Source organism: Gobio gobio (assembly GCF_949357685.1).
Source record: "Gobio gobio genome assembly, chromosome: 12".
NCBI lineage: Eukaryota > Metazoa > Chordata > Actinopteri > Cypriniformes > Gobionidae > Gobio > Gobio gobio.
Genome location: NC_137105.1, coordinates 30,772,372 through 30,844,460, shown reverse-complemented (window position 1 = coordinate 30,844,460; position 72,089 = coordinate 30,772,372).

The window sequence follows — 72,089 nt, the reverse complement described above, 5'->3', positions numbered from 1 at the left end:
CCCGAGTGGTTGATGTACGCTACTACGGCCGTGTTGTCTGTCCGGACAAGCACATGTTGACCCTTCAGCAGCGCTCGGAAGCGGTGCAGGGCGAACCGTACTGCCAGTAACTCGAGACAATAGACATGCAGGAGGCGCTGGGGTCCTGTCCAGGAGCCCGCGGCTGCTTGTCCATTGCACATGGCACCCCAGCCCGTGGCAGAGGCATCCGTCGATACGACAACATGCCTGGAAACTCGTCCTAAGGGCACACCGGCCCGTAGAAAACTGAGGTTCGACCACGGGGTGAGCGTCTGTAAGCAGACCCGAGTCACTTGGACCCGGAGCGTGCCAGACTGCCATGCCCATCTCAGGACTCGATCGCGAAGCCAGTGCTGAAGCGGTCTCATATGAAGCAATACGAGCGGCGTTACCGCGGCTGCAGATGCCATATGCCCCAGGAGCCTCTGAAATAGTTTCAGTGGAACCGCACTCTTGCTCTCGATTTGTCGGAGGCAAGTCAGCAGAGACTGCGCGCGCTCGCTTTCTCGAAAGCTGCGCGTACATGGCGACCGAGTCGATCTCCATACCGAGAAAAGAGATCCTCTGCACGGGGCAAAGTTTGCTCTTCTCCCAGTTGACCCGAAGGCCCAGACGGGCTAAGTGGTGGAGAACCAGATCTCTGTGTCCGCAAACCTGCTCTCGAGAGTGGCCTAGTATAAGCCAGTCGTCGAGGTAGTTCAGGATGCGGACCCCGTGCTGCCGAAGGGGCGCAAGGGCTGCCTCGGCGATCTTCGTGAAGACGCGAGGGGACAGAGATAACCCGAATGGGAGAACCGCGTACTGGTATGCCCGCCCCTCGAAAGCAAACCGTAGGAACGGTCTGTGTCGAGGAAGGATGGAGACATGGAAGTAGGCGTCCTTCAGGTCGATCGCTGCAAACCAATCGTACGGACGAACGCATTCGAAAAGGCGTTTCGCAGTCAACATCTTGAACGGAAGCCGGTGAAGGGATCGGTTCAAGATGCGAAGGTCCAGGATTGGTCGTAACCCACCGGTTTTCTTGGGTACAATGAAGTAGGGGCTGTAGAACCCCGACCTCATTTCGGCTGGAGGGACAGGCTCGATCGCACCCTTCGCCAGTAGAGTGGCAATCTCCGCACGCATGACGGGGGCATGGGCCCCGGTCACGGTATAGCGGACTCCCCAGTAACGGGGAGGAGCCTGCGCGAACTGAATCGCGTAGCCGAGCCTGACGGTCCGGGCAACCCAGCGGGACAGCCCCGGAAGCTGAAGCCAGGCTTCCAGAGACTGCACCAACGGGGTCATACGGACGACAGACGTACCCTGGGTGGGGCAGCGAGGCAGCGTTACCGGCGCGGACAAGGGAGGCTGTTGGGCGTCCCGGGGTCGGAGCACGGTTAACGGCTGCGCCCTGACAGAGGAGACCAGGGAAGGACTCGCGTTCCACTGGGGTCTGCTCTGCCAGGGGGCTGGCGACAGAGAGGGATGCGAGTGGCGAGACCCGAGGGTGGCGCGCACTGTCATCACCGGTCTCTGGGTGCTCAGAGACAGGAACATGAGTTCTTCCCAAGCGCTGCTAGCCCGGGGGCCAGCAGCGGAAGGATTTTCCCCCGGCCCTCCACCGGGGGAAGGAGAGGCCCTGCTACCATCCCCTGGGAAGAACTGGAACCCATATCTGAGTTGTCCACCTCCATCCTGGCGTTTAACCAGTCTGGGGAGCGGACTGGGCGACATCCTCAACCACCTCCACGGCGCGGCCCAGGTGAAGGCTGCTGCTGGGGCCGGGCGGGAAGAGGGAGGGCGCCCTCGGCGGCGAGCGGACTGAGGCGACTGGGCCGGCGGCTGGTGCAGCAGCTGGCCGCCGGGGCAGTACGTGTTACAGCCTCAGTCTGCTCTGGGGCGGCCGAGAACTGTTGGGCGCAGTTCTCAGCCGCGCCGCCGAAGAGGCCAGCCTGGGATATGGGTGAGTTGAGGAGGCGGGCCCGCTCAACGTCCTCCACATCACCAGGTAAGGCCCGGTGTTCTCCCGGACCACAGCTGTGGACATCGCCCGACCCAGGGAGCGTGTGGCCACCTTCACCGCCCGGGGGCGGGGTCAGTTGCGGCACGCAGCTCAATTAAGAGCCCTGGGTCGGCTCCACCCTTGTGCATGTGCAAAGGGGCGGCGGCCTGCCCGTAGCTCTGCGGGACCACGCCACCGAAGTAGACGAGCCCACAGGCTTTGGGGGGGGTGCTTAGGACAGCCACACCACGCCACGTCAAAGCCCTCTGTGGACACCGTAGTGCGCAACAGAGAGTTCAACAGTGGGGGGGAGGGGGCCCCAGTGTACCCAAGGCCGCGGCCCCATCAAGGGCAGAGAAGGCGGAGGAGGCCACCAAACGGTCACGGGAAGCACGGGGACTTCCGGGACCGCGTGATCTCCTCATGCATCTCGGGAGCGAAAGGCATTGTGGGCGGGGCCCAACAGCTGTCGGGTGCCGCCCCCAAAAACCAATCGCGCAACCACGAGCACCCGCGACTGGGCGGAGTTCCACACCAGCGCGAGACCCGCGGCTGCCCGAGATAACATGGCTGTCAACTTTAGGTCAGATCAGGCAGTGCTAACACACCCGGAGGCGGAGCACAACCTAATCGTCATCCCCAAAGGACTCCAGCCCACATTGGGATGCGGCGATCGACATCTCACTGCTATCCGGAGCGTGAACCGAACGAACGGGGCGTCAGAGACGGGCCGTAGATTCAATCCAACACTCACGGAAGCGATGTATAAGAGGGGGGCGTGGCCCGAGGAATGAACGTCGGGGTTCTTAATACCACAGCACCGCCCTCAGGTCACCCTGGCCACCAGCCAAAGTACCATCTCACTCGGGGACGGTAGATTGGGGTGTGGCAGAGGGGACTCTCTCTCCTCACGGAGATCATTGAGTCTCGACCGCGACATCGCGATGGTCACGCCCCCGCAATGGAAACGTGACACATCCGCAAACACTGCCCGAACGTGCTGAAGCCCAAACACGCTCGAGCAGTGAATGCGTCCACAGACAGCAGCGGAAAATCGATCGCACCCGGAAGTGCACGGGCGAGCCGTCTTGAAAAAGACGTGCCACGCGCAAGCTCTTTTTGTGAGAGGAAAGCCTCGCAGTCGATGCCGAAGCGCCCAGGGAAACACACACCAGCTGTCAAACGGACCACTGCGCAGATCAGCAGGCAGGAAGTATGCGATCACTGGAACGTGCCGTCACACCAACACCGACTGGAAAGCTGCTCGTCTCGAAGAAGCTGACAGAGTCTCAGAAGGCTGTAGGAGTGAAGAGGTAGGTACTCTTGGCTCCGAAAGCAGAACATAATGCGATATTGCCACGTACTTCCTTATATACTCACGCGGTGAGGCGGAGTTACGTATGCAAATTCTGCATGCCCCATGGCATTGACACGCCATTGGGCGTTTTCTCTAAACTCGAAGTTGATAGGCTTCTAAGCGAAACCCCCATTCGTTAGTCACTAACGTTACGTCGTAGTGACTGAACGAAAGGGAACTACAAGTACAATACAATTAGGTAACAGTTTATTTTGATTTAGATGGTCAACTTTAGACATACTAACTATAGGTAACTTTGCAATGGTAGCATTTTGTCTTAAGGGTCCATAATTATGTGATTGTTAAGCATTAACACATTGCTAGTTGATGATTAAACATAATGTGACCCTGAACCACAAAACCAGTCATAAGTCGCATGGGTATATTTGTGGCAATAGCCAACAATACATTGTTTGGGTTAAAATTATCAATTTTTCTTTTATGCCAAAATCATTTGGATATTAAGTAAAGATCATGTTATATGAAGATATTTTGTAAATTTCCTACTGTAAATATATATAAGAATACTATTATTAGTAACATGCTTTGCTAAGGACTGCAGATTGCTGATTTTCAAATAGTTGTATCTCGGCCAAATATTGTCCTATCCTAACAAACCATACATCAATGGAAAGCTTGATGTATAAATCTCAATTAAAAAAAATTGACCCTTATGATTGGTTTTGTGGTCCTTGGTCACATATAGTAAAGGCATATTAGCCATTATTTATGCAGTAGTTAAGCTTTTAAGAAACCAGTAATTAATCATTAATTGAAAATATATTAAGGGAATATTAACTTTATTTACAACTTATTAAACATTTGAAGTATAATAAGTATAAATAAGCAAATAATGAATTGTTAACTGAATCTACAGTAAATGCCTTTTAGGGTTACAATTTACTTTGATAGTTTAAGCATTCCTTTGCGACTACATATCAACAAGCCTAAGTCTAATTAGAGTATTGATAGAGTGTTGAGGCTATAACTATAAAGATAATGACAAAGATATTAAGAGTCCTAAAAACCCTTTTAGCCATTATTTACTCAAATTGTGTGTGTGTGTGTGTGTGTGTGTGTGTGTGTGTGTGTGTGTGTGTGTGTGTGTGTGTGTGTGTGTGTGTGTGTGTGTGTGTGTGTGTGTGTGTGTGTGTGTGTGCGTGCGTGCGTGCGTGCGTTATTTATTATTGATTTGTATGGCACTCATTGGGTGATGTTCAAGTTTATTCACCTGCATAAGCCAGTAATTATGGCTAAGTTGTCAGTAAAACAGTAAAGACAATTTCTGGCTGTGTTAATGCTTAACAACCACATGACCCTTAAAATAAAGTGTTACCCATTGCAACTACATGTCATCTAAATCTCATTAGTGTTAATATTAGTCGACTGTCTGTTGAATATCTGCCAACAATTTATTCTACTGACATTCTACTGACTATATAAGTAACTTTACAACTACATGTCAACTTATTCTACCAACCCCAACCCAAATCTAACAGATTTGGAAATGCGATTTTTAATTACATTCAGAAACATTAATGACCATTCAAACAACTTTGAGCCAAGCAACAAGCAAAAAGAGTGGAAAATTGGTCTTATCAATCACGATTATAGGTCACCCATACACATGTACAATGCTGGCCCAGAAAATCACAAGGACAGATCTCCCCTCACTGCACTTTGTCTACTATGAAAGGATCTAAATGGGCTAGCAACATTATCAGCGATCCCTCATGAAGTCCAGCAAGTGGTACCGGAGCACTGTGGCCAGAACATCCAGGCTCCAGAACAGTCTATATCCCCAGGTTACCAGACTGATAAATAGTCATCACCCACTGCCACTCCCCCCTGGACCATCAGGATAAGATTAGCCAAGATCTTGAAATCTTGAACTTGAACAGTCAAATTGAGTCACACCTTCTGCAGATCATTTTTTTAATCTAAAATATGTGTCATTATTTACCCACGTATGTCCAAATATCAAAACTGTAATTGAAATGCTTAATACAGTGTTTAAAAAACAGTGAAAAAAGTGGTAGGCTTCTGTTAAATGATATAAAAATACAAAAAATAAAAAAATTATATATATATATATATATATATATATATATATATATATATATATATATATATATATATATATATATATATATATATATATATATAAAATTATTATTTAATTTTTTTTTACTGTCAAGTACAGTGAATGGCCTTCTGCTGAATAGTGAACTAAAGTACATGATGCTTCACCCACACTGCTCTATCTAGGGTTCCACTTGAGAAACTGCTATTGAAATTATGTGTTTGCCCTTCAGAATGTAATTATTTAACTTAATGTGTAGTATCTTTAAGAGCGAGGCTCTTTGGCTAATATCCTTATGTGCGTTACCCCACAGCCCTGGTTTAATGGCAAAAAGCTCTATTGTGCAGCTACTAATGACTGAAAACTATTAAAGTTGAAGTGAATATAAGATAACAGGATTCATCAAGGTCCAGTTCTAATTATTGACACCAAGCTTCAAACATGTTTTCTGAATGCACAAATATGGCTGTCAGTGATTGCATGTAGTGTCGAACTTCTGCTTTAGATCTGGGCTTGTCTAAATGCTTGCAATAATAAAGAAATCAAACAAACAATGTGCAACTTGTTTTATTAGCAAATATACAGTATTGTATCATTGCAACTGTTTGGTGATGGTCTATGTAAAACTAAATGAAAGCCCTCATTACAAACATGATGTTAAATTAAATATTCTTAACCCATTAATGTACAAATCCTTGGCCTTCTTAAAATGTGCATTGTAGAGCTGCATAGAGCAACATAATTATAAACTTGTTCAGCACACTGTTGTGGGCTATAAAATATTTGGAAAAATATTGCACGGCTCAGATTAACAGCATGTGTGTGAGACCCCATGATTTACTCACCCTCAATTCATCCTAGGCATTTGTGTGAGAAAAATATCCATATTTAAAACTTAACAAACTGTAATCTCTAACTTCCGTCAACTGTTGTACACACGTTCACGAGAGACTGGCGTTCCAGCATATGACGTAGGACGCTCCGGTGAGAATATGTGTGCCTTTGTACCACAAGGCTCAGTGCTAGGACCTTTGCTTTTCACCCTGTGCATGCTCCCCTTGGGAGATATCGGAAGCATGGCGTTAGTTTTCATTGTAATGCTGACGACACTCAGCTCTCTATTTCTTCATGCGCTGCCTAAACTGACCAATTCACAAGATTGACACAATGCATAGCTGATATAAAAAATGGGATGTAATTTCCTACAACTTAATTCTGAAAAAACTGATTTTTTAATTATTGGACCAAAAACCTCTGCACGTAGTAACCTAGAATACTGTCTAACACTTGATGGCTGCTCTGTCAGGTCCTCGTCGTGTGTTAGGAACCTGGGTGTGCTCTTTGATACCAATTTTTCATTTGAACGCCACGTTTCTAGCATCTGTAAATCTGCATTTTTCCATCTTAAATATATATCTGTTACGGCACATGCTTACAATGCAAAATGCTTTTTCAACAGTTCATGCGTTCATGACCTCAAGGCTAGATTATTGTAATGCTCTACTTGGTGGTTGCCTGCTTGTAATAAATAATCTGCAGCTGGTCCAAAACGCTGCAGCTAGAGTTCTTACTAGAACCAGGAAGTTTAACCATATAGCCCGGTTCTGTCAACACTGCACTGGCTCCATATTAAACATTGTATACATTTAAAAATCTTGCTTGTTACTTAAAAAGCACTAAATGGTTTAGCTCCCCAGTACTTGAACGAGCTCTTAACACATTATACTCCATCACATCTATTGCGGTCTCAAAATTCTGGCCAGTTGATAATACCTAGAATATCAAAATTAACTGCTGGCATTCAATCCTTTTCCTATTTAGCACCTAAACTTTGGAACAGTCTTCCTAGCATTGTTCGGGAAGCAGACACACTCTGTCAGTTTAAATCTAGACTAAAAACACATCTCTTTACTATGGCATACACATAGAACAATATCAATTTATATTATTTAAATCAGTTAATTGATTATTAGGCTGCATTAACTAGGTCAGCCGGAATTGGGAACTCTTCCCATAACACCTGATGTACTCGTTACATCATAAAAATAATGGCATCTACGCTAATGTTAGTCTCTCTGTTTATCTCGAGATTAACAGTAGTCTGCCGGATCCAGATCAGACGGTGGACATGCTCCTAGACATGACCTCAACGCAGACCTGAAGTGTCGGCAGAGACCGTGTCAACTAGACTCTTCCCTGTGAAGGCTTATTTCCCTTCCCTTCTCCTCTGTACAGATAAAAACACATATGCACACATACGTAGTCAAACGCACTTGCCTATAGGCTAAACATGAATGCTTGCGTACATGCCGTCGCCGTTTTCACAGACTAGCCTTTTCCGGGGTTTGCGTAGGGATAGTGGTGGTATAGTTTCAAAACCTATTTCATGGTTTCATTCACCAGCCACCAGGTGCTGTTGCGGTGCTGTTGCCGTGCGGATGGGGTCCGGAACGCATTGGGGGGTTTTCTGTTTTAGTTTAGGATGGTGTTGTTTACATGGTGCCAAATTAAATAACTAATCAGTTTTTACAACAGAAATGAATCAAAAACTTACTTTAGCTTTTGATCTAAAACAAAATGTCCTATTATCACTGTAAAGCTGCTTTGAAGCAATCGGTGTTGTGAGAAGCGTTAATGAAGGTGACTTGACTTCGTCCTACGCTGGAATGCCGTGAATGCGCGTACAACAGTTAGAGGAACAAACTATCAGTTTGTAAAGTCAGCCATTCACTGCCATTATAAAGCTAGGAAGAACCACAGCATTTTTTAATGTAACTCCGATTGTATTTGTCTGAAAGAAGAATATCATACACACCTAGGATGACTTGAGGGTGAGTAAATCATGGGCTAATTTTCATTTTTGGGTTAACTATCCCTTTAAACTTATGGACCTGTTACCATGACAGCAAGTCCAAGATGAGCGTCGAAGAACCAAACAATCCAAGATCATGTCAAATAATTAACAATTAAATCCAACTAACTGAGTTAGCGACATAGGAAGAACGGACCCCTCGTGAAGAGTTATCAGTGTTAGAACTGTCTGTGTTATTTTCTGAAAACTGTTGTAACAATTATCCACAGACGAGGCAAGTATTTTGGACCCAAGTGCAGTTCTTTATTCCCAATATAAACATAAATCAAAACAACAAAAACAAAGACACACCAGCAAGTGGGTTTCAACGTACAATAACAGACAAAGACACACGGCAAACATGAGGGCTTAAATACACACAGACTAATGACAAGAGACACCTGTGAAGAGTGATTAAACAATGAACCAATGACAGAACACGACAAGATCACATGAGGGCATGGGAATCACATGACAAGACCAGGAACCTGAAAGAACAAGACAAACTTAGAAACATGACAGTAAACATGACATTGAACGTGATAAACTAAAAACATGAAACATTAACATGAACCAACACCAAGACACCCTGTGACAGACCCTGGACCCTGTGGCATGGGCGGACCTGGACCCTCAGGTGTGGGAGGACCTAGACCCTCAGGCGTGGACTGCCATGGCTGATCAGGGGCCGTGGGCTGGAGCGGGCTCGTGGGCTGGAGCCTGGACGTGGCCTGGAGCATGGACGTGGCCACTTAAAAAAAAAAAAAAAAAATTAAAATAAATAAATAAATCGATGTATTGCCAAAAGGTGCAGGGGTGTTCCTCTGAGGGCATGAGGGCTGAGAAGTCAGAGTCCAAGCCAGAACAAAAGCACCTTTTCAGCATGGTCTCCTCCCAGGGCAAAAAAAACATGAAACGTATGAAGTCTTTAACATAGTCCTCTATGGGACGCTGGCCTTGACAAGGGCGGGCAACTGCTGGGTCCATATTGGTGGTCTGTTATTCTGTAACAATTATCCACTGACGAGGCAAGTATTTTGGACCCAAGTGCAGTTCTTTATTCCCAATATAAACATAAATCAAAACCACAAAAACAAAGCCTTGGCTATGAAAAGACTCACCAGCAAGTGGGTTACAACATACAATAACAGACAAAGACACATGGCAAACATGAGGGCTTAAATACCCACAGACTAATGACAAGACAAGTGACACCTGTGAACAGTGATTAAACAATGAACCAATGACAGAACACGACAAGATCACATGAGGACATGGGAGTCACATGACAAGACCAGGAACCTGAAAGAACAAGACAAAAGGTGTGTTCGACATCGGCTGCGGCTTGATGCAACTGATCGGCGAGAGTAGCCGCGTGCAGGCGGGGAGGAGCTGCAAACACAGACGTGAAGTCGGACACTTTCTGCTTCCCGCAGTGACGCTCGCGCTGTGTTTGCACACTTTATCAGCTGAAGTGAAATAAATGCAATATTTGGCAATACACAGATGTTTCAGAGACATTATTGTCATGTAATACTTTATGAACTGTTTAATACAGGGTGTGTTTGTACAAGAATAAGGTTCAACATATAAGCCTACACTATCAATGAAGTGGGGTCTATGTTTTTAATCAGTTATATTTTGATAAACATGACAATATAACATCGCGACTACATGAAAGGAGGTTTTACTGTTATAAAAAACAGATTTGTGCGCATTAGTGGAGCTGAAGGTTTTAGAATAAACACGAAACACACGTGATCGCTGTCATGCGGTGAATCTGGCCAATCGTGGAATGGCTGTGTCGTCATCAGAGTCCGTGCAGCCTCGAGCAGCTGCTCTGAAGAAACTGCACTGGCTGTATTCGCCGTCTGCTCTCGAATCGCTCTCGCGGCACTTTGTTGACATACGTCACTGTCACGTGGCGTCGGCGCTGCCTCAAGTCGGACAAAATTTCTAACCGGCATGCACTGCTTCAAGTCAGCCGCCGATCGGTCTGCGCATCGCTGGGTGAAGTCGAACAAGCCTAAACTTAAGCTGTGTCCCAAAGTGAAGGGCGCGCACTTCGAAGGCCGCATTTGAAGTGCGATTGCATCATAGCGGCACTACGAGGGCTGTCCCAATGTGAAGGCTGCACCCTCTGAAGGCCGCATTTGAAGTGCGATTGCGTCACAGCGGCACTACGAAGGGTGTCCCAATGTGAAAGCTGCACCTCTGAAGGCCACATTTGAAGTGCGATTGCGTCACAGCAGCGCGACGAAGGCTGCCGCAAGTCGAAAGCGACTCAAAATGCGCCCTCCGTTTCTCAGGCAAAGGAAGGGTACAGCAGATGGAACCTTACCACAACTTCGCAGCCTACCCTATCCCAGAATTCATAGCACACTGGTGACTACAGGATTTGACTGGTCCGCATTTCCGCGGACCAGATTCAGGTTTAACCAGGTTTAAATTCCCCAGTGAAAGACGATAGCGGTCGGTAACACAAGTGTAGCCTGGCGCAACCGCTTGAACTTGAAGTAAACAAAACGTTTAGTGCATTCGTGGTAGAGCAACCTGGCAAGATAATTTCCAACCTGATCTCACAGAATTCCGTGAAATGAACACGGGTCCCTTAACTCAAAATCCGTGGCAGTTTCACGGAATCGCCGAAAATTCTGTGATGGGTCCACGGAAGTGATGCCTATATAAGTCAATGACAGTATACAGACGCGTTGGGCATGGTTATCATCATGAAACTATGATTTTTGCCATTATGACATGGAGTGTGATTCTCGATTTAATCAGCCAGCATAATTTTATTTATTTAATATTTGTTTTACAGTATTTAGACACGTTTTGAACACGTAACCCAATCCCTTCCCTAAACCTAACCATATGTGTATTATAAAAAAACAGGATATAACAGGCAGATACGACTGCAGGCACAATTTATTCCAAAAGTACAAATATTCCAAGTGTTCCGAGGCCAAACGATTAATTTGTTTGAAGAAAATCCCCAAAAGCGATCAGCAGCGTCGAGTCCATCCGCCAAAGATCAAAAATACATTTCAAATTTGCCGCCGGGAGAAACGTTATGTCAGCTTTGACAGCATTGGCTGTCGTATGTCTCGTGACCAATAGCGTCATTACGTCGGCTTCGATTGTAAAATGCCATTGGCTCTCGTGTGTCTCGTGACATAATGCGTCACGCTGAAGAGTCGTGTGTATTATTTGAATCAGATATGAATGAGTGTGTTCACGGAGCGGCGGGATTATCATTTTAGCGATTAAAACATTAAGATCAACTCTGTTCTTTACATGAAGACATCGTGTGACTTCAAAAGACTTGGAATGCAACATGAGTTAATACATGGGCCTACTGTTTTTGGTCAGTTTTTGCAATAAATACCTGTGACTGTACTTGTATTTGCCTGTTATGTGTTTTTATATTGTTGAGAGTGGGTAGGTTTAGGGTAGGAGTGGAGTTAGTTGCTCCAAAATATGAAAGTAGCCTTTAAATATTCATAAAATCATGTCTGCTTTTTACTGTCATTGACTTGCATTGGAATCACTTCCGTGGACCCATCACGGAATTTTCGGCGATTCCGTGAAACTGTCACGGATTTTGAGTTAAGGGACCCGTGTTCATTTAATAATTTCACAATTTTAACTTGCATAAGTGTTATTGATTTCTCAACCATTCTCTCAAAAAGAGGAATCAGTCCATTCTCTCCTTTTTTGCTCTTTTTTTCTTTTATCTTTCTTATTTCTGCACTTTCTTTAAATACAAATTAGATCTGCGCGGGGCTGTTTTTTCGTCCCGCTCCCGCAATAAGATCTATTAAGCACCGCAACCCTCCCGCTCGCGCTTCAAATTCACTCCGTGCTCACGCGCTATAGCCTAAATTATTTTATTCCCGACCGATCCAGCTAAATTTAGATTTCGTTTCCAGAATCTCTCTTTTAAATGTCCTCTACAGAAAGAGAGAGAGACTGGGGATAACAGAAGTAAAAGGATGTTGGCCAAGCAATCATTTATTTATTTTTTCTTATGGGCATACTGTCAACACCTAAAATATGTCACAGACAAAAATAGGCTAAATCAAATACGACATCTGTCACTCAAAACTATAAGTCAAAATGCAAATAAACGAAAACTGCTGACTTTACTGCAAAATAAAGTATTTTATATGAATGAATTAATAAATTGAGCGTCAGCGTCAGTTCTGGCAGGCCAAGTAGTCAAGACGCTGTTAACGCTATTGGTAACAACACTGTCTCATCAGCTGATTTGCATCAGCTGTTTCAACTCCCCTCGTTACTAATGGCTACGCTAAAAGCAGGGCGCCTATTTAAAGCAGATCAAGTTCGCTCTTACTACTAGCTGCTCGCTGCTTTGCAACCAGGATAAGAATTTATTGGTTTTCCTTTGCTTATCACTATGCATTTTGTGTGGTCTGCTTTAACAAATCATCGAACATACACAAGGCTCTTTTAAAGTGCATTGCCTTTCACTCTGTGTTCTATTGAGTGAGATAAGTATGTGTTGGCTAATGATTCAATCATGCAATGTGAGCATTATTTTTGCAAATAATGTATTCAATATTACATACAAACGCCAGCAGCTGCATTTTCAGCAGAATTATATCAGGACATATACTATAACTATGGGAGCAGCAACAATTATGACCATGTGTTGGATACTTTCGTCAGCTTATTTCTAGACTAAATGCTGTCTCGTAGAATTTTTTTTTTTTTTTTTTTTTTTTTTCAGCTTATCCGAGTGTACCGGTTCAAGTTCTAACATTACAAGCTATTTTCTCAACAAAAGCAACCCCGCTTGATGAGCCTGTAATTTTTGGCAAACGTTTCACTGGGTTCTGTGTCTCGGGCTCTGGGATACGTGTTCCATTTGCAGCGTGTTTAGCAGCGATGGGCGGCGGCCAATCGTCATGGACGTGATCCTGAGAGGTGGCCGTCAGCGAGGTATTATTAGTTAAAATCACTCACTGCCTAAATGCATGTTTTGCTTTAATACAAGATTTGTCAGGAGCTAATTAAATGTTGAATTCGGCAGGCAAAACAGAATCATATCACAAGGATTTGTGCAGTGCGAAATATAGCGAGCAATTCACCCCCACACGGTTCACCTCACATTCATTCAGGTTGTAAACTTGAACTTGCGATTTTGTCGCATGGTTCATAAACTGTCTAATTTGGAGTTTGCATCGCTGCATTATTTTCATGGACTCTCTGAAGTTATACTTTAAAACTTAATGTGACTGACTCAAGAACAATTTCAGAGAAATCTGCACTCCACAAGGTAAGTATATCAAGCATATGTCTCAGCTGGCAATTTTCACTCTCATTCCTCTGTGTCTTCATGAAGCTAACTTCGTTTTAAAACCCTGTTAAAAATTATCAGGTAATTGGCAACGTAATTGACAATGGTATCTGCATTGCTTAAGCTAGTCGTTTTCAGTAAATGCTAGGCTTATGGATATTGTTTTTATCTCTATAGTGGTATTTGTAAATTTGTAACTTGTTTTAAGCTAAAGTTGCTATTGGATATTGTCTTAAGCTATAGTTGAGATCTGAAGTGCTCGTTACTAAAGCTATAATTAATATTGGAAGCGTTGTATTAAAAAGCTAATATTGGAAATGCTTATTCTTAAAGCTATAGCTAATACTGAAATGCTTGTTCTTAAAGCTTTAGCTAATATTGAAATGCTTGTTCTCAAAGCTTTAGCTAATATTGAAATGCTTGTTCTCAAAGCTTTAGCTAATATTGAAATGCTTGTTCTTAAAGCTTTAGCTAATATTGAAATGCTTGTTCTTAAAGCTTTAGCTTTATATTGAAATGCTTGTTCTTAAAGCTATAATTAATATTGGACGCGCTGGTTCTTGAAGCTATAGCTAATATCGGAAATGCTCGTTCTTAAAACTATAATTAATATCGGAAATGCTTGTTCTTAAAACTATAATTAATATTGGAAATGCTTGTTCTTAAAACTAAAGCTAATATTGGAAATGCTTGTTCTTAAAGCTATAGCTAATATCAAAAGTGCTTGTTATTAAAGCTATAATTAATATTGGAAGCGCTGGTTCTTAAAGCTATAGCTACTATTGGAAGTGCTAGTTCTTAAGTTCTAATTAAAAGTGAAAGGCTTGTTCTTAAAGCTATAGTAATATTGAAAATCGCGTGTTCTTAAAACTATAATCAATATTAAAGCTATAACTAATATTGGAAGTGCTCGTTTTTAAAGCTATAATTAATATTGGAAGTGCTTGTCGTTTAATTAATAGTTGATATCGGGAACATGCTTGTTCTTAAAGCTATAGCAAATATTGGAAATGCTTGTTATTAAAGCTATAGTTAATATTGGACACGCTGGTTTCTAAAGCTATAGCTAATATCGGAAATGCTTGTTCTTAAAAACTATAATTAATATTGGAAATGCTTGTTCTTAAAACTAGCTAATATTGGAAATGCTTGTATTAGCTATAATATTGGAAGCGCTGGTTCTTAAAGCTATAGCTACTATTGGGACGCGGTTCTTAAAGTTAAAAAATTGAAAGTGCTTGTTCTTTAAAGCTATAGTAATATGGATAATCGCGTGTTCTGAAAGCTATAATCAATATTAAAGCTATAATATTGGAAGTGCTCGTTCTTAAAGCTATAATTAATATTGGAAGCTCTCGTTGTTTAATTAATAGTTGATATCGGGAACATGCTTGTTTAAAGCTATAATCAATATTGGAAATCGCTTGTCGTCAAAGCTATAGTGTCTGATGCATGCTTGGCTTAAGCGATATAGCTACTGGAAAACTACTTTTTCTTAAGCTATAGATGTTGGAAATGTGCTTGTCTTAAAGTGATATCGTAAGCTATAGTAGAGTTTGGAAACATGCTTGTTTTTAAAAGCTGTAGGTGCTATTAGAAACACACTTGTTCTTAAGTTATAACTAACTTTAGAGTTAGAAGTTACTTTCAGATTTGATTAAAGATTTTTTTCAGAAATTCTTTCTTCAAGCTAAAGTCTCTATTGGAAATTTGGAAATATGTGTTTTCTTAAAGCTATAGGCACTATTGGGAATATGCTTTTCTTAAAGCTATAGGCACTATGGGAATTTGATATTATTAAAGCTGATAGAGGTGTTTTGGGCCTTATCCTGATATATTGCTAAGATACGTTTTACTTGCGGTCACATGACCTCACATTTCTCATGTATCAATTTGTTCCCAGCACTTCAGCATAATTCTAAGCACACTAAACTGATAGGAAAGGGGATGAATGGCGTTTTATCTCTGAATCTGACTCTGCTTTTATGTCATCTATGTTAGCCTACCTGAGGAGTCATCCACAAGCTGGTCAGCAGGATCCATTATTTGCCTTGGAGTGCGGAAAGCTCGTGTCCAGAGCCTGGCTTGCCTCCTGTCTCCGCCGCTATGCATACCGCAAGCTTCCCTCAGGGCGTTATACAGCTCATTCTCTGTGCATTATGGCTGCTACAACTGCAGCTTCCTCCACTCTTGTCTCTACATTTGAAGGCCATTCATGCGATTGTCTTCAGCTGCTTATGAGCGTTTTATCTGGCCCGATGCTCCAGCCATCCATTAGAAAAGCTATGAGTGCTGCTCTCTGATCGTTGCATGGGAAATTTAATATTATAGCTTCAGTAGCTGTCGACGTATATAAATTACTTCTATCAATTAGCTGGTTACATTCATCATGCTAGCTTCATGTAGATCGATTGGATCTTTACAATTAAATTCAGTTCGATTGCCTTCTCTCGAAACACTCTTTTGGATCCTCCGTGGCTCTTCGATTTAGAAGGAAGAGCCTGGGAGGATTGCCTGGTTATGGTCTATTGGGGGGATTTATGCTACTCTCCAGTCTATAAAATAGGATGATTGCCCCTAGAAGCTGCTGCTGTTCCCTGTTTTGGATTTCGTGGAGCTCCCCATGATAATGAAGGTGAATTTAGAATGGAGCCATATCACCTATTTACTATTTATTTACTCGTATCAATAACTGTAGCTACATCCTCGTGATAGATTAAATTGCTTTTTATCCTCTGCTGTCTCTTCAATTAGCTGAAAGAGCCAGGGGGGATTGCCTGGTCCGGTTTGGGGGGGGGGGGGGGGTTCAGCTCCCCTAGTCCTAATTCATATGAGCGTCCACTAACGCTGCTACTGTCCCCTGACTCAATGCTATTTCATGGTGCTCATGAAAGGTCAAGAGACTCATCTGAACAAAACCATATTGCACTAATTCGTAATTTAGTCATAAGACGTCTAAGAATTTTAATTGTCTAATTCCATCCTCTTGTTTTATTCTCAAGAGGATTGCCAGGTGTGGTTTGTTGGGGGGAATAGTTAAGCTCCCCTAGTCCTAATTCACGTGAGCGTCCACTAATGCTGCTTCTGTCCCCTGACTCACTGCTATTTCATGGTGCTCATGAAAGGTCAGGAGACTCATCTAATGCTGCTGCTGTCCCCTGACTCACTGCTATTTCATGGTGCTCATGAAAGGTCAGGAGACTCATCTAATGCTGCTGCTGTCCCCTGACTCACTGCTATTTCATGGTGCTCATGAAAGGTCAGGAGACTCATCTAATGCTGCTTCTGTCCCCTGACTCACTGCTATTTCATGGTGCTCATGAAAGGTCAGGAGACTCATCTAATGCTGCTTCTGTCCCCTGACTCTCTGCTATTTCATGGTGCTCATGAAAGTTCATCTAATGCTGCTGCTGTCCCCTGACTCACTGCTAATTCATGGTCTCATGAATGGTCAGGAGACTCATTCGAACAGAACCATATTGCACCAATTAGTAATTCATTCATAAAATTCATAAGCATTTTTCTACACCATCCTCTTGTGTCATTCTCAAGAGGATTGCCAGGTATGGTTTGTTTGGGGGGAATAGTTAAGCTCTCCCAGTCCTAAACTGGTAAGCGTTCCCTGATGCTGCTGCTGTCCTCTGACTCTCTGCTATTTCATGGTGCTCATGAAAGGTCAGAGGACTCCCTGAACAGAGCCATACCGCCAAAAACAAATTTAATTCAGAATTCATCAACTGATTGCAATTCAATAAAAATTTCTAAATCATTTTTATTGTCATGTGTGTTCTTGACTTAATGGACCTGACAGAAATTGAGCGTCAGCGTCAGTTCTGGCAGGCCAAGTAGTCAAGACGCTGTTAACGCTATTGGTAACAACACTGTCTCATCAGCTGATTTGCATCAGCTGTTTCAACTCCCCTCGTTACTAATGGCTACGCTAAAAGCAGGGCGCCTATTTAAAGCAGATCAAGTTCGCTCTTACTACTAGCTGCTCGCTGCTTTGCAACCCGCCACCTCCCCACCTCCTCCTGTCATGTATAACGTGGCATTTGTTTGTCATCGTTGCTGCTCTGTTCATGGGGGGAATAGTTAAGCTCTCCCAGTCCTAAACTGGTAAGCGTTCCCTGATGCTGCTGCTGTCCTCTGACTCTCTGCTATTTCATGGTGCTCATGAAAGGTCAGAGGACTCCCTGAACAGAGCCATACCGCCAAAAACAAATTTAATTCAGAATTCATCAACTGATTGCAATTCAATAAAAATTTCTAAATCATTTTTATTGTCATGTGTGTTCTTGACTTAATGGACCTGACAGAAATGAATGAATGTCGCTCCCTGACGACGGTCCATTATACCTAAAGTCTCTTCCAAAGGCTGAATGTAAAGTCGTGGCCGGGATGCACAGAACAATTTCTCTATATTATTATTATTTTATTTTATGCAAGTTATTTGTAAATTAAACCAAGTAGGCTAATTGCTGTCTATTGTTAATTTTCGTTAACTTGAAATGTAGGCTAAATAAAAGAGAAGTGGTTGTTTTGTATATTCTGTTTATTTTTGTAATGCAAGTTATAATTTGTAGAAATTCATATGTTCATGCATATATTTTCTTGTCATGTAAATTAAAATGTGGAAATGAAAATAAATTGGTCTATACATTACTTAAAGTACTTTTTACAACTATTCATAGGCCTACAATAAACATCAGAAACAACAGAAATTTAAATTAACAGCTGAAACAGAAGAACACATTTCTACACTTTCATTGAGCTGAGCGGGAGACGCTGGTGGAGCTGGACCGGGATGGTAATGCACAATAGAAACCCTGGTAAGGCCTGTGCCAGCGGGACATCATCTTCTTCTGGGATGAGCGCATATTTCCACTGTCCGCAGCTTTGCGGGGCTGAATCGGTCGACGGCTGGCATGTCATAAAGTAGGCCTAGCTACAATTGCATCTGAGATTATGTGAGTTGAATAAAAATCAGTACTTAAATAAAGACTTGGACATAAATATATACGTTTAAAATATATTGTAATAGTTACATTTAACATAATAAATAAACAATAGTTGCAACTTAACGATTAAATATTTAAGCATATACAGATTTTGGCCTAAGTGCTTATGGTCCTGTCTCCCATCACCGCAGGCGTTGAAGCATGTCAAAATCCAATAAAACTCATAAAAAGCAACAAATAAATAAATTCTGCTCCATTTCTTTTTAAAATCTCACGAACTTCCACTGTCAGTTGTCACACACCTGCTACAGCCCATTCAAGTTGCATTCAACGACGCTCGGTTCAGTGTTGCCAAGTCTGGAATTGGGAGGCATTTACTGTTGATGTGGTTTGTTTTGTTTGTAGCCTATAGTCCACAGGTGTAAGTTGTCTTTACTTTAGCAATATTTGTACTGGGCGCCCCCCGCGTTTTGGCATATGCTGGCCCATTTTGGCCGTGATTCCGCTACTTTTGATTAGTAATTGGAGGGGTTTTGTTGTGCAGACCTGGCAACCCTGTCCCTCGGTAACAGCTCTCGAAACATGACAGTAAACATGACATTGAACGTGATAAACTAAAAGCATGAAACATGAACATGAACCAACACCAAGACACCCTGTGACAACTGTACATAGCTGTGTGTCCTTTATGTACCAGTGTCTTGTTCAAATGTAAATTTGTTGTCGTCAGGCTCATGAAGTTTTGTAATAACTAGGCCTATACAAATTGTATACTGCACCCTGCTTTTGGAACTCTTTATTTTAATTATGTTCATGTTTTTTCAGACCATATTCTAATTTCAGAATTTCCCTTCAATCTCAAGCATTTAAACCTCTTTACAGTCAACAGGCCTTTGATCTCTTACCTGACTGTCTGAGGCCTTACATTCAGAGCAGCTGGAATAAAAAGAACTCTAGAAAGGACACAGTAACCTAGGCTGTGTTAATGCCCAGTGGCAGAGACAATCAATTCAACTGTTGTTAAAATGTCCCAGCAATGTCAATCAGCACGACTCCCTCCGGCAAAACAGCAGTTTAAAGTCAAAGAGATGCACCTTTCTACCGGTACATTAATTTCCAGACATGTCACTCAAGTTGGTGAAAACAACAAAGGTATGTAAAGGATCACGACATGCTGAAGAAGACTAATACACAATCAGAAACATAATGATGTTGCATCTGTGTATGATTCATCTCTCGTTTTATTTCCTGTTCTATGATACATCCTCCTGTGTATTTGCATGAGTGTGTGTGCATCTTTGTGTGTGTCAGAGAAAGACAGAGAAATAGAGTGAACTTAAAACTACTACTAAGATATTTATGATAATGGAGATGTGACACATATATTGAGCAAACTGCTTTGCAAAGTTTTAAAGAAAACATTGAAGCAAAGGTTGTCATTTTCCAATTTTTTCATGAGATTACGCATTACACAAGTTTTGAGATGAGTCATAAAAACAAAAAAATAATCAATGAGTCATTGTTGTCTGTTCATTTGGTCAGATATATAGAAGCATTTAAAATGTAATCTATTCTTGTGATCAAATTACAGTCTTCAGTGTCACATGATCCTTCAGAAATTATTCTAATGTGAAGTCAAGTCAAGTCACCTTCATTTATATAGGGCTTTTGCAACACAGATTGCTTCAAAGCAGCTTTACAGTGATGATAGGAAATAAGTTTTGTTTTTGAAGAAAAGTTTTTGATTAATTTATGTTATATTATAAAAGCTGATTAGTTATTTAATTTAGTGCCATTTAAACAACACCATCTTCAATTAAAACAGAAAACCCAAAATGTTGACCCCATCCACACGGCAACAGGATTTGGCCGGAGAACGCAAACCATGACGTAGGTTTGAAATAGTTTTGAAACTATACCATTATCATCCCCGCGCAACCGCTAAAAAGGTGAATCCATGAAAATGGCGATGGCATATACGCAAGCATTACGTGTTCAGCCTATAGGCAAGCGCGTTTGGATAAGTATGTGTGCATATGTGTTTTTATCTGTATAGAGGGGAAGGGAAGGGAAGGAGGCCTTCACAGGGAGAGTCTAGTTGACACAGTCTCTGCTGACACTTCAGGGATGCGTCGGTTGTGTCTAGGAACATGTCCACCGTCTGATCTGTATCCGGCAGCAGTAAACCTCGGGATAAACAGAGAGACTAACATTAGCGTAGATGCCATTCTTTTTATGATGTAACGAGTACATCAGGTGTTATGGGAAGTGTTCCCAGTTCCGGCTCACCTAGTTAATGTTCTATGTGTATGCCATAGTATAGAGATGTTCCCATTCAGTCGGTCACTCTCGACGCCACGTTCAGCACGCTGAGGCAGCGCTGGTGGATGACTCATGTTCTCACTGCGGGAACATGACCATCTCGGAGTTGCGGTCTAGACTCCATCTCGCAAGGGGTGGAGTCCCCATGCCTCTGCCTCGATCTAACCCTCCTCAGAGGGTTACTTCAGGCAGTAGCGCAGGTGATCTGAGGGTTACGGTGAACGCGCTTCCCCCAGGGAACCAACCCCCGGGGAACCAACCCCCGGGGAACCCTCATCCCTCTCGCACTCTGCAGCCAGTAGAGCTGCCAATGGAACGCGGTGGGCCATCCACGAGGTGTGCACAATCCGTATCCTTCGGGGCTCCTCTCGAGGACCAGATGTCCATCACTACATCGGAGGGAGGGTCAGATATTTCGGGAGATGACGTGTCGGCGCAGGGGACTCCTTCGGGAAGATTCGCTGTGCCCAATACTGATCCAGAAATTATGGCCATGCTTTCCCGGGCCGCCGAGAGAGTTGGGCTTGTGTGGAACCCTTCACCGTGTCCCGGACCCTCAAGGTTGGACGATTGGTTTCTCGGGGTGGCCCGTGCTGGTTCTCAGCGCCCCATCTCGGGTCCTTTCTTCCCGGAGGTGCACGAGGAGCTCACTAGGTCGTGGACGGCACCTTTTACTGCCCGAAACCAGCCCAGTGGATCCTCCTCCCTCACCACCCTCGATGCAACTGTGCCCTAACTCCACATCCAGGGGGAACCCGTGTCTCCCCTCCCGGGCCTGTAGGTACTCATCCGATCTGATTGGAAAGGCCTACCAGGCTTGTGGAGAGGCAGGCTCCGCCTTACACGCTATGGCGTTGTTGCAGGTTCATCAGGCCCAGGCACTGAAGAAACTGCACAAGGGTGGTCACGATCCCGCAGTTCTCCAAGAACTGAGAACCACAACGGACCTCATGCTTCATGCGATGAAGGTTACGGCGTGGGCCGTGGGTTGTGCGATGTCCATGGTGGCCCAGGAACGTCATCTCTGGCTGTGTCTGGCAGACATGAGTAAGAACGACAAGATCAGGTTCCTTAACTCCCCCGTCTCCCAGACCGGCCTCTTCGGCGACGCAGTCCAGCAACAGTTGTGTGAACACAGGGACCTGGGGCTCAGACACCTCAGCCAGTTGGGTCTTCGGGTCAACTGGGAAAAGAGCAAACTCGCCCCTGTGCAGAGGATCTCTTTTCTCAGTATGGAGTTGGATTCGGTCGAACAGACAGCGCGTCTCACGGAGGAGCATGTCCAGTCGATGCTGAACTGCCTGAATACGTTTCAAGGCAGGATGGCGGTTCCACTGAAGCAGTTTCAGAGGCTCCTGGGGCATATGGCAGCCGCTGCGGCAGTAACACCGCTCGGCCTGCTTCATATGAGGCCGCTTCAGCATTGGCTACACGGCCGAGTCCCAAGATGGGCGTGGCAAAGCGGCACTCACCGGGTGAGCATCACACCGGCCTGCCGCCAGTCCTTCAGTCCATGAACAGACCCCTCGCTCCTTCGGGCCGGAGTGTCCAGGCACGCTCTGGTTTTCACGGATGCCTCTGCCATGGGCTGGGGAGCCACGTACAACGGGCATGCAGTGTCAGGGGTTTGGACGGGCCCGCACCTGCATTAGCAAATCAATTGCCTTGAGTTGCTAGCAGTGCATCTTGCTCTGAGCCACCTCACAGCGCGGTTAATGGGCAAAGATGTACTGTACCCTGGTGTGCACAACCGTGTGGCCGACGAGCTTTCACGAGCTGCATTTCCAGGCGAGTGGCGACTCTACCCCCAGGTGGTTCAGCTGATTTGGAGACAGTTCGGGGTAGCACAGGTCGACTTGTTTGCCTCCCCAGAAACATCCCACTGCCAGTGGTTCTATTCGCTGACCGAGGGTAGTGTATGCCCGGCACGGATGCCCTTGCGCACAGCTGGCCCCAGGGGCTGCGCAAATATGTGTTTCCCCCAGTGAGCCTACTTGCACAGACTCTGTGCAAGGTCAGGGAGGACAAGGAGCAGGTCCTGATGGTGGCGCCGTACTGGCCCAACCAGACCTGGTTCCCAGAACTTATGCTCCTCGCGACAGCCCCTCCTTGGCCGATTCCTCTGAGGAAGGACCTTCTGACTCAAAGACGGGGCACCCTTTGGCACCCGCCTCTAGACCTGTGGAAGCTTCATGTCTGGCCCCTGGACGGGACGCGGAGGTTCTAGGTGACTTACCCCAAGAGGTACGAGCTTCGGCACGAGCACTGTCTACAAGACAGACTTACGCCTTGAAGTGGAACCTGTTCGTCGAGTGGTGTTATTCTCGCCGAGAAGACCCCCGAAGATGTTCGATCGCATCTGTGCTTTCCTTCCTGCAACAGGGGTTGGAGTGTAGGCTGTCGCCCTCCACCCTCAAGGTTTATGTTGCTGCAATATCCGCCTATCACGACCATGTAGAAGGTAAGACGGTTGGGAAGCACGACCTGGTCGTCAGGTTCCTTAGGGGGGCGAGACGGTTAAATCCTCCTCGCCTCCCCTCCATACCCTCTTGGGATCTTGCTCTGGTGCTCCGAGCACTTCAGAATACCCCATTTGAGCCTTTGCAGTAAGCAGACCTCTGTCTATGAAGACTTTGCTGTTGGCTGCATTGGCCTGCATCAAGAGGGTAGGGGACCTGCAGGCATTTTCGGTCGACGAATCGTGCTTAGAGTTCGGGCCGGGTGATACCCACGTGCTACTGAGACCCCGGCCTGGCTATGTGCCCAAGGTTCCTACCACTCCCTTCAGGGACCAGGTGGTGAACCTACAAGCGCTGCCCCCGGAGGAGGCAGACCCAGCCCTAGCTTTGCTCTGTCCCGTCCGCGCTCTGCGGATTTACGTGGATTGAACTCAAAGCTTCAGAACCTCAGATCAGCTCTTTGTCTGTCACGGAGGCCAGCAGAAGGGAAAGGCTGTCTCCAAGCAGAGGATGGCCCACTGGATAGTGGATGCCATCAACTTGGCTTACCAAACACAAGATGTGCCCTGTCCGCTCAGGGTGCGAGCACACTCTACTAGAAGTGTTGCATCCTCCTGGGCGCTGGCACGTGGCGCCTTGCTGTCAGACATCTGTAGAACTGCGGGCTGGGCGACACCCAACACGTTTGCTAGATTCTATAGCCGGCAGTGGCTCAGTGGTTCATGTAGGTTGTCTACAAACCAGAAGGTTGGTGGTCCGATCCCCAGTTCCACTTGACCAAGTGTCGAGGTGTCCATGAGCAAGACACCTAACCCCAACTGCTCCCGACGAGCTGGATGGCGCCTTGCATGGCTGACACCGCCGTCGGTGTGTGAATGGGTGAATGTGAGGCAATATGTAAAGCGCTTTGGATGGCCATTGGTCTGTTAAAAGCGCTATATAAATGCAGTCCATTTATAGCCCACGTGTTGAGCCGGTCTCCTCCTCAGTTCTCACCTCAAACGGGTAGAAGCACTGAGAGGCCGCGGCTCTTGTCGGCTTGCTGCGCTCCGGCGCTCTTATTCTCCAGAAGCAAACTCCTCCATCACCCTCAGTGGCGGACGTGGCGGAACGTCTGGCATCAGGCCCCTTGCCGCTGAATCCTTGAGAACCGATATTGGGCTCGGGTAAACCATGATACATTTTTCTCCAGGAATATTGAATGAATATAACATTCAAAAGAAGAGCATTTATTTAAAAATATAAAAATTATTTGTATTTTTATTTTTTTTATTTTTTGCTTTAAAAAAAAAACTTATTGACCCTAAAATTTTGAATTTACTGTATACAGTTGCAACATAAAATATAAGGATTTTTTTTTTTTTTGCAGATGTTTAGATGACTTAAAAGCTCTGTTGCTCTGTTTTCACTGTTGGACAGCGGTTTCTAAGTGGATTGCTTTTTTTGCTCCGTATAGCTTTGTTTTCTCTATTCTCTATATATTTTTGCTGTTTATATTGCTTAATATAACTTAATCATCACAATATATCTTATATTATCTAATTTTGTCTGTCACATTAATCTGACATCACTAGCTTTAATCTAAATCCCTAGCCCAACGCGCCATCGTTTCGCTAGCCTGTTAACCTGCCATCTGCTTGCCGTCTTTTTTCTTTGAACTTGTAAATACAAAAAACTCTAAAACCCATTTGAGGGTAACAATTTAATTGATGTTCAACACATAAAAAACAGATATAATATAGATGAACAAATGCTATTGCTGAATATACAATCCCTTTCTTCAAAAGCACTTATTGTAAATGATATGATTACAAATCATAACCTAGATGTGCTGTGTTTGTCTAGTTTCTTATATAATTCTTTTGACGTGATGGTGCTTTATATAACACTATCTAGTGTAAGTGATAAATCCCGCTTGACATTTGTGCTGGATACTGTATACAGGCTACCAGGGCACCCTGCAGACTTTATCAAAGAATTTGAAAGTCCTAATTGTTAGTGATTTCAATATCCATGCAGATAATGAAAAAGACGCATTGGGATCAAATCAAATCAAATCAAATCACTTTATTGTCACACAGCCATGTACACAAGTGCAACAGCAGGTGAAATTCTTGGGATTGGCATTTACAGACATTATAAACTCTATTGGAGTTAGACAACACATCCACTCATTGTCATTATCATTTTTTAGATCTAATATTGTCACATGGAATCAATGTTGATGATGTAGAGCAATGACAGAGCAATGACATCTCAGATCTTTTTCTAATCTTGTGTATACTCCATTTAGCTAAGGCAAAAGTCAAGTCAAGTCAACTTTATTTATACAGCGCTTTTAACAATGTAGATTGTTTCAAAGCAGCTTTACAGTGTTAAACAGGAAAATAATGCAGCATAATTTTATTCAGCTGTATAGCCATTCTGGAAAAAACGCTGATGTCATCAGTTCATTTCAATTATCATACAGTGACAGTGTGGGCTTTAGATCAATAATTAGATCAGTAATTTAGTTTAAATGGTTAATTTAGTTTATTAATTAGATTTATTTAGATGTTTAGTTGAAAAATTTAGTGTCCCCAACTGAGCACGCCAAGCCAGAGGCAACAGTGGCAAGGAAACCAAAACCCCATTAGGTAAAACCAACTCTCTGTTACAAATATAGTACAACTATCACTTCTACCACTAAGATTGCTTTATAAATAACTTGATGTTGCAACAGAAACTATTGGCTCTCTCTTTTCCAACACTTTAGACACAGTTTAAAGAAAATAGTCCAATGTCGTGGTACAAAGAGCACACTCAGACCCTTAAGAGAACAGCCTGAAAAATGGAGCGTAGCTGGAAGATTTTTTTTCTCGCATTTCGTGAAAAGCCAGCACTATTGCATACAGAAAGGCTTTAAAAACTGCTAGATCTGCTTAAGTTTTGACCCTCTTAGAAAAACTAATACAACCCTAGGTATTTATTTGATACAGTGGCTTAATTAACGAGAAATAAAGCTTCAACCCCAGATGTTTCCAAACAGCACAGCAGTAATTACTTTATGAACATCTTTACTTGCAAGATGGATATTAGAGAGAAAATTATAACCATAAATTGCAATGTCTACTACAGTATCGCATCAGACAGAACATTGTATTGTCCGTGAGGAAAAATTCCATTCATTCATTGCCATAGGAGAGGAAGAAGAATTGTCTAAACTCGTTAAATCATCTGAATCAACAACATGTATGTTAGACTCTATACCGACTAAGCTACTGAAAGAGATGCTTTTGAGGTTGTAGATCCTCTTCTTAATATCATTAATTCATCTTTATCATTAGGATACATATCGATAACTATTAAGCTGGCAATTATTAAACTGCTTATTAAAAATTGCAACTTGATCCTAAAGAATTAGTCAATTACAGGCATGTCTCAAATCTACCTTTCCCTTTCAGTCGGTCACGTTCGACGTACGTCGGAACTGACCGACGAATTGGGATCTGATCTCAGAGACCAATCTACTTCGAGTGTATTAAAAACGAGCCAATGGAGATTGGCATGCAATCCACGCATTCCACGCACAGCCCCGCAGCGCGGGTATAAATAAGGAAGTGGAATGCTTGATCATTGCCTTTTTTTTCTGAGCCGAACAGCGTCATTGCTGTGTCTACGAAGAGTGTTATTCGAGTCTCGTGAGAAGGATTGCTGTTCCAGTGCGGGTGTGACGGCGCTTTTCAGCGGGTGGCCGCTTCAGAGGAGATAAAGAGCTGGTTTTGTTGGTTGGCTAGGCGTTTCCATTTCTGAGTGCTCACGCAGGCTTGCACTATCTGAACTGCGTGAGCCGCGGTCATCTCCCTGAGTGCTTCAGCACTGAAAGAGCGGTTTTCCTTTTCTAAAAGAGCAACACGGTTTGACCCTGCGTCTTTTTCAAGATGTCATTCAAACCGTGTGTTTCTGGATGCGGTTGTTTCCTGTCCTCATTTGACGGCCACGATCTCTCTCACATATAAACATGTGTGATTGCGTTCGTGGGTGATCCCCACAACCTCAAATGGGGTTGATCACGTCGGCGCGTTGTTCGTCTCACCTTTCTCGTAAGGGCTTGAGCGTTCAGCGTGCCGTGTGCCGTCGAGCGCCGGCTGACAGCGGGGGTTGCCACGGCAACCCAGCGCGTCACTCTGCACTCTTTAGATGCGCGGTCCAGACTATGAAACCTCAAATGGGGTTGAGTCCCTTTCCATATTCCCTGATCTAGTTTCTTTTCTGGTGCATCAGAAAAGGACTACTTTAGCTAATAAGCTTTGGTGGACCTGAGGATTACAGTGGGGCATCCCCGCCGGGTACATCTCTTCGGGCCCCCACTCCTCTATCGCATCATGAGCATGCCGAGACTTTGTTCGTGGGTGGTTCATGTTCTCTCATGAGAACATGACCACGTCGGTGCGGTGTTCGTCTTGCCTTTTCATAGGGCTTGAGCGTTCAGCGCACCGTGTGCCGTCGAGTTTGACGGCTATGTTCACTGTTTCACATGCCTGCTGGTAGCTTACAGATGGGATTGCTGGTCCTTTTAAAACAAGGAGACCTAGTGTTTCATTTGGGGCTCTGGCAGAGGACAGATGTCAATTGCTGCATCGGAGAGAGGGCTGTTATGCACTGGAAATGATGATGCTGAGTTTCCCACTATAATGGTGTGTGCTCTTGCTGAATCAGATTCAGAGTTGACAGCCATGCTTTCCCGGGTGGCTGAGGCGTAGTGCAACGTTTAAATCGCCTTGCCTACCCCCTTGCCTTTTTTCCCGGATGGGCATTGGAAAAATTAGCAGTATGGAACTATTTGGTGTCAAAATATGGAACACCAAAAGGGCCGAAATCTGTATAAATTTTCCCTCTCTCACTACCCTCTGTCCTGCATGTACGAGGGTAGTCCCGACCCAGGGGTTATGCAGGAACTGCGTGCGGCGGTGGACCTCGCTCTCTGGGCGACGGAAGTCACTGCACGCTCCCTGGGTCAGGCGATGTCCACACTAGTGGTCCAGGAACCTGGGGCTAAACCTGGCAGATATGCGTGAGTCCGACTAAGTTCGGTTCCTTAACGCCCCTGTCTGTCAGGCTGGCCTCTTCGGCGATGTTGTCGAGTACTTTGCCCAGCAGTTCTCGATGGCCTAGAAGCAGACAGAGGTGGTTTAAAATAATAAAAAAAAAATCCTAATTCGCAGCGCCTCTGCCTGCTTGTCGCCGAGGGCGCCCCCCCTGCGTCCGCCCCTGCAAAACCCAGGCAGCAGCCTCCATCTGGGAAGCAGGGTGCCGGACGTAAGGGAAACCCACTCAGGGCTTTCCAGTCTACAAGCAAGCGTAAGGGCAAGCGGCCCTGAGATGGGCAGCCCAGGGAGAACAGGAGCTGCTCCGAGGGAGTTGGTGTCCGCACCCCTCCCTCACCCCCCTGGAGGAGGACCGGGGGCCCTGACTGGTGTCAATACTCTGCCGCTGGCTCTCCGGAGTCCAGCGGTACCCACATTTTCAGAGCAGTTTCCTCTCTCCCTGGGCCCCAAGAGGGCCAGGTTGGCAGTGTGCGACGCCCCCGGGCCTTGTCACTTCTTTCCTCCCCTCCCTTCGCCAGGGGGCAGCAGTGTGGGCACCGAGAACGCCCCCAGGCCTTCTCACCCACACTCTGCCCCACCCTGGAATACTCAGACAACACTCCAGGCCGCCTCCGGGCCTCCCGAGTCGGGTCTGTCTATTCCGCCTCGCTGCACCACCCCGGGTATGTCTGTGGTGCCGTTGGTCCCGCTTGTGCGGTTTCTGGGCTTCTGCCCCCAGGCCGTCTCGCTGGCTCATCCGTACCATCAGACTCGGCTACGCGATTCAGTTCGCTCACCGGCCTCCCAAGTACAAGGGCATCCTCTTCACCTCCGTGCGAAGCAGCGATGCTCAGGTCTTGCGGTCAGAGATCGATGTCCTACTGGCGAAGGACGCGGTCGAGCCGGTTCCTCCAGCCGATATGAAGGCGGGGTTCTACAGCCCCTACTTCATTGTACCCAAAAAAAGGGGGTGGGTTACGGCCAATCTTGGACCTGCGTATCCTGAATTGGGCCCTGCACAAGCTCCCGTTCCGGATGCTAACGCAGAAACGCATCTTCGAATGCATCCGTCCCCAAGATTGATTCGCAGCGATCGACCTGAAGGATGCGTACTTTCATGTCTCTATCCTTCCTCGACACAGACCGTTCCTACTTTTGTGTTCGAGGGGAAGGCATATCAGTACAAAGTCCTGCCCTTCGGGCTGTCCCTGTCGCCTCGCGTCTTCACGAAAGTCGCAGAGGCAGCCATTGTTCCGCTCAGAGAATGCGGCGTTCGTATCCTCAACTATCTCATACTCGCCCAGTCTCGGGAGCAGTTGTGCGAACACAGGGACATGGTGCTCAGTCACCTCAGCCTGTTGGGCCTTCGGGTCAACCGAGAGAAGAGCAAACTCTGTCCCACACAGAGGATCTCTTATCTCGGTATGGAGCTGGATTCGGTCAGCCAGACTGCGCGCCTCACGGAAGAGCGGGTCCGTTCGGTGTTGAACTGCTTGAATTCGTTCAAGAGCAGGACAACGGTCCCACTGAAATTTTTTCAGAGGCTCCTGGGGCATATGGCATCTGCAGCCGTGGTAACGCCGCTCAGATTGCTTCATATGAGACCGCTTCGACACTGGCTCCATGGCCGAGTCCCGAGGTGGGCGTGGCAGATTGTCCCAGTGACTCCTTACTGCCGCCAAACTTTCAGCCCATGGTCCAACGCTTTGTTTCTCAAGTGTCCAGGCATGCTGTGCTCTTCACGGATGCCTCCTCCACGGGCTGGGGGGCCACGTACAACGGGCATGCAGTTTCAGGTCTGTGGACGGGACCTCAATTGCATTGGCATATCAATTGCCTCGAGTTGTTAGCGGTACACTTGGCACTGCGCCGCCTCAAGGGGCCGCTACGTGGCAAGCATGTACTGGTCCGTACGGACAGCACTGCGGCCGTTGCGTACATCAACCGTCAGAGTGATCTACGCTCCCGTTGCATGTTCCAACTCGCCCGCCACCTCCTCCTTTGGAGTCAGAAGCATCTGAGGTCGCTTCGTGCCATTCACATCCCAGGTGCGCTGAACCAGACAGCCGACGAGCTTTCTCGCCAGTCGACACCTCCGGGGGAGTGGCGACTCCATCCCCAGGCGGTCCAGCTGATATGGGACCTCTTCGGAGCCGCACAGGTAGACCTGTTTGCCTCTCCGGACTCGACCCATTGCCAGTGCTACTATTCCCTGACCGGGGGCACCCTCGGCATGGATGCACTGGCGCACAGCTGGCCCCGGGACCTGCGCAAATATGCGTTTCCCCCAGTGAGCCTTCTTGCACAGACCCTGTGCAAGGTCAGGGAGGACGAGGAGCAGGTCTTGTTAGTTGCGCCCTACTGGCCCAACCGGACCTGGTTCCCAGAACTAACTCTCCTCGCGACAGCCCCTCCTTGGCCGATTCCCCTGAGGAGGGACCACCTTTCTCAGGGACGGGGCACTCTATGGCACCCGCGTCCAGACCTCTGGAAACTCCATGTCTGGTCCCTGGACGGGACGCGGAGGTTCTAGGTGGTCTACCACAGGCAGTGGTGGACACTATCTCTTCTGCTAGAGCCCCCTCTACGAGGTGCCTCTACGCTTGAAGTGGAACCTGTTCGTTGAATGGTGCTCTTCCCACCGGGAAGACCCCCGAAGGTGTTCGGTTCGTGTCGTGCTTTCTTTCCTGCAAGACGGACTGGAGCGAAGGCTGTCTCCCCCCACCCTCAAAGTGTACGTCGCAGCAATAGCGCCGTATCACGACGCAGTCGAAGGTAAGTCCTTAGGAAAGCACGACCTAATCGTCAGGTTCCTCAGAGGTGCGAGGAGGCTAAATCCTCCTCGTCCAAACTCGTTACCCTCTTGGGACTTGCCTCTAGTGCTCAGAGCACTTCAGAGCCCTCCCTTTGAGCCTTTGCAGTCTGTGGAGCTTAAAATCCTGTCAATGAAGACAGTGCTTCTGACGGCATTGGCCTCCATCAAGAGGGTAGGGGACCTGCATGCACTTTCGGTCAACGAATCGTGCCTAGAATTCGGGCCGGCCAACTCTCACGTTGTCCTGAGACCCCGGCCTGGATACGTGCCCAAGGTTCCTACCACTCCCTTCCGGAACCAGGTAGTGAACCTGCAAGAGCTGCCTTCGGAGGAGGCAGACCCAGCCCAGGCTTTGTTTTGTCCCGTCCGCGCTCTTCGCGCTTACGTCGACCGGACTCAAAGCTTTCGGACCTCAGAGCAACTCTTCGTCTGTTACGGAGGCCAGCAGAAGGGAAAGGCTGTCTCCAAGCAGAGGTTAGCCCACTGGAAAGTGGATGCTATCGTCTTGGCTTACCAGTCCCAAGACGTGCCTTGCCCGTTCGGATTGCGAGCACACTCAACAAGGAGTGTTGCTTCTTCCTGGGCGCTGGCTCAAGGCGCCTCGCTGACAGATATATGTAGAGCTGCGGGCTGGGCGACACCTAACACGTTCGCTATAGCCGATTCTATAGCCTCCGTGTAGAGCCGGTATCTTCCCGCATCCTCGCCCCCAGTGGCCAGTAGCGCTAAGTGCCCGTTCTAAGTGTCGGCTTGCAACGCCACTCCCGCCCTCTGGGCCGGATACGTGCGTCTATTTTCTCCAGTTGTGTTCCCCGGAAACGGCTAACCCTGTCGAGCTCCTCCGTCACCCCTGCGGTGTCAGACGTTGCGGCCGTCTGACGCCAGGCCTGCACCCGTATGCTTGTGAAACGTGTGTGTAGGCTGGGTTCCATATGTAGCGGTCCCCTCACGGCTACCCCATATGTGTATTCTTCCACGGTACCAGCTACCCTACTCGGCTAGCCCCGTGTCTTTCCCTTGACAGAGCCCGCTCTGTCGTCTCTGGGCGTGTTCTTTCCCCCCTGGAACCAGGTTGGAACCACCCCAGAGACTGCCATATGTTGCACTACCCTGCCAGGTTAGTCCTTATGCGTATTCTGCCACCAATCCTTCCACTGAAGGACGTGGCTCCGCAGCGTACCATCTCCCGAGACGGGCACGCTTTCCCAGCGTTATCCAATAGTCACACTGGGTGGGTCTTGCAGAAACAGCAGTGACTGACCTCCCTGCTTGGAGCCCTGACTTCCGTACCATCTAAGACGGTCCAGTGCGCTCAAGCAGGACGCTGGAAGGGCCAGCGCCCTGGCGTTTTGGTAGGGATCCCAATTCGTCGGTCAGTTCCGACGTACGTCGAACGTGACCGACTGAAAGGGAACGTCTCGGTTACGTATGTAACCCTCGTTCCCTGAAGGAGGGAACGGAGACGTACATCCCGTCGCCAGGTGCTGTGCTTCCGCTAGGGGGCCGAGTCACTAGTTCGGCTCCTCAGCAGAAAAAAAGCAATGATCAAGCATTCCACTTCCTTATTTATACCCGCGCTGCGGGGCGGTGCGTGGAATGCGTGGATCGCATGCCAATCTCCATTGGCTCGTTTTTAATACACTCGAAGTAGATTGGTCTCTGAGATCAGATCCCAATTCGTCGGTCAGTTCCGACGTACGTCTCCATTCCCTCCTTCAGGGAACGAGGGTTACATACGTAACCGAGACATTTCTGTCAAAGATACTAGAAAAGGCAGTATCCTCACAATCTTTTTTGAAAGAAATGGATTTATAAATCTGTCAGGATTTAGACCGTATCATAGTACTGAGACTGCTCTCATTAGAGTTACAAATTATTTGATCTTATCAACCGATTATGGTTGTATCTCTCTATTAGTATTACTGGATTGTGCTTGCATTTGATACCATCGACCACAACATTCTTTTGAAAGGAAATTTTGTTGGCATTAGTGGACATTAGTGGCATTAGTGGACTTAAATCATAGTTATATGACCGCTATTAGTTTGTAGCAGTAAACGAAGAGGTGTCATATCGATCACAAGTTAATTATGGAGTATCTAAAGGCTCAGTACCAGGACTGTTGCTTCACCCTGTACATGCTACCCTTGGGAGATATCATTAGGATGCATGGCATTAGTTTTCACTGTTACGCTGATGATACTTAGCTCTATATTTCTTCGCACCTTGACAAAACGTACCAATTCACAAAATTCACGCAATTTATAGCTGATATAAACAATTGGATTTAATTTCCTACTACTTAATTCTGAAAAAAAAAAACAAAGGTTCTAATTATTGTATGCGGCCCCCAAGTTAATAACTAATGATTTTTATAACGGAAATGAATCAATCAAACACTTAAGTTGGACAATTACTTTCTACTAGAGCTGCTGTACAGCCAAAACAATCTTTGTTGCATTAATTTCCTATCATCACCGCAAAGCTGCTTTGAAACAATCTGTATTGCATACTGCACTATATAAATAAAGGTGACTTGACTTGAAGGACACTAATGGCCTCGGGTGTCCCCGTTTGCGTTACCAAAATAGTAGTTATTGAATCAGCATAAATAATTATATATATATATATATATATATATATATATATATATATATATATATATATATATATATATATATATATATATATATATATATATATATATATATATTAGGGATGAAACGATTACCGGTTTCATGATAAACCACGTTAAAATTTAGTGACGGTTAGTAATATCGTATAAAATTTAATTATCATTAAAACTGCGTGTGATTATCACGATTGTGAAAACTCGCGGTAAATCTTGTCCAGTCAGCGTCAGTCAGACGCAGCGCAGCGCTGTCTTTTGAATGAGAAGAAATGGCAGATGGCAGTGACAAGCGCCGGGAGATTGTTCAGCCTTCTAAAAGGACCAAATCTGAGGTGTGGTCATATTTTGGCTTTTACAAAAGTCCTGAGGGAAACTTAATTGAAGATGGTCACCCTGCAGAACATGCCAGAAGAAAGTCGCTGTAATAGGGGGAACACTTCAAAACTACGAACGCAAGGCAAGTGGACTTTGACCTCAATACCAAAACTACGTCTGGGAAATAATAACGTGAAGCGAACAAACAAATTCAGACAAGACTAGGGCGACATTTAAAGGGGTGGTAAAACACATTCTTTTGAAGGCTTGACTGTGTTTGTGGGGTGCACTGTAACATGTGTTCATGCTTCGTTTTAAAAAAATTGCCTTATTTTTCATATATTTGACCTTTATTCTACACTGCTCTGTCCCTCCTTGTAAAACGGTCTGATGCTTTCCGGGTTGTATGAAGCCAGTCCCTCAAAAATACGCAGTGGGCTCAGATTGGTTAGCTGGCCCAGTGTGTTCTGATTCGCAAACCGCAGTGCACGTCGGAAACGTCACGCCCCTTACCGGAGGCTGTGCTTTGGTCAGAATTAGAAACAATGGCGTCAATAAAACCATATGAGCCCGAATCAGACCCAGAACATTTGAGTGAAGATGATCGAGCAGAACCTGTTCAGTCCTCGAGAGTAAAGACTGCGGATCTATAATGATCGCTACTGAATGGCACTTTTGTATTTTTAGAACGATTATAGCCAAATATCTGTCGCAAGAACTAAACCAAAACGAACACTAAGCACTGGCTTTAACTAGTAAGTTAGCCAAATCACACACAGAACCATGTCTAGCATGCCTGTAGATAAACAATACATAAAAGTTCTAATCAAAGAATCATTTACACTAATGCCAGGTTCGCTGTTGAGATTTTAACGTTAGTGTTTGTAACGTTAGGTGTTCGTCGGATAACGTTAAGTATGAATGAGCATTTAACAGACTGGTTTGCAGAACAGCGTTGTCATCTGTTTACTTCCTTGCTACAACCTATTACAGGAAAACACATCGATGAAATATAAATCAGACTTACAGGTTGTGGCCCGTAAACAGCTTCTGTTTGTAAATCCAGCTTTCAGGACAAGCCGTTGTGCAAATCCTGTATTGAACTCGCGAAGTTTGTGGAAGTTTGTGTTGTCCTCCGTGAAATGTGCAGCGTGCACGTCGTGCATCCACGCACCGGCAGTGTTTTTTTCACGCAGCTGACGTTGTGCAAATCTGGCATTGAAATCGCGAAGACGGTGGATGTTTTCCTCTGTTAGATGTGCTGCAGGGAGCCCTGCGCGCGCCTGATTCCCCGCTGACTCAAACACACGTGCATATAACATGCTGTATGTTAAACACTCTGCAACGCACCCCCGTCCCAAGGAAGGCTGAACAGAGCAAGTACCCCAGACCTGCAATCCGGATGAAAATAACAGCGTTTCCTTGGCATCGCGGCAACAACACTCCAGCCTGACTATACCACAACAGCGCCGCGATACAAAATGGCCTCACCCCCCCTTATTTAATATTCTCGGAGGAGGGGTTTATGTAAATATTGAGCCTGTTGATGTCACCAACCCTGGAGGAATATCTGTAGTCGCCTACTGGCCGTTTGCTGTAGTTCTTAGAAACTGATTTCTTTAAAAGCAAATATCTCCCTTTGCTTTAAACTTTGAACGTTGTAACTTTGCAGATGTTGTTTATGCTCAAGCAGCAACATTACACGTTAGCTAAAGTTAGAATAGTGAAATCGTGGTTTACCACCCCTTTAAGGGATAATAATCAGGGCTTGACATTAACAACCGCCATTCGCGGGTGTAACGTTATTTCGGCTGCACACTAGCCACTCTGGCTGTTGAACTTATTATAGTCTTCTCCAAAGCCATCTGTTATAATCGCGTTGCGCATACCCCACTTACACGTGGTTCTATTGATTTTATGAATGCAATGTCTAATAATCAGAGGCGTTCAGATTAGTGGAGTTTTGTTCAGAGCGCGCGCCGCGCTCACTCGCTGAAATCTACTCAGATCAGAGATAAACGTGCGATGTGTGCAGGAGATTCACTCATCATACAGTGATCGACTGTTTTTGTTCTATTTCAGCAACGAAAATAGTTTCAAACAAACAGCAGAACCACAGCGCATCTGATATGACTGGCATAAAGTTGGTGAATTTAGGGACCGTCTCTAAAGTTACATACAACATTGGTAACGTTATACACGTTTCAAACTTCAATAGCATTTGAAGAGAATGACAGTCATAAAACTGACTGTAAAGTGATCATCTAGGTGTCAGGTATGATGCACACATTTTGATATTTAATAAAATAAACTGTCAAATCATATGGAAATATGGATATGCATTATTTCACTAGGATACTGTTTGGGCTTTTACACAAAATAGTATGCTAGATTTAAATGCATCATTGCTGAACACTGATGAGAATATTGCTTGAGAATATATTTACAGAAATATTATTAGAGATTATATTTACGACAAATTATTATTATTTATGAGTTATGCGTTGCTATTGATGACGGCCATTGTAGGGAAGGAAATCCCACTGAATAGAACCTAGCTTAAAAAAGTGCATAGAGCTGCTTTAGTTATTTGTTTGTTGATTTTCAAATATATAAAACTTGTTGAAATGTTTTAAGTGTGTGCATCTGTTCTTTTTGAACACTTTCATCTCGTTTGAACAAAACCGTGATAATATTGATAACCGTGATAATTTGGGTCACTATAATCGTGATGTTAAATATCCATACCGTTTCATCCCTAATATATATATATATATATATATGTCAGCTATTTAATAAATTGACTTTAAAAGTCTTAGAAAAGTGTGTTTTTCATGTATACATCAAGATTTAACCAATTAAAAAAATTGGCCTGCATAAACTGACTATTTGTTCAATATGTTCAATATGCAATTTAAAATGTGTTTGACATGTTTGCAGCTCAGTATGCATGTGGCTATAAAATGGTCATGGGAAAGTTTTTGATGACCAAAGATGGAATGATGCATCAGGGTAAAAAGACAGATGTGGCAACACAGGTCTGGGCTGAACTATGTTAACAGCCACCACACCTACTGTAAGCTGATTTTTGATCAAAATAAATCTTTACGGTTTGACTCACTAATAGAATAAAGTTTAGAATGGGAAAGAATATATCACACCCTTATTTAGCAGCTGATTTAATTTATGTTTTCACTATCTCTGAGATAAAAGATATTTCCTTTGTTACTTTCAGTCCACACCCATGTTTCTGCAAACTGACCACAACACCCAAAACCACAGGGCAAGAATCAACTTAAATTCATTACAGCGGCCAACATCAGTTAAATACCAGAAGAGTGACATGTCAAATGATAATTAGGTTCATGGGAAGCCGCTTCAGGTATACTGTATTATTGTGACAGAGCCTTGACATTAAAAACGCAGGAATGTTCACTGAGCGTACTTGATTTACAATGTTTATTGACCAGCCAACTGCCTGCCATTGCATGTTGGGGCGGATTGTTTGGAGGGACTCAAGATTCTAACCTTGCTATCTATAGATAACTGAAATTGACCTGTTTGGAATGCTCTTCATAGGCTCCAACTTCATTCTTCATAAAAGTAATATTCCTTTCACAAAGCACAAGAGTAGACTCAACTTAAAATGCATTTGAATAGTTTGATGTTAGCATGTTGCTAAGCTAACAACATGGTAGTCTAATAGAGTGAAAAATTAATCCAAAATATCTCAGTAACGGTGGTTGGCAATTATGCCGTTCAGAGCCCGAGTCTGCACAAAAGTGATCCTGAGGTGGATCCATCAAGGTCCCACTCAGGCCCTGTCCCAAATGGCACCCTAAACCCTCACGGTCTTCCTCTGAGTCCACACTTTCATGACGTAATGCCGCTTTGACTGCCGGGAAGAAGTCCGCTGCGTAATCAGCACCAGAGCGGGCTTGGCAGAAGTACGCATCAAGGGTGCATATCGACCTCAAAGGGGGGCGCACGCGAGCACTCTTCTAAGAACTAAAATGACAAATGGGACACATATTTGGAAAAATATTATTTGGAATGTAATTGGATTTTTTTGTTTGACTCGCATCCCATTCAATTACTTGGAGAGGGCAGGGTTTAAGATCTATACTGCAGCCAGTCACCAAGGGGTGATTAAAATGCTTTGGCTTCATGTTTCAGAAGTTGTGTGGCACACTTGCCCCCATCTTGTCACATAGCCTAGAGAACTTATGTAGCCCTGCCCCTTTTCAGTGCTGCGTTTGTTATGTTCTGTCTTCTGGTTTGTATTTCCACAGCATGACGGTACGATCTTACGGATTTATGAATTAACCGCTCGTTTTAAAATCTTCCTGGTCTACATTGTTATGACATCCGCTTCAAACATTACAATGCTCATGATAACTTTCTCTAACTCTACATTAAATTAATCTACTTAAACAGCTAATTACTCTTCGACAGCGATGCCATATACAGAGCTACCACATACACAATGCTGCAGACAAAAGGCGACAGGTAAACGCCATTAACATTAGTCTTGTAACCAGGCTTTTTAAAAATGGTGGGTGCTGTTTCGTATGGCATGCATTCGGCCAATCAACGTACACTTGCGTCACTGGTTGTTCCTATTGTGCTGGGTTAGACCCTACTCTGAAGTAGGAGCTAATTTAATTCCCCCATATGGAGTTCCTATTACTAAAATATATCCCAGTTCCTGCGGTGCGAACATGCCAAAAACTGGGTACTTACGCCATTAGTTCAAGGAACTATGAAATGGTTCCTCCGGTGCGAATGCCCCTTCAGTTTTGGAAAGGTAGCTAATTTACATTGCGTTTTCATTCCTTCCTATTTGAGTGTTGCAATGATTTCCTGCGTACTAGATTTCCTGTTTGTCTAAAATATATTCCACACCTCTGATCTCACATCCCTATCAGATGTCATTGTGTGCGGACTTGTGAATTGTGTGAGAACTATCTGTTAAAGTCCTGCGGTGAGTCAGAATGTCAACAGGTTTCTCCCCCCTCCGTTTAGACCAGATTAACTTGTCAAACGACCAGTCCTCCGCCAGACTGGTCTTTCTGAACAGATCTTAGCGTCTGATCCTTTATGGGCCAATGGCAGAGGCTTAAAGTACAGGGCTGATCAGAAGGAAAGGAAGGGGGCTGTGGATTTAGGATCGTTTTACCTGGATACAGATTAGTGCTTCAGGTGCGGTTGCACGCTAGCTTGAACCGCACTCACTTTAGGCCCACTTTCAGCTGAGAGACATAGACAGTCTGCCTATGTTTGTAGATGTTTTGTTTATTGAGATGTATGTCCGTGAGCTGACGGGCTCAAACAGGTTATACTAAAAGACACAGGGATTAAAGTGCAACACACTCGCTCCTACACTTGCCATACCTGCTCATGTTTTTGTGCTTTGCTTTAATTGGTAATTATTTTTCAGGGTTAATGCCTTCATTCAGACTGTCAGTGTGTCGTCAGGAGCAAAGGATTAGGAGCCCCAGGGAGACGAGCAGGGAGATGAGACACTGGCAACGGGAGGACAGCTCATTTTTACATAGGCAGAGAGGGAGGACAGCTCATCTTTGATCCGGCAGGGGCTTCGCAGGCCAGAGGGGTGACAGCTGCATTTTCTTTAGCCCACATTTGAATTTGAATTCTATCTTATGATGCAGCTATGTGCCGGCTTGGCAGGGCAGTGGGGTAATCTGCTCCATACAAACGCCCGGGCTTTCTTCCTGTGTGCCCTCACAGAGATTTAAGTAATTAAACTTAAATTGAATGCATAAAAAACCTCACTTGTACCGGTGGCTGTCTTGCTCATGCCAAGATTGAATAGTCAGGGCTGTCCTCTCTCTCTCTCTCTCTCTCTCTCTCTCTCTCTCTCTCTCTCTCTCTCTCTCTCTCTCTCTCTCTCTAATCCCTCTTACTATTTCTGCCCTCCTGACTTTGGCTGGCCTTGCGCTGGAAGCTCGGCATTCCTCTCCAGACATCTTTGCAAGCTGGAGAAGCAAACTTCTGAACTCCCACAGTTAATTGGAATAAACATCTGTGTTGCTTGTCTGCTGCTGAAGAATTCTGCTCCTGCAGTTTCATACAGCAAAGCCAAGATTACATCACACATGATAATTGATGCTAATTTCAGCCATTAAAGAAATGAACTTAAAAAAAAGCTTCTTAATAATTGTTCCTGGTCTTATATAGATACTTAGTGATAGATAAAAAGTGATTGAATTCTAGCGGCAAACCTTTTCAAGACAGGCCTACTATGAGTCATAATGTACAGTCATAATATACAGTCAGCCAGTCATTACTGCAAAATACCTTTTAAATCCTGATCACCCTGCCGGGTATATTTTGCAACAATAATTGGCTGACTGTACATTATCTTACTTACATGGCTACTCGCCAAATAAATGAATACGTGGACATGACCGAGTTGGGCCATAGTGATTTTGAAATTGATATTGAAATTATACCTGTACATTATCTTATAAATCGCAAATTGCGAAACAGCTGTGTCGTCATCAGAGCTCGTGCAGCCGCTGTGGAGAAGCTGCACAGAATGAGCACAAGCACAAGTTGGACACCATTTTTAACTTATGTTTTCTAAGTTGAACATACCTTATGACACCTTATGACATATTTGGTCATGTGATGCAGTCATGTGATCTTTTTAACCCAAAACAAACAAGATGGTGGCCTGTGGTATACCGGCGTTGTTGTGCCTGCTGTCAACTTTCATAGTGTTGTTAAAGATAAATAAATATTAAACAATCTTCCTATTATTAGCTATGTATCCATCCAAAGTTGCGAATTTAAAGGGTTAGTTCACCCAAAAATGAAAATTCTGTCATTAATTACTCACCCTTATGTCGTTCGAGACCCGTAAGACCTCCGTTCATATTCGGAACACAAATGAAGATATTTTTGTTGAAAGCTGATGGCTGAGAAAGGCTTCAGATAGGCCTCCATTGGCATTCAGTACACTTATACTCCCAAGACCGATAAAAGGCACTTAAAATGTCGTTACAAAGTCCATCTCACCACAGTGACAATAGTTTTTGTGCGCAAAAAAAAATCAAAATAACACCTTTATCCAGCTTGTTATTGCCTTCCGCGTGTGCCTCCACGACGCATGCGCGAGAATATGACGTAGCGCCGGGGTTCGGGAATCCATGAAATGCACACTCTAACCCCATTTTGAGCACTACGCCGAGACCTAAAGCACGATCAATGTAGAATCCAACAGCTGAGATACGCGCGTCTTCCTCTGATTGTAAACAAATCACTTCTGGGTCATCTGTCCGAACGCCGGATCTGCGTCATATTCTCGCGCATGCGTCGTGGAGGCACACACAGAAGGCAGTAACAAGTTGGAAAAAGGTGTTATTTTGATTTTTTTTGCGCACAAAAACTATTGTCGTCGCATCGTAAGATTATTGTAGAGTCACTGTGGTGAGATGGACTTTGTAACGATGTTTTGAGTGCCTTTTATCCGTCTTGGGAGTATAAGTGTACTGAATGCCAATGGAGGCCTATCTGAAGCCTTTCTCAGCCATCAGCTTTCAACAAAAATATCTTCATTTGTGTTCCGAATATGAACGGAGGTCTTACGGGTCTCGAACGACGTGAGGGTGAGTAATTAATGACAGAATTTTCATTTTTGGGTGAACTAACCCTTTAACTTAGGAAGATGAAGATGGGAATATCGCATAAAACATTTGCAAATAAAGCACCTTTCCATCCAGTGAGCTGAAGAGTACAAAATCATCACTTCCTGATAAACGGCTATTTGGGATTGTGTCAGTTCAGGAAGGTAATTATACTGAACCACGACAGACAACATTTTAGATGCAACTAGATTGGTCTGCTAGTTACACGTCCCATCAGGCAAAGTCACATGACTTTTTTGATGCACATCAAGGAATTTATTCGGTAAATGTGTTTCCATCATAGTTTATGCACGTTTTCTTATTGGATACAAATTTTATCTAAAGTTTTAAAGTTTTTTATGCGCATATTTTGAATTTATGTACATCCTGGCATTCGCATAAAAATAGGTGGATGAAAAATTTCTCGCAATTGCTGTCCTGAGGTAAAACATGACAGACATAATCGCATTTTAGACCATGTGGACACACCAGTAAGGCCGGTTTCACACTGCACGCGTCAGCATGGGCGTAAGCAGCGCATATTTTTTCCTGCGCCCATGTTAACAGAAAGAGCATTCACACTGCACGCAGAGGTGGCACGGCAGCGCGTAGCAGGAGCAGAAGCAGCAGTGCCGCGATCGTTTCGGTGCAGAGTCTATTTTCGGTTCAGCTGCTCCCGCTCTCCATACGCACTGCTTCTGCTTGCACGTGCAGTGTGAAACCGGCGTAAGTGGTGGGATATTTTAGTGTGGTTGAGCAACTTTTGAAAAAAAAAAATCTAAATTGAAATGAGGATAAAAGGCTGTTTTCAAATTTTTCCGAATGAATGTGGTTGTAGCTCAAGTGTAGATACTTCCTTTGACTTTTCTGCTAGTGTATTTGAAGACCATTTTGGCGCAGGAAAAAAATATGAAAGGCATGAAACTGAAGTTGCGATCGTCTTTTCTTCCCTAACTGTGAGTGAAACGGCTTCTTGAACGAGTAAAAAAAAATTTTGTGTGGGATTTGATTTCATACACTGGGAAGTGATTAGCCTGACATTGTCATACTCAATTCTGGGAATAATATGAGTCTGATACTGCTCCGTTGGGCTGTGATTATGGGGCGTGTTTTAACCAAACCATGAAAGACCTCAATTGGATAGACCTACAACCAATCAGAGCAACGGAGCGACGCATAACGTTAGTTGTCGGGCTGATTTTCCATGTCCGCGGGTTGAAGCGACCCCCCTGCCAAAAAAACATATTTTACCCCCCAAACGCCATTTTTTCTGGAGAACCCCCATGGAAAGCTATTAGGCTTGTTTTGGGTTAGTTTTGAGTAGCAATTGGCCGGGCTTTGTTGTGAAAACTTAGCAACCCTGTCTGCACGCATGCTGGAAGAAGATGAGTTTAAACGATCTTTGCCGCTGTTGTAAAAAGAATTTAAGGATACACAGAGTACTTACCAACACGATCATCATTTCTGAGAGAAATAGTGAAGGTGAATGCATATATGAACAAGTTCTCCGTTTAGGATTAGAACGAATTCAACTCAAGCGCTCTTTGGTGACGTGATGATTACGTTACTGTTTATCATCTGTCCATCATTGTCTAAAGCCTGCCCTGACAATTTGATTGGTCCAAACAGCTCCTGTTCGGCATAGTTGCTCCACAACAGATCAAATCCAGACCGAACTGCCCGACCTCAAATGTTGTGGGCGGGGCTAAGTTCGGCTGGCATCCAGGCTTGGTTATTGGTTATTGGTTATTGGTTACTGATTGGTTATTGGTTATTAATTATTGTCCCACCTTCACAGCGGTAAACACGTCATCAGAGAAGATAGGCGCATTCATTTTTTTTATATAAATAATGATGTGTGCAGATTAATCATTTATACTAAACACTGCAAAAAAAAAAAAACTTCCATTTTGATTTCATGGTCAAGTTTCAATGGGTGCACGACTTTGGAATATATAATTATATTATAATGTGACATGGTTATATAATGTTTTTCATGGTACTTTCACAGCAGTATCTCAATAAGAACAAAAAACTTAGCTAGACATGAAGTGAGGTAGATTTGTCTAGGATTTTCTATAAAAAGAACATTGTTTGTCGGAATGTATAGCATGTGCAGGCAATTTAACGAAACAGACTGGAGGCCCCACACTACTACAGAGGAGGGGGGTGCCAACACATCTAACATAAAATACTCCTGCAAAGTCTGTGGCCTTAGGCGTAATACCTTTTATGTGACCAAAATCTTTTATTGTATCCAAACCGTTCACATGGAGGCTCCAGTGATACGTTTAGCTGCATGGTTGACAGGATGAGAAGAGATAACGTCCGATTTGGCACAGTCTTCCATCACAGGCGCCTTGGCGGCCGACACATGGATCCCACATCAAAGTCTGAGTGGAAAAAGTCTTGCGGGGGTGACCTGTTACAGCAAACAACTAATAAAGACAGAAGACAGACAAAAGGGGGGATTGATTGTGCGCTCATATACATGGCCAACCCAGGTATCAGCCCAGCAGCATCACTGTGAGGTAATTACACCCTATATGTCTCAGTGGGCATTATATGTGTATGTTTTCATTTACAACAGAGAGACCTCCAAGGCCTGGACAGAAATCCCATTTAATAGTTACCTGTCAAGCATAATTAAGTGCGCTTTTCTCATCCCATGCTTTTCATGGAGCCTGCAGCGAGACGTTCCTTTCGAGTTGTGTCTGTCTCAGAGCCTTTGCCACCCAAAGCTACGAGACAGTTTTAATTGCAACACGACGACCACAAGAAACACACAAAATCCTCATAAAAGTATAGAAAAGCTGGCTGCGTTCCCAATGAGGGCAGCAAATCATGGAGTAATTACAGGTAAGCGACCTCTCCATCTCAGACAGCTCTACAGGGAGGGAGATTTTTCAATATTTTACGTATGGTCACAGCTTGGTGTTATACGTACTGTTTTAATGTTGGCTGTGGGCCTATAGCCGGAGTCCTGTGCTATAGAAATTCAGCAGCAAGTCATCTTGGCCAGGTAAGCTACATTGGCCAGCATTACTCAATTAATCTAACCAGTTCATTCATAATGTTCTGATTAGTTTTTCAAACATTCATACACTGCAAAAACTCATTTGCTTGCTCTGTATTTTTGTCTTGTTTTCCAGTACAAATCTAAAACATTTTTAAATCAAGAAACTTTTACTTGAAAAGCTAAAATGAAATAAGACATTAAGGGCCAGATTTACTAACAATGTGTGCCAGCACAAACCCTCTTTTGGTGTTAAAAAACTACTGTCAGAATGCACTAAAAAGACAGTGAAAAAATTAGCGCTGAAAAGGCGTGGACAGGGATATTTTTGCGGCTGACCTTATTGCATATGCATTTGTAGAAGTTTCCCTTTCAGATGCAGAATTTATGGGAGGAGAGTATTTATATTAATCGTGCAAAGAGATTTACTAAGGTTTGTGCTCGTCAATTTACTGCTATTTGCGCCAGTATTTAATGTCCAAAAAAAGCATGTCTTAAACCAGACGCTAATTTGTGCTGTTCTTGGTTGCGTTGGACATTGGCATGGAAATAATTTGGCTGGTCTGTGTTCGTTAATTTGCACCTCGTCAGTAGATCACGAGCAGACCTTTCCTCTTCCATCTGCACTTTTATGGGATTGCACTCTCACGCTAATTTGCCCTGTTTAGTAAATCTGGCCCTAAAGGTCCTTGCATGCATTCTCGTCCGAAATTTTTGCACGTTAAAAAATAAATACGACCTCATGCTGTTTTAAACACGCCTTCGAAACTTTCGTCCGTCATAAAAAAAATTGGATCGTTTTTTGCATCTGTAGCAAGTATTTTGAGAGGTGTTTTGACAATTCAGAGCCAACACACGAACGCCAAAATCCAGAATGGCATCTGGCAAGTTGATCCACTTCGTCTCACAGCACAAAGCACTGTATGACAAACAAAGTGCCCTAGCAAAGCATCAAACTGAGCCTCTGACATCCTGAAGTAAACTTTGAATCGCTTGGGATAATCCCGCAGTTCCTTGATAAGGAGGTGGAACTCTCCTTCCTCTTCACGCAATCTCAGGATTGGATGGACCCAATATTTCCCCTTTCTTTTTCTCTTTTTAAGAAGAGAAAGTACAACAAAATCATCCTCACTGCTTGAAGACCCCATTTTGTATTGTTTCGCGATTTTTTTCGCAACAGATTAATATTCATTACTACGCATTGGACTCTGTGTGCAAGGTTTCTGTGCATGATGAATGTTTAGGATGACGAATACGGACACATTTTTAGAATTATGAAAAAACGCATACGGATATTTCGGACTCATCATTTACTCACCCTCAAGTTGTTTCAAACCTGTATGAGGTTTGCGCATCAGTAGATCACGAGCAGAACTTCCCAATCCCATCTGTGCTTTTTTGAAATTATGCTCGTATGCTAATTTGCCCTGTTTAGTAAATCTGGGGCCAGGTGCATAAACATAGCCATTATGTAAAGACTGTGTCTTAAGAACTAGTATGTCCTAGCAGTTAGTTAGGGGTAATCAGTTTTACTTTTTGCTATCAAATTAGACCAATCTACATTTTTATGTATTGTAAAAAAGTTATGAACAGTCTTAAAGAAATAAAATTGATGACTAAAATTTCTGCAACCGGCCCCTAAGTGTTGTTTTCTAAAAACTTTGCTGAAAAGAAGAAAAAAAAATCTTGTTTTCCCTTTTAATTAAGTTTCAGCTTATCTTACCACAGCTTTTTTCTCTGCAATCATTCCAATCAGATTTCTTTCGATTGGGAATTTTGCATGAGGGCAAAAAAGTTTGCAGCGCATAGACTTCACTCATGTTCAAGTTCAAGTTTTCCATGTAAAATTTCCCTGAAATTTTGCTAATGTAACCAAGAGGCACATTGAAGAGTTTGTCGCTATCGAACGGACAGAGGATTACAACTTTATTGATCAGACAGTTGAGTTTTTTTCCATGCACAGTAATGTTGAGGTAGTTGAAGGTGTCAGGTGCAGGATCGTGGACATTATACCTCCACCCCTTCATTCCAAAAGTGACATTCTGCTACGTTCCGAGAAATCTTGAAGGGGACGTTCATGTTGGCTCCACCCTGAGCCATTCCTCTTTAGGACATCTTTGCCTACAGGGCTACACGAGAGCCAGCGCGGTGTGTGGGAAAGCGTCCCTCCCTGCCCGCTCTCTAAGATGCCTCACAGCTATTTCCACAGTTTGCATAATAACTGGCTACATGGGGTTCTTTCTAGAAAGAGTTTCCTTGTAAGTGGAGCAGCGGAGGTTCTCTGGAGACACAGAGATTCCACCAGGAGTGGGGAAATCACAAAGTTACGCTATAAAAAGAACAGAACAGTGAAGTCTTGCTGTTTTAATGATAATTTCAGTAACTTTTCAAACGGAGGCTCGTGCAACCGCATAACAATAAGCAAGGGATTGATATGGGAAAGTAGAATTATTTAATTAGCCCCTATGAGTAATATTTTTTTGTTTCTTTTGTGCTGCCCTTTTTAATGAGAAACTCTTCTTGGTTGAAAGACTTATTTTTCTGTTAACTTTTATTTGTATTGTCATTCTCAAAAGGAATGCCAACTAAGTCCTGGTTTGAAACACGGATAGCATGGAATATATTCAACCTGGTCTTCCTAGAAAACATAACTCTGCCTACAATTTAGCAAAACACCAAAAACTTCCTACATACATACAGTTTGCAGCTGAATGGAATGCTAGAGGCAGTAATACACAAAAACGTTACATTTCACTCAAATCAATTGTGTTAACATTGATTAATTTAGCAGACACCTTTATCCAAAGTGACTAATAAAGGAGAAATACAACAAAGCGATTAATTCTGAGGAGGCAATAACAAGAAGTGCTAACAATAGTGAACACTGAAAAAAAATGTTTTAAGTGCATTTTAATAAAAAAATCCTGGTTCCAATTCCGGTTTAAAATAAAATAAAAATTGTATTGAGGTGTGAGGTGCAGAAAACATATTGGCTAACTTTACTAACTGCAGATATTATCACAGGTTTTTAATTTTGAAAATTTTAATTATTATTATTATTATTTTATTTTATAGTACACAACAGAAAATATGATACATATTTTAAACAGACATCACAATAAACATTAAAGTCTTTTGAAGTTGTCTTTATAGCAAGTAAACTATTATAAAACTTTGATGGACAAAATGTGTTATGTGAACATTTAAGTGAAAATTCTACTTTAATATTATAGCTAATTTAACATTTGTTTATGGTGAAATTAAGCTGTAAAAAGTCAAACACAAAAAAATTACGCCTTTTTTCAAGATTTACGCATTTCAATTAAGAGTAAGATTCCTTCAAACTGAATTGAATAATCCTTACAAATGAAGTGAATTAAGTTTTAAATAAGTACTTACATTTAAAACTTAAATTGAAACATATTTGTATTGTTTTTAAACGTATGAATATGAATCACTTAATCTAAATGGCCCATTCCCTTGTTCCATTAAGATGTATACAAAATGTTATTTGTAAGGATTATTCATCATATGGATTAATCAATTCAATTTGATGGAATTTTACTATCAGTTGAAATATGTAAATCCTTTGAGTATTATATTTGCCTTCATTAAGTAACATTTTGGCTTAGGTCTAAAGAAAATATATTGCTTAAGTAGGGTAACAGTTATACAATAAGGTTTCATTAGTTAATATTAGTTAACTACTTTAGTTTAAAACATTTATTAATCTTAGTTCATGTTAATTTCAACATTTACTAATATATTATTAAAATCAGATGTTGTATTTGTTAACATTCGTTAATGCACTATGAACTAACATGAAGGAAAAATGGACAGCTGTTTTTTTATTAACTAACATTACCAAAGATGAATAAATACTGTTACAAATGTATTGCTCCTTGTTAGTTCATGCTAGTTAATACATTAACTAATGTTAACAAATGAGACCTTATTATAAAGTGTTACGAGTATATGGTCTGTATAATACACAAGCTTTTTACTTTGTATGAAAGTTTTTGACTTAGGAAATATGTTTTAATAATATTAAAACAAAATGTAAGAAAAACTTTACTACAAACTATAATTTGAGAAAAACGAATTCATTTGTCTGAAACATATTTTATACTCTGAAAAAAAAGGTTCTTAATTATTTCCTTTTGTCAATAGCTGGGGGCAAATTAACATTGAGATCATGCCAATACAAAACACAATGCTGTCAACAGGCACAGATTATTCTTGGTGAATTCTCTAGAAATTCATACATGTTTTCTAATGAAAAGGCACTGGTTACAAGTTTAGTCACAGGTAAAAATATGATGCTTGCTGAGCTACACATATCACAACCCCGAAAAGTACCAAGGGCATACATTTAGTCAGACTTCCCAATCACACACAGGTCAAAGGGTGAAAGTCTGAGCCTGTTTACACAGCCATTAACCTCAGGCCAAAGGTCAAGTGCACAGCCATCTGATCATCACGTCAGACAAACAATAGTAGAGGAACTTGAGGTCTGAAAAGTATAGGACACAAAAATTTGAACAATTACTCATTACTCATTACTTTAAAATTTTTAAATGTATTTATTTATATTTTATTGTAATTATATATTTTCTTTATCAAGCTATAATCAACAGCACAAGCGTCACAGGAACACAACATTATAATGTATTCCTGTTGAAGAAGATCTAATTAGAGGTGCATGCTGAAGCAATCATCGCTATTATCGTTATGGTCATATTGCATGTGCAGGCACCAATTGAGCACCAAAAATTATGTTTTGAAGTCATGTTTATTTCTGCACATTATTTTAAGGGGTTAGTTGAATTGACAGACCTGTGCCTTTAAAAGGAACGCCCTCTCACCTACCAAGCAGTCCTTAATTTATTGTGTGAGAGTTTAAGTAACCATAGCTGACCATGATGAATGCAGCAGGCGTCATGTAATTATTGTCATAGTTATCATTGTCACTGCTCATAGCTTACATCACACTGTCAGAATATAATTTCTGTTTGATTAATAGCTATAGTTCTGGGAATACATTAGTAGCGTTTAGCCTAATGAGAGAGCAGTGCTCTTCGTTTGAGAAGAGACTTATGCCCACTAGCAGCCAGAGCTCAGACTTAAGGCCCTTTCACACCATGAATGGTAACTAGAAAGATAACTATAGTGATAACTATATTAGCATCCACACCAGCAGACAGTATTGCTCTGTTTATTCTGTTTAGAGCACACACTGCAGGTTTGTCGTCTGCTGCTATAAATGCTCAAGCTCTTTAAAGCGGAATGGATTCTGATTGGCTGTCAATGTTTTTATTGTTCATCAGCTGGGGAAAAAATTGTTCTGAAAGTGATTCCAACGATACTATTTGTCTGTGACGCTATCATTATAGTTGTGGTGTGAACCCTGCTATTCTTTCATATTTTTAGAACGATTTTTAGAACTATATCTTTACTGTTATAGTTATCATACTTGGTGTGAACAGGCCTTTACTACTGCTGTCCTGGTGTTTGCATATAATTTAGCCTTTAAAATCATATCTTAGTTTTAGACATGCAGTGTCAATGCAAGCAATATTTTTGGAACTTGGCTTGAACTTGGCTGGTAACCAAAAGGTTCTATGAATTCCACACAGGACAAACCTTAGTCATTTGGTGTGGTATGATGTTAGAGCTGATTGACCAGCCTCCTCTGTCAGGGCGCAGCCGTTAACCGTGCCCCGACCCCGGGACGCCCAACAGCCTCCCCTGTCCGGGCCGGTAACGCTGCCTCGCTGCCCCACCCTGGGTACGTCTGCCGTCCGTATGACCCCGTTGGTGCAGTCTCTGGAAGCGTGGCTTCAGCTTCCGGGGCTGTCCCGCTGGGTTGTGCGGACCGTCAGGCTCGGCTACGCGATTCAGTTCGCGCAGGCTCCTCCCCGTTACAGGGGAGTCCGCTATACCGTGACCGGGGCCCATGCCCCCGTCATGCGTGCAGAGATTGCCACTCTACTGGCGAAGGGTGCGATCGAGCCTGTCCCTCCGGCCGAAATGAAGTCGGGGTTCTACAGCCCCTACTTCATTGTACCCAAGAAAACCGGTGGGTTACGACCAATCCTGGACCTTCGCATCTTGAACCGATCCCTTCACCGGCTTCCGTTCAAGATGTTGACTGCGAAACGCCTTTTCGAATGCGTTCGTCCTCTCGATTGGTTTGCAGCGATCGACCTGAAGGGCGCCTACTTCCATGTCTCCATCCTTCCTCGACACAGACCGTTCCTACGGTTTGCTTTCGAGGGGCGGGCATATCAGTACGCGGTTCTCCCATTCGGGCTATCTCTGTCCCCTCGCGTCTTCACGAAGATTGCCGAGGCAGCCCTTGCGCCCCTTCGGCAGCACGGGGTCCGCATCCTGAACTACCTCGACGACTGGCTCATACTGGGCCACTCTCGAGAGCAGGTGTGCGGACACAGAGATCTGGTTCTCCACCACTTAGCCCGTCTGGGCCTTCGGGTCAACTGGGAAAAGAGCAAACTTTGCCCCGTGCAGAGGATCTCTTTTCTCGGTATGGAGATCGACTCGGTCGCCATGTGCGCGCAGCTTACGAGCGAGCGCGCGCAGTCTCTGCTGACTTGCCTCCGTCAAATCGAGAGCAAGAGTGCGGTTCCACTGAAACTATTTCAGAGGCTCCTGGGGCATATGGCATCTGCAGCCGCGGTAACGCCACTCGGATTGCTTCATATGAGACCGCTTCAGCACTGGCTTCGCGATCGAGTCCCGAGATGGGCATGGCAGTCTGGCACGCTCCGGGTCCAAGTGACTCGGGCCTGCTTACAGACGCTCACCCCGTGGTCGAACCTCAGTTTTCTACGGGCCGGTGTGCCCTTAGAACGAGTTTCCAGGCATGTTGTCGTATCGACGGATGCCTCTGCCACGGGCTGGGGTGCCATGTGCAATGGACAAGCAGCCGCGGGCTCCTGGACAGGACCCCAGCGCCTCCTGCATGTCAATTGCCTCGAGTTGCTGGCAGTACGGTTCGCCCTGCACCGCTTCCGAGCGCTGCTGAAGGGTCAACATGTGCTTGTCCGGTCAGACAACACGGCCGTAGTAGCGTACATCAACCACCAGGGCGGTCTACGCTCCCGCCGTATAATAATAATAATAATACATTTTATTTATAACGCGCCTTTCTAGACACTCAAGGTCGCCTTACAACAATAGTAAAAACACAATAGCACATAAATAAAATACTCAAGAATAACAAATAGAAACAACATATTAAAAAATAAAAAATAATAATAATAAATAAAATAAAATAAGATTATATTGATGAAAGGACAGTGCAGTTATGGTGGTAGTGAGTAGGCCAGTCTGAACAAATGTGTTTTGAGTTTGGATATGAAATGTGGCAGTGTGTCTGTATTGCGGAGGTCAGCGGGGAGAGAGTTCCAAAGCTGGGGAGCAGAGTGGCTGAAGGCTCTACTCCCCATGGTGACAAGACGGGCAGGAGGGACTGAGAGCCGCAGAGAGGAGGAGGAGCGGAGGGAGCGGGCGGGTGTAGAGATGTGGAGGAGCTCAGAGAGATATGGAGGGGCAAGGTTGTGTATGCCTTTAAATGTGAGGAGCAATATTTTATAATTGATGCGATATGTGATGGGGAGCCAGTGGAGCTGTTGCAAAACGGGTGTGATGTGATTGGTGGAGGGGGTACGTGTGATGATGCGGGCTGCTGAGTTCTGGACCAATTGAAGTTTATGGAGGGTTTTTTGAGGGAGACCAAACAAAAGGGAGTTGCAGTAATCCAGGCGTGAGGTGATGAGGCTGTGCACAAGGACGGCAGTAGAATGAGGGGTGAGGGAGGGGCGGAGGCGGTGGATGTTGCGAAGGTGAAAGTAGGCAGAGCGAATTACATTATTGATGTGGGAGGTAAAGGAGAGTGTGCTGTCGAGGATGACACCCAGACTCTTTACCTGAGGGGAGGGGGTAATGGTAGAGTTTTCAAAAGTAATGGCGAAGTTATTCATTTTGTTTAAGGTGTTTTTGGTGCCTATTATGAGTAGTTCAGTTTTATCACTGTTCAGTTTAAGGAAGTTTGTGGTGAACCAGGATTTAATTTCAGAGAGGCAGTTGATTAGGGAGGAGGGTGAGAGTGAGGAATTTGGTTTGTTTGAGAGGTAGAGCTGGGTGTCATCAGCGTAGCAGTGAAAGTCAATGTGATGTTTCCGGAAAATGTGACCAAGGGGGAGAAGGTAGATGATGAACAGTAAGGGCCCTAGTACCGAGCCCTGAGGTACACCAGTGGTGACGGGGACAGGATGGGAGGTGAAGGATTTGAGCTGGATAAACTGAGTGCGTCCTGAGAGGTAGGAGTGGAACCAAGTGAGGGCTGTGTCTGTGATGCCGATAGAGGAGAGCCTGTGCAGAAGAATGGAGTGTGAGATGGTATCAAAAGCTGCAGTTAGATCCAGCAGAAGTAGGATGGAAAGTGAACCTGAGTCAGCAGAGAGGAGAAGGTCATTAGTTATTTTAAGGAGGGCAGTTTCAGTGCTATGGAGGGGTCTGAAGCCAGATTGGAATTTTTCATAGAGATTATTGGAAGATAAGTGAGTATGAATTTGAGCAGCAACTGTTTTTTCCAGAATTTTGGCGATGAAAGGAAGATTAGAAATAGGATGAAAGTTATTAAGATTGTTGTGGTCTGAACCAGGTTTTTTGAGTATTGGTGTGACAGCAGCAGTTTTGAGAGAGGAGGGAACAGATCCAGAAGAGAGGGAGGCGTGAATAATATTTGTGATGAGAGGGGACAGAGAAGGTAATGTGGCTTTGACGAGGACAGTTGGGAGTGGGTCCATTTTGCAGGAGGAGGATTTAGATTTTTGAATTAGAGTTGAAATTTGGTTAACAGAGGGCAGGGAGAATGTGGAAAATGGATGGATAGAGGCAGATGGAATAGGGGTGTGTGAGTAAGGGGCAGAAGGGGGGGTGAGTTGCTGGTGAATGTGGTGAATTTTTGAATTGAAAAATGAGGCCAGTGTATTACAAAAATCTGAAGAATAAAGGTGAGGGGGAAGTGAGTCAGGAGGCTTTGTAATTTTAGTAATGAGTGAGAAAAGAGCCTTGGAGTTACCTTGATTTGAATGTATTAAACCGGAGTAGTGTGTGGATTTGGCTTTGGAAATGCAGTCTCTGTAGTGGAGAGTGTGGTTTGAGTACATGTCCTTGTGCACAGTAAGTCCAGTTTTTCTGTATAATCTTTCCAGTTGTCGTCCTTTTGCTTTTAACTGTCTGAGTTCTGGAGTGAACCAGGGTGCAGAGTGAGTAAATGAGACAGATCTCGTTTTGATTTGGATAGTGACAGATTGACACTGAATGTGAGTAGTGAGTGATCAGAGAATGGGAGGTACTTTGCTTTACAGTCAGTAGGTGTAATGCCGGAGCAGCAGATGAGATCCAGGATATGTCCTTTTGTGTGTGTGGGAAAATTGACAAACTGCTGAATGCCAAAACTGTCCAAACAGGATGTAAAATCTTTAGTGAGAGTGTTATTGACAATGTCCATGTGAATATTGAAGTCCCCTAGGATTATTATGTTCAGGGCCGTGCACAGACATTTTGAGGGGCATGTGCTGAAAGTGAAAAAGGGCACCCCCTCTGTTCACCCGCCCCTAACACTTTATTATCAAACACACAGGACATGCTTTATTTAAATTTTTTGAAGATTTTCACTATTTTTATTGGGGGGAAAAAAATGCCTTTTCGAATTTCTGTGTGATGGGAAAATGAAGTAGAGCAAGTTCGGCAAAACGCGGATTCGAACCGTGATCATTTTGCGTCAAAACTAAAACAAATCATGCGCTTTACCCCTGCACTATCATGGATATCATTTACATGGTGTCTTCTGCAATTCTGACTGACCCAACCAGACCTTCTGTGAAAAAGACGGCATATTTGCACTTAATGTAATGACAACATTACTGTAACCATGTTTTACTACACATGTGAAAACGAGAGAGTATAGAGATTCAAAAATTAGCGAATATGTGCATATATCAACAACGTAAATGAATTAAACATGCGACCATGATATCATTACATGTTAACAAATTAGTTGTATTAGCAATCATAAATCAAAGAACAAATTTCTAAGAAATATATTTGACCTAGATGACGAGGATCACTCAGTCACTTTGTGTAAGTTCCAGCAGGCGCTCTTGGCGGTCTATGGGCGCACCTTTGCTTATTTATGATTTTTCGGTGGCAAAAACAAATTAAATGTGGTTGTATTACTTATCAATATATTATTAACATTTTACAAAAGTCAAACTCAAATGCAGTAACCAAAACTATTGATTTATTGAAGCAGGAACAAAAAACTACCACCAAAAAAAGGGCACTTCGGAGTGTAAGGGCAAAAAGGGCATGTGCTCTGCACAGGTTGAGCCCTACCTGTGCACGTGCCTGATTATGTTGGATGAGAGTGTAGATAAATGTGTGAGAAGTGTTGTGAAGTCAGTAATAAAATCCTTATTTAACTTTGGTGGTCGGTAGAGGATGGCCACAATAGTGGGAACAGATCCAGACAGTTCAAAAGCAGTGGCCTCGAATGAATGGTAGACATCTAGACGCACCGGCGCTGTCTTCCAGTTCTCGCTGTAAATTACCGCGAGACCGCCTCCCCGGCCAATGACACGAGGTTGGGAGAGGTAAACAAACCCCGGTGGAGTTGCGTCGTTGAGCGGTGTAAAATCCTTCGGCTGCTGCCACGTCTCCGTTAGACAGAGAAAGTCCAATTTATGGTCTGTCAGGAGATCTTGGACGAGTTGGCCCTTATTCGTGAGGGCACGGATGTTAAGAAGACCAAAGTTGACGGTGGTGGTGCTCTGACTGACAGCCGTAGCCGTCCTCGGGACACGGATCAGCACACTAGGATCAGCGCGTTGACCGGTGTTCTTCCGTGGGCGGCGAGATGCGGACCAGAAAGACTTGATGGGGTTGGAGTTGTCATATTGGAAATTCCGACGTGAGCCCCGGTGAGTACATCTCCGTCGGGGCACGTATAGGATGTCCGGTTGCTGGAGCAGTGCTGGCAATGGTGGATTATGAATCTTAAACTCAGTGGTAGGGTACTGGAACAGTGCAGCTGAAGGATGGTAGATTAAAGACAGTACGAACCAGAGTAACACAAGCCACGAATAGATATTCCACATAGTTGTCGCGGGTTTTAGCGGCAGGTAGGCTTGAATAATGTCGAGTAACGTACGTACAGCAGGTAAGCTAGTCGTAACTCATGCACACATAAACAGATGATAATCTGTATATGTCAACAGGATGATGGATTCAAATAGATAGCCTACTCATAAACCACAGATACAGTATCCACAAACATATATATATTTCTTGGGGAAAGCTTAAAGAGCAGATCAGCGGCAGCCAAAAAAACGCGCCAGCATGACCGCGTGTGATGCGCTGACCGCGTGTGATGCGTGTGACACGCGATTGCTTTACCACGCTGACCTGGGGCCCGTTTCAGAAAGGAGGTTAAGTGAAAACTCTGAGTAGGTTAACCCTGAAATAAGGGAAACTCTGGGTTTTCTGTTTCAGAATGGGAGGTATGTCAAACCCGAGAAAGCAGGGTAAGCCAAGCCCATTTCTGAAAGAGAGGTAACTTATACTCAGAGTCAGTTACCAGGGTGACTTACTCTGTGAACCTAACCTGGTCAGGAGCAGGTTTTCTTTGGTAAACCCAGAGTTTCTTTCGTTCTCCTCCCCCTTTTTAAAGCACCAGCAGAGTTTAAATACTTTATTCATTCATTCAAATGCCACAAATGCTTTTCTTACCGAGTATTTTGGTCGTATTTCAAGTATAAATATAAAAAAATATATAAATTTAATCTAAATCTAAAGTAAGCAAAGTTTACTAAATTATCTGCCACTTGACAAAAATACAAAGTAAGAAAAGCATTATTTGCAGGAACATTCATTGCTCATATTTCATCATGAGGACACTGTCAAAGTGACAAAAATGGCATGTCCTTTTATACAGGATCCTGACGTTCACTTGATAATCCTCTAGAAGTAACCTAATAATTCGAATTTCCTTTAGGATTTCCAGTGGTTGGATGCATTTATGACACTCATATACCCATCATCACACTTTCTGAAAACGGATTATTGTATGGAATGGAAGGATGCTGCCAGATGGTAGTACGAGATATATGGCATAACCACCACCACAGCTGTTAAATACATTTATTTACATTTTTTATAGTCATCTTTATTTCCTACAAATACTTTATTCTTTTTCCTGTTGGGTGTTAATATTCTTCCTCCATCTCCTCTTCATCTTTCAGTGGTGCTGGAGTTTGGCTGGCCTGAGTAGAAGTCAAATGTTAATGTCATTCCCCTGATTAATAAATGTAACAGGTGGGATCAGAGAACATTTCATTATGTGAAAAGAGCATAGACCCTTTTCACATTTCTGGGTTTCCGAAGCTGAAGTCGTCATAGTTGGGTTAACTCTTATAGCGTTGAATGAGAGAATACATTAAATATATATTTTTGTGTCTCCATTTGCTCAGATAGCAAAAGAAAAACTCCACAATAGTGATTTCACAACTTTCAAAAAGATGGAAAAATTAAAGTAAGATTGATAACTGCAGTGAAAAGAGAGAAAGATGTAAATTTTAACTATCACTCCCATAGACGCTGTATTAGAAACACTCTCACAGCAGCGGTAACTTGATTTTTGTAATTTGATGCAAAAGTAATATAATAAAAAGTATTAGTGTTATAAATGTACATTCATAAAAAACTTTGCAGGATTTACGATATTGATGACCATTAAAACACGTCATCAAAGTCTGTGAAAAGGGTCTATGTGGGAAAAGCTGCTGCACATTGGACACTGAATGATATTTATTTAATATGTCAAATGTTTGTAAAGTCATTAAACCTACACCCATGAACATTTTATGCTTAAAGCTTTTCCTGATTGAATTATGTTTTTTTTTTTTTTTTTTTTTTCAGCTGCTGCCACATTCTTTGTTTGCCTTTTGGATACCATGAAAATTAAACTTAATTAAAATAATTAAGAATTAAACTTGTGTATTGACCCGGAAGTATGCAAACGTCTTTTTGTTGGGTGCTGTTGCCATGGTGAATCGTAATTTCGGAGCTCCATTGATCGTGGCTTTTCATAGTTGGAGTGCATGAGCTTAACTCAGAGTCAGTCTACTCAGAGTTGATTGAACTACCTCAATTCAGCTGTTCTGAAACCCAAAACTCAGAGTTTCCCATCTCAGAATAAGTCAACTCAGAGTTCAGGTTTAAACTCAGAGTTGGTTGAACCTCCTTTCTGAAACAGGCCCCTGGCATTCATATGCCCACATGCCTTCATACATGCATACACTGGTGCAGTTGTCTCAACTCGCCCGCCATCTCATTCTATGGAGTCAGAAGCGCCTGAGGTCCCTTCGTGCTGTCCATATTCCGGGAGTCCTGAACCTCAGGTGTCTTCGCTTGCTCGCCATTCCACTCCACGGACTGGATACGTGCGATTTTTTCCTCAGGTGAGCTCCCAGAGAGCCCTGAGCTCCTCCAGCACTGTCGACGCCGACATCAGTTCAGTCTGCCCTTTCGAGCCCAGACCCTCATGTCCGGCCAGGTGCCCCATGTGCATGGTTCCCCTCCGGCGACCCCCACATGTGTATTTCGCCATAAGTCTCTGCAGTGAGCGGGTTTCTTCCCTTGGCGTGTCCCCGCCACCCCTAGGGTTAAAAATCCACCTTCGGCTGGTACCCTAGAGATCTTCCATATGCAGCCCTTAGCGGGTCATATGTGTCTCTTAAGTCCTCCCCACGGGTAGGCATCTTGGCATTCCCTCACTGGGATATGCTTCCCAGTGTACCTTGGTATTCCTGTGTTAAGTGGGAGTCCTTCGTCCGTATTAGTCTTACGACAGGGTACTCACACTTACGCAGGGCGCTGGAAGACAGCTGAGTGGCGGGATTATTTTGGGACCCCCATTCGTTAGTCACTAACGTTACGTCGTAGTGACTGAACGAAAGGGAACGTCTCGGTTACGGATGTAACCCTCGTTCCCTGAGGAGGGAACGGAGACGTAACGTCCCGTTGCCACTTCAGCTGTGCTACCTGGAACGCAGGAGTTCAGTCTTGGCTCCTCAAGCAGGTAACATAATGCGATATTGCCACATACTTCCTTATATACTCACGCGGTGAGACGGAGTTACGTATGCAAATTCCGCATGCCCCATGGCATTGGCACGCCATTGGGCGTTTTCTCTAAGCTCGAAGATGATAGGCTTCTAAGCGAAACCCCCATTCGTTAGTCACTAACGTTACGTCTCCGTTCCCTCCTCAGGGAACGAGGGTTACATCCGTAACCGAGACGTTCCCGGTTCAGGATGACCTAGTTAATGCAGCCTAACAATCATTTAACTGATTTGAATAATAGAAATTGATAATGTTCTATGTGTATGCCAGGAAGACTGTTCCAGAGTTTCGGTGCTAAATCGGAAAAGGATCTAAATCGGTGCTAAATCGGAAAATAATTTTGTTATTTATATATATTTTTAAGATGGAAGAATGCGGTTTTACAGATACTAGAAACGTGACTTTCAAATGAAAGATTGGTATCAAAGACAGAGCAGTCATCAAGTGTTAGACAGTATTCTAGAATACTATGTGCAGGAATTTTTGGTCTAATAATTAGAATCTCTGTTTTGTTTTTCAGAATTAAGTAGTAGGAAATTACTAGTCATCCAACTACACAGGAACGACTGAGTAATGTACTATTAACATTCTAGTGACTAATTTTACATAACAAGAAACTCTGATTAATGAAGTAGTAAGTAATAGTGTTTAGCCGAAGGTGGTATTTCACTATTAGTTCATCAATAGCTACTATTTTTTCACACCTCCCAAAGGACTACTAAAAACTACAGATTTATAATAAATATGAATAATGCATAATATATAATTATTTCTAAAGTGAAGGTCATAGTAACATAGTAATGACTCAAGTATTACCAAATCCTTCAGAAGGAATTACTAATTATTTGGATCAGTATTCTAAATTGAAAAACACGATAACTCTCTAGTAATGAATAATAAGATAGTAAAGTAAAGTGTATAGTAAAGACTGAAGTGTTACTATATCCTTCAAGTAATTACTCATTATTTGGATCAGTATTCTAAAGTGAAGTTCATGGTAACCCACTAGTAATTACTCAAAGCAATGAAGCTAACGAGCTAATTAATGAGGGACAGGTGAATTAGATGAACCAATGAGATTAACAGGAAAATATGGTCAAAGGAAAATAGCAAATGAACACAATGAAAACTAAGAAAAACAAAACATAATCCTGACAATTAAAGCAACAAAATTATTCAGTCAAGAACAGTGAGTCATTTTCTCTGTCTTTTGTTCTATAATGACAGACAATGTTAATGACAGACAGCAGCAGGTTTATTAGGCTGCTGTCACTTTAAGACCTACCGCCCATGACATGGATCTGAAACACATACTATTTTTTCACACCTCTTTACGTTCATTTAACACCTTTTAGCTCATTTAAGACTGTGCTTATGAGGATACTCGACAAAATGGGTGTTTTGGCATCATTATGTGATTTTTTTGTTTAAGCATGAAAGAGAACTCACTTTCTGTGTGTGCATTTCAGGTGCTATAAAGATTTGTTATTTTTCGCGTCTTATCACACTTCAATGGTTTAATAGCCAGTCCCACTGCTGGCCGTCTTGGTGCCCTAAGCGTAATTACTTTATGATGCCCGCGATGGCGGCGTTCGTGACATTGTTGAGCTGAGAGGCATTTTCTTGTGGTGCCCCCCTCAGCACTTGCTGCCCTACGCGCAGCGCGTGGTGGAAACGGCGGAACTGTTAATAGCACTTGAATGAATGATAGCCTGTTCCAACCTGGTCTCACAGAATTCCGTGAAATGAACACGGGCCCCTTAACTCAAAATCCGTGGCAGTTTCACGGAATCGCCTAAAATTCTGTGATGGGTCCACGGAAGTGATGCCTATGTAATCAATGACAGTAAAAAGTAGACATGATTTTATGAATATTTATAGGTTACTTTTATATTTTGGAGCAACTAACTCCACTCCTACCCTAAACCTACCCACTCTCAACAATATAAAACACATAACAAGCAAATACAAGTAAAGTCACAGGTGTTTATTGCAAAAACTGACCAAAAACAGTATAAAAGTATTAACTCATGTTGCATTCCAAGTCTTCTGAAGTCACACGGTGTTTTCGTGTAAAGAACATAGTTGAGCTTAATGTTTTAATCGCTAAAATGATGATCCCGCCGCTCCGTGAACACACTCATTCATATTTCATTCAAATAATACACACGACTCTTTTGCATGACGCAATCTGTCACGAGACACACGAGAGGCAATAGCATTTTACAATCAAAGCCGACGTATTGACGCAATTGGTCACGTACGACAGCCAATGCTGTCAAAGCGGATGTAACGTTTCTTCCGGCGGTAAAATTTGAAATGTGTTATGATCTTTGGCGGATGGACTCGACGCTGCTGAACGCCTTTGGGGATTTTCTTCACACAAATCAATCGTTTGGCCTCGGAACACTTGGAATATTTGTACTTTTGAATAAATTGTGCCTGCAGTTATATCTGCCTGTTATATCCTGTTTTTTATAATACACAAATGGGTAGGTTTAGGGAAGGGATTGGGTTACGTGTTCAAAATGTGTCTGAATACCGTAAATAATAATAAAAAAAAGAATAATTGTAAATAAAATTATGCTGGCTGATTAAATTGAGAATCACACTCCATGTCATAATGGCAAAATCATAGTTTAATGACGTTAACCAACATGCCCAATGCGTCTGTATACTGTCATTGACTTACATAGGCATCACTTCCGTGGACCCATCACGGAATTTTCGGCAATTCCGTGAAACTGCCACGGATTTTGAGTTAAGGGGCCCGTGTTCATTTCCCGGAATTCTGTGAGATCAGGTTGGCCTGTTCATATAGTGCAGCCAAAGGTTGACAGAAAAAGAATAAAAAAACAGATGTTGCGTTAATTGTGTTCAATATTTTTAATGCATTAAACAAAAAAAAAGTTAATTTAAAAAATACTTTTAAAGAGTCGCCGTTGAGATTTTTATTTATTAACTTAGTGAGTTATGTTATGTTATTTGTTATATATAAATTATATTTTATTTTCTAGTGCAAAATTCCCCACTGAACTTTTTCACTGACCTTTCAGAACCCCCTTTCGGTTTTCAGTTTGATCCCCCTAAACAGCGACTGATTGTGTTGCATCTTGGCTTTGTTGCTACCAAATACACTCTGAGTACTGGTTATATTCACTCCTATATTGTGTAAAATGGTAAAATGCAAAAGAACCCAAATCTTCCCATCTCTGCTTGTTATCTGAGCTCATAATTTACTGTCAGCTTCTCTGTCCGATTCATCTTGTGTGTTTCTTTGTCATCTCTGGAGATAAGGTGTCACATCTTGGAACGAGGGGCCATTGAGGAAGACATGCTATCACTTCTCACTATAGAGATGACCGAAATTCTTGCACTTTCAGTTAGGTGATATGGTCACTCCACTGAATGACTGAAACTCTAGCATTTATTTTGTCCTGGCTACATTCTGCACCAGTGTGAAACAACATACCTGAACCCTTGGGACAAGCAGTAACGTGTCAGGTAATCAAAGGTTGTGACAGGTGCCGTTAACGACAGGTGAAGTGAGCTCATGGTTCTGATGGCTGTTAAAAGAACAATGACCTCTTCTCTTGCAAGTTCATATGCCAAAAGGTCAAGTTTAGGTCTCATTCTTTATTCATGAGCCTGAATGTTTACATCTGGTATTAGCTGGTATTATATGTTTTGGGTGATCTAATTAGGTGGACAGTGCAGAATACATAAAAAAAAAAAAAGAGGTCCAAATCATTTTGTGACTGCATTCAGAGGCAGTTAAACATGCCTATTAAACAATGCGGAGTGAATGCACTTGAACAGTGACAAATTAATAATCTACATTAAAACAAGGGTTTTACACTGTTGGAAAACTTATCTGCAGTTATATAATTATCATTATTATTAATTTGAACTAAGGGTAAATAACAACGACCAGGAGACTGGAACCTAATAACCTCATCATCCAGTCCCATCTAAAAGCAGTCTATGAGTGTTGTGTTGCTCCATCTCACCAAATGGGAAAACACTAAAAACTCCAGAGCACCTTAATTAGTGTAGTGTTCATTTTAAACCTTTATGTTCAAAAGAGTTTTAGCACTATTATTTTCTTTAATGGTTACTACAAACCTAGAGGCTCCTTATTGGATGCTGACAACAAGAAAACTGAAATAACAGTTGCTAAAGAGTGAGTCAAGCTTTCCAGTTGTCAATACCTGCTCACGCTGACTACTGTTACTGTTAACACTCACCTCTGTTGGCTCATCCTTGCAGTCTGTGGTGACAAGTGCTGGCTACCATCCAGAGCATTTTCGGCACCCAAAGAAATGACATTCTATGGACTATGAAAACGTCTGGAAGTATGTGTACCACACAGAGGAGTGGATCTTTCTTGTATCAACAACTCAGTTTGGTTGAATTGAATGAATGTATCTTTGAAAAAAGGGTGCACAATGAATAAACAGAGCTTGTCTTAAAACCTGAACTGACATAACACTCCGGTCACAACAATTCACACATCTGCTTCTCACGTTCTTTCTTCCTGCCATTCAGAAGTGAAAAACTAAGTGTTCACTGCATCCTGCTTCTGTTGTAGCAAAGTGTGGCAGTGTAAATTTGTCTGCTAAGACGATCATTTTGTGATTCCACTGGAGTGCCATTTCTATAGGCCTACTTTTAACACTATTAATTTAACTACATTTTTTAAAGTAGATTCAATGTTTTCAAAGTGTAGTTTTTTCAGTAATAAGCATTAATGAAATGTTCTCTCTCTTTCAAGTAGCACTGAGAAGTCGGATTCATTGTAGAAAACTAGTTAAATTAGAAAGTTTATTTCAATAAATTCTCTGTGAATCAAAAAATGTATTTGAATCATCCCTTTTTTTAATGAAAGCAAAATTTTGCACAGTGATTTTGTGACATTACTATTTTGCAGCAAAATTGTAACAAAAAAACTTTATAAATGTTTTTTCTATGCATCATTACTCTTTTACATTATTTATGCATCATTTAAAGGGTAACTAAACCCTAAACCAACTTTAATTAACTTTTTAGTTAATGATCTGCAAGACTGGGGCTTTATTAGTCCTGTTCATTGATTTGAGTAAATGTTTTGACATTTGGGTATAAAGTGTTTTAATTCTACAATATATGGTGTAAAAATGTCTGAGTGCTGCCCTCTTAAGGTTGAACAGTGGCTACTGCAGTTGAATTTTCCTATTGGACGTTGTAGGTCATCGTGATGGTATGATGGTTCTTCCAAAGGCTCACTACCACGCCCCTGGCACAAGCTCACCACGCCCGCATTGATTACATGAGAACAGCTTCACTCCAGTATGAACTCTCATGTTACATGAAGTAGAAACATTATGAATGAAACTTTCTTGACACTTGCTATCAACATTCTAATGAAGAAAATGCGGTTAGATAATGCAGTTGTCAGTACACGTCAGGCTTTTCTTGCGATATGTTTGCTGCCCATCATGTGTACAGATACTTTTCATACATGAGATGTGCTTTCAAATCCTGACACGCAAGTGGTTGCCGTGGTAGCGAACAACAGCCTACTGTAACGTGCTGGATTTAGTCTAACTTTTATTTGAGGAAATCTGTTTATAATAAGCTATTAGGTTTTAAATTATTGGTCCTGCACTGCTTATTGATTAAGTTAATTTGAATGAAAATACATTGCATGTATCTGATCTATTTTTAGTGGCATTCAGTATAAGGATTTGACTGTTCATTGATTAGGTCATTCTCTCTTGCGCTGTTGCTTCACTAGCATCGTCGGCATCGGGAGTTAACACAGTTTGAGCCAGCGGCTCGAGTTGATAAGGCTCTGGCCCTGTGTCTACACAAAATTCACCCTCCTCCACTGCAGGTGAAGGTGGGGGAGAAAAGTCCTCTACTTTGAATGAACGCTCTTTTGCAAAGCTACTAGTGTCACTCCAGTCATTCTCCATCTTTGCGAGTCAGACAGCTGTCAATCAATCCATCACTGCGGGTCTCAGGTGCATGCCCCCCGCTCAGCCCCGCCCTCAGTTCGTCCCCTCTGTCTCCACTGGGCTCGGCCCACTTTTCTAGCATTTGTTTTAAAATGGCCTGTGGTGGAGGCTCTGAGCTGGGGTTGAGTTACCCTTTAAAGGGGGGGTGAAATGCTGTTTCATGCATACTGAGATTTTTACACTGTTAAAGACTTGGATTCCCATGCTAAACATGGGCAAAGTTTAAAAAAAAAGTTTTTTTCGAGCATGGGTATATGTGACGTCCGATGGGGCGGAATGTCCTTGTACATTTGTCCTTGTATGTCCTTGTATGGGCTCTTCTCCCGGTAGGGCGCGCACGCGACTAGAGCGAGAGTGCAAATGGACGCCCATTATAGCACTGTGCTCGGCTTTAGGGAAGCTGGATGCGCTGCAGTCATAGGACGTCACGAAATCAACAATGTCAACAAAGATGTGTGTTTTTGGTTGTCCAGGAAACCCAAGACAACCCTGTACAGCTTCCCAAAGAACCCAGCGTTAATGGGATCCCTGCATTTCGGCGACGATCATTTTATAAACAAGGCCCAGTTCAACTCCGGATTTGTAGCTCGTCTAACGCTGAAAGATGAAGCGGTTCCAGCGATTAAGGTTGGAAGCAGGCGGTGAGTAAAACTGTCTTTGTGTTGTTGGCTATCGATGTGTTCGTTCAAATGCGCTTCTATTCCATTGTTTTTCTATGTAAACACGCACTAGTCTGACTTGCAAAACCGTTCCGCTTGCTACTGTTAACGTTAAATCACATATAATAGTCCGTAAACCAAATTATGGCCTCATAAACCATGAGTAAACACACCATATTGCAAAACTCGCGCATGACAAGCTGCTATAAGCAGGTACCATTATAAGTTATACGTTTTACAGTACATACCATAAAGACGTCCTGCAGTAGTCGTTGCTGCTTCTCCTGTTCAATTTCAGCCTCTAGATCTGATTCTGGATCATATATGTATGGCTAAATCCGATTGATCGCCATGGTTTATTTATGATAACGTTTTTTTCCACGTTTAAGGATGTCACAGCTTTCTCAGCTCTCAACGCTATGTCTGCGCGCGCTCGTGATTCTTTAGCTCCGCCCACACGATACGCCTCCAGCTGCTAGTTTTTTTCCGGAAAGACTTGGTACAGCTTTTATAAATATAATAAAACTAAAGACTTTTTGGAGATATTAAGGATGCAGTACTACTCTATAGGCACTCAAGATTGACATGAGATTGACTGATTGACCCCTTTAATTACAAACCTTTTTTCTTTATTCTGAGGAGCACACACACACACAAAAAGAACATTCAGGAATAAGACTGACCAATTAATTTACTAAAAATGTAAAACCCACATTAGTTGAGGGTCCAATTCTCACTATTACCTAGTTGCTTATAAGCATGCTTATTACTATGATATTAGCTGTTTATTAGTACTTATAAAGCACATATTAATGTCTTATTCTGCATGACCATATTCTACATCCCTTAGTCCTGCCCAATATCTAAACTTAACAACTACCATACTAACTATTAAGAAGCAGTAATTAAGAGTTTATTGAGGCAAAAGTCGTAGTTAATAGTTAGTTAATATTAAGAAGTGGACCCTAATCTAAAGTGTGACCAAATGATCACTGTTTTGTTCTGGTAAGAGTTTCATATCAAATTGAAAGAAGGAATCTGTTGTCGGAGGCTGTCACACACTGTCAAGCTTTGCTAGACTGTGATGTAAACAAAACACTATTGGCTTTGATATTGTCCACCCTGACTTCAACACATTGAGGAAAACGTCTCGGTTACGTATGGTAACCCTCGTTCCCTGAAGGAGGGAACGGAGACGTACGTCGGACGTCACAGACGAATTGGGATCACTTCAGGGAGCCCCTATCAGCTTCGAGATATAGAGAACAGGCCAATGGGCCATTGGCGTGCAAGATTTGCATCTCGCGCTCCGCCCCGCACTGCGGGTATAAACAGGAAGCGAGAGCAGCGCAATATTGTTTTTCACTGAGGAGCCGAACTAGTGACTCGGATATGCAGTGATGGTACAGCAACTATGGCGACGGGACGTACATCTCCATTCCCTCCTTCAGGGAACGAGGGTTACCATACGTAACCGAGACGTTCCCTTTCAGTCGGTCACATTTGGCGTACGTCAGACGTCACCAACGAATTGGGATCCCTTTGGAAAACGCCACAGTTACTACCACTTCCAGCGCCCAGCGAAGAGCCCCTCAGACCCCGTCTGTTCCGGGTGGGAAAACTCATGCAGGGAGAGTCACACTGCTGTTCCACAAGACCCACTCAGCAGACTATTGGATAACGCTGGGAAGCATGCCCGGAAGGCCGCTGTGGAAGCCACATCATGCCCGGAGGGATTACCATGTGGAGAATACAGATATGGACTGGCCTTGGGCAGTGCAAAATACGGAAGTCCCAGGGGTGGCCCCGGCCAATTACGGCAGGAGAACAACATCGCACTGGGACGGCAGAAGAGCTCTGCCGAGGGAAAGACACAAGCTCGCAGTAGGGAGCTGTACCGTGGAAGAATACACGTATGGGACCGCCGTGGGGGTCACAACATATGGAACCCAGCCTAACACAAGTTTCACCAATGCATACGAGTGTTAAACCTGGCGTCGGATGCTCCGCCACATCCGACTGCCGCGGGTTGCGGAGGACTCGACAGGGTTCGCCTATCCTTAGGGGAACTTGACTGGAGCAGATAAGCGCACATATCCGTTCCATGGGGAAGGGAATGGCACAGCAAGCCGACACTAGAACGGGCACTCCGGTGTTACTGACTATGGGAAGCGAGCACACGGGAAGCTACCGGCTCTACACGCAGGCTATAGAATCTAGCGAACGTGTTAGGTGTCGCCCAGCCCGCAGCTCTACAATATCTGTCAGCAAGGCGCCACGAGCCAACGCCCAGGAAGAAGCAACACCCCTAGTGGAGTGGGCTCTTAACCCGAGCTGGCAGGGCACGTCTTGGGTTTCATACGCCAAGACGATGGCATCCACTATCCAGTGGGCCATCCTCTGCTTGGAGACAGCCGTTCCCTTCCGCTGTCCTCCGTAACAGACAAAGAGCTGCTCTGAGGTCCTGAAGCTTTGCATTCTGTCGACGTAAGTCCGCAGGGCGCGGACCGGACAGAGAACAGCTAGGGCTGGGTCTGCCTCCTCCGAAGGCAGTGCTTGCAGGCTCACCAGCTGGTCCCAGAAGGGAGTGGTGGGAACCTTGGGCACATATCCAGGCCGGGGTCTCAGGATTACATGAGAGTTACCAGGCCCGAACTCCAGGCACGATTCGTCGACCAAAAATGCCTGCAGGTCCCCTACCCTCTTGATAGAGGCCAATGCAGTCAGGAGTACTGTCTTTAGAGACAGGATTTTCAACTCTGCCGACTGCAAAGGCTCAAAGGGCGCTCTCTGTAGTGCGGTTAGCACCAGAGTTAAGTCCCAAGAGGGTATAGAGGGAGGGCGAGGCGGATTTAGTCTCCTCGCCCCCCTCAGGAACCTGATGATCAGATCGTGCTTCCCAAACAGACTTACCATCCACCATGTCATGGTTTATGGTGATAGCGGCAACATAAACTTTGAGAGTGGAGGGAGACAGCCTTCGCTCCAACCCATCTTGTAGGAAGGAAAGCACTGAACCGATCGAGCATCTCCGGGGGTCTTCTCAGCGAGAAGAACACCAATCGACGAACAGGTTCCACTTCAACGCATAGAGGTGCCTCGTAGAGGGAGCTCTAGCGGAAGTGATGGTGTCTACCACATTCTGTGGCAGGCCACCTAGAACCTCCGCGTCCCATAGGGACCAGACATGGAGTTTCCAGAGGTCCGGATGCGGGTGCCAAAGGGTGCCCCGTCTCTGAGTCAGGAGGTCCTTCCTCAGAGGAATGGGCCAAGGAGGTGCTGTCGCAAGGAGCACTACTTCCGGGAACCAAGTCCGGTTGGGCAAATACAGGGCAACCAACAGGACTTGCTCCTCATCCTCCCTGACGTTGTACAGTGTCTGTGCAAGAAGACTCACTGGGGAAAACACATATTTGCGTAGGCCCCGGGGCCAGCTGTGTGCCAGAGCATCCGAGCCAAGACCGACCGAGTCCAGCTCCATACAGAGAAAAGAGATCCTCTGCGTGGGGCAGAGTTTGCTCTTTTCTCCCTTGACCTGAAACCCCAACCGGCTGAGGGGCCCCATGCTCTCTCATGGGAGCAATGGCTGCCTCCGCGACTTTCGTGAAGACATGGGGTGACAGGGACAGCCCGAAGGGTAAGACTCTGTACTGATGTGCCCGTCCCTCGAACGCAATGCGTAGGAACGGTCTGCGTCGAGGGAAAACCGAGACATGAAAGTACACGTCCTTCAGGTCGATCGCTGCAAACCAATCTTGGGGACGGATGCACCTGAAGATGCGTTTCTGCGTTTAACATTTTGAACGGCATTCCTTTAAGGGACCGATTCAAGAATTTGCAGATCCAAGATCGGCCATAACCCGTCGCTTTCTTGGGTACAATGAAGTACGGGCTGTAGAACCCGGACTTCATATTGGCTGGAGGGACCGGCTCTATCACGTCCTTCGCCAGTAGGACTGCGATCTCCGCCTGTAGCACAGGGGCGTCCTCCTTCGACACGGAGGTGAAGTGAACGCCCCTGAGCTTGGGGGAGTGCCAGGCGAACTGAATTGCACAGCCGAGTCTGATGGTACGGACGAGCTGGCGAGACGGGCTGGGAAGTACTAGCCAGGCTCCCAGTGACCGTGCAAGCGGACCAACAGCACCAAAGACGTACCTGCAGCGGGGCAGCGTAGCGGCGTCCAACATTGCTGAAGCACCCAGGGGAAGACCGTGGCAGCACACAGGAGATAATGCAGTCCTGTGTCTGCACTCACTGAGACAAACGCCCTCACCAAACCAACAGTTGCTGTGAGAACAGCAGTTTGTTATGCTGATGCAGCGGTGAGCACGCGGTCGCGCTTATTGTGCCTTTTCGCCAACACAAAGCGTCCCTCTCGTTCTCTGTAGTATCTCTCTTGTAGATAGGCTCTCTTTTAGAAAAGCAGTCTTGCTTCATCAACGCCATTCGGCTCCGAAGTGAATGACAATAGTGCGCTGCTCTCGCTTCCTGTTTATACCCGCAGTGCGGGGCGGAGCGCGAGATGCAAATTTTGAACGCCAATGGCCCATTGGCCTGTTCTCTATATGTCGAAGCTGATAGGGGCTCCCTGAAGTGATCCCAATTCGTCTGTGACGTCCGACGTACTTAGAACCGTAACGCAGTAAGAATCGAAACACAAACGACTCGTGTAGGCGGTTCAGAGTTTATTCTTTCTTTTGGGAGACAATGATTTCATTTATTGTGCACTTCCGACTTTACAACTTCACAAAATGTTTACATTCACAAACTATATTACAGCTATATTACACACTGCATGAAAGGGAATTCTAAAACCATAATAGGGACACTTTAATATTTGGGTGAACTATCCATGGTTGGCTATATAGTTTAATTGTAGCTTCCTCAGTTCAGAAGACTATCTAAGTACGTCATAGTGACAAATCTTCTGCTATCTATAAAGAAAAATGATCCTATGAAGTTCCCTGAGCAGGTAGCACTCAGCACACCTCAGTGTGTAACTCTGTCTCTCTGGGGTCCAGCAGCACGCTGCTCCCGGCATTGAACTCCCAGATACTCAAAAGGGCCCTTTATCCCAGTCATACAAAAAAACTGCCCCACCTCCACCATCATTCCCACCGTTAGGCAGAGATGCGTGGAATCCACCCCTAACACCTCCCACCCGCATTTAAGCAGCAGACATCCTTTATGTTCATGTGTCACTGCTGGTTTACTCTGTCAAAATCCTGCTGCACAATAGATGTGTAAAAAGATTGACCAATAGCTTTTTCTTCCCTGTACAGCCACCCATAGAGGCACAAAAGACCAGGGTGAAAAACACACCTGCACTTTTATGCGTCAGGAAAGCAATGCCTGTGTCCTGATACTTCACACGGCAGAGCGCCTGAAGTCAGCTAGCAGATCAACCGGCGTGCGAGATCGCCACACAAGCGGCACATGATACGAGCTGTTGTGTTATGCTGCACAAAGGACAACCAAAGGGTCCCTGAGATATGAGAGCACAGAAAACATTTGGAGTTATTGTAAGTGTGTCACTTGGACAGGGAAGATAATGATGTTTACACATGCAGTGAATGTTGGGCATTATTTGATGAGGTGATTTTCATAAATATATATGTTTATAGTGGCACTCGGTGTGGTGGCAAGTGATATTATCTCAAAGACCTGTCGATCTTGAAAGTCTTCTTTACATTTAAATAATATACACTTACGAGGGGAATTTTTCAGTGACATAAGATATCATTTTATTGCTCTTTAGCAGTGCTGTTTGTAAAATATTGCATATTGCGCAGTTTTTACTGGCCAGCTAATAAAAAAGTCTTACAAGACACAATACTGGCCTCAAACAGTGTATCTGACAGTTATTTAGCATTATTTTCATGTAAAATAGCCAATAACTGCCCCTCTTATGTTATTTTAAAGGCTTTAATTTTGTTTTGGAGGTCTCCTACAAAAGGTTTACTTGCATCAAAGGTAAAAAAAAAAAAATAATAAAAAAAAACACTGTAAGTTTCTCATAATATTCATTGCACACCTTATTTCTCATAAGGTTTGTTCAAAGATAAACCCCTCCTTTCCGAGAGCTACTCTGCTCTGATTGGTCAGATGGCCCATTCGGTTGTGAATGATCTACTGCTTACTGTGTGTGTTGGAAATTAAATGCCTATTATCATATCTGAATTTCAGCTCCGGAGGCTTCATCAGTGACTTCATCAGTTTTTCATTTTATTTAACTTTAACCTATTTTGTTTCTGTAGAAACAGTCCTCCATACATGATCAGGCTGTTTCATAGAGGCTGCTATTGGCCCTCCTCATCACTGGCCCTGGGAAAACATTTGATACACCAGATTTGAAAGACCTATTG